The sequence below is a fragment of the Syzygium oleosum genome, unplaced genomic scaffold (assembly GCF_021117445.2).
Source record: "Syzygium oleosum isolate NSW1041296 unplaced genomic scaffold, Sole_v2.1 Sole_v2.22, whole genome shotgun sequence".
Taxonomy (NCBI): domain Eukaryota; kingdom Viridiplantae; phylum Streptophyta; class Magnoliopsida; order Myrtales; family Myrtaceae; genus Syzygium; species Syzygium oleosum.
Genome location: NW_026607506.1, coordinates 485,829 through 557,186, shown reverse-complemented (window position 1 = coordinate 557,186; position 71,358 = coordinate 485,829). Strand labels below are relative to the sequence as shown.

Sequence of the window (71,358 nt, the reverse complement as noted above, 5' to 3'; positions counted from 1 at the left end):
GGCCCGGAACCGCCCCTTGTGGTTCAGGTTCCGGTTCCGGTTCATACATGGCCACGAACCGGAACCGGCGGTTCCTGAACCGGAACCGGCAGTTCCTGAACCGTGGCCATGTCTACATGCAACTCTCATCCGCTCATCGCAAAACAATGTGAAAAGAACACAAACTCAGGTCCCATGCGGTGGTAGAGAGAAGAAAATAGATTAACGAACGTGAATGCAGATAAGTTCGGGGCACTGTAATGGATGCCGGCAATTAGAGCAAAGGAAGACAAAAGAATAGATGATGGAGGATCATCCAAGTCAATAGCAAAATGCTCAAAGACACATATCCCCCAAGGTAGACAGAGAGTTATAAAGATAGACTTCAACGATGCAATGTATGATGATGATTGTAATCAAGTAAAATGCCCTCATAAAATAGCAGAAACAACAATTTCCAATTGAGCTCTCCTTGAGTTCTGAAGATGTTTAAGAAAAAAAAAGAACAGTTCAACTTGGTTGGGATATTAACCAAACAGACAATGTGATGCTGGAATGGAACTAAGACATAACGATTTGTAGCATAAACTGTCGCCGCCCGTGAACCCTTCCAACCATCTGATCTCTGTAACTATACGACTATTTTCTGGCAGACAGGATAATATGACCAGTACTACAATATATCATCCTCGAAAATACAGCAAAGTCCAAGTCGTCGCCATTTCACACACTGCATGCAATGTAATTGCCATCTCAATCCAATGATTCAACTACAACTACTATTATTAAGGAGAAATGCCAACATGAACAGACAAAAACTTCGGCAAAAAGAAAAAATTAATCGGAGATATGCTACCCAACAAGAGTTATCAGCTATTAATGTGCAATATCATATAAAAGCAAAGACCCTTTGAAAACTGGAAAAGTGCTTATAGAAATGAAGCTAGACAATCATAACAAACAAACAACCACAGAGCGAAAACTAGCAATTTAACTATATCACATCAGGAGCTTTCATATGTACCTTGTTACATAAAGACCTCTGTGCCGAAAAGTTTATATGATTGGCACAGAGGACAAAATCTGACCTTACTCTCGCAGTCCTTACATACACAGAGATGCTGACAAGGTAACAACAGCATGCTTACTGTGTTAACTCTGCAAACCTTACAACTCATTGATTCCTGAGAGCTAGTTTTCTCTTTGCCCAGCAGGCTGTGGAAATCCATGGCATGGCCATTGGAGCAAGAAGCTGTATCATTGACCTCACTGTCACCACACCCTTCTTTACTATCTCTACTTTGAGCATAAATCTGCTGCAAGTTATAGTTGATGGTAGCAATCATGTTCTCACTGTTAATAGCCCGATGCTGCCAAGCACCTACTTCGAAAGTTAACTGCTTTATGCGTTCTTCAAGCTCTTCATTCTTCTTGTTAATGCTTTCGACCTCTGCTTCCTTCGCCCCTAGTTTCTGAATTACTTGGTCTTCCAGAAGAGAGAGAGTCTGGAGTTGGGTAGATCTGATCTTCTGAAGGACACTTTGCCGCATTCGATCGATCTAAAAACAAAGATGTCAGACTCGTTCAAGCACAAAGAAATTGATCTATGAAAACAATGCTCATGGGTTGAAGAAATCGGACAAAAGAACAACACTAGAAAAGGGAGCAGAAGAAATTGAAGCAGTGAATAGTATTGTTCCAATTGTCACCCGACAAGAAGTGCTCTCATCGATACTGACAGCAACAAAACCCAGGCTGACAGAACAATCCATAAAACAATCAATAAAAGAGTCCACAGTCCAATTTAACCAAATCCAGTATAAATATCAGAGATTATCAAGAAGAAACTGCAACCAAATAGCTTCACTTACAACTAAGGGCCTGTTTGTGTCGGCTTCAGTGAACTTTTTTGCTTTCCCCAAAAATTAAAATATTAATCGAATTAAAAATTTATAGAAAAAAATTATATGTGAATCCACATGTCGACATTGCATTTTGTGAAATTTTCAAGTGCTTATTTTAAGATTTAAAAAAAGTAAAAATGTGTGAGCCACAAGATTTTAATCAAGCAAAGGAGGACATTCACTCATGTTTCTTAAAGATGAAGATGAGGAATTATTGGTCATCATTCCATAAAATGAGCTTCCACACTTCTATTTGTCACAATGCAAAAGATTGATGTCACAACTAAGAGGACAATCATTCCAGTTTCTTAGACTAAATGATGAAACCCGGCCTATAGAAGTATAACAAGGGCCTCATGTTAGAGAACCCAATTATCTGCAATCATGGAAATCCTTGCATCAATCGACAATCTAACGCTCAGTATAGTAGGAGGGATTGGTAGGAAAGAGAGAGGATTTTCATATGATCGTGCCTTTAATTGGAATGACAAAGATGTAGCGAGAAGAAAAGAAAGTATTTATGCAACTTATAAAGAAATTTCTTCTTTACTGTGGACACCATTATTTTAAAAGATATCCGGGTCATTTTGCATTCATTTCCATTCCTTCCACTTAGTTAGCATCCAAACAACATTTTAACTCAATCTCTCTATTTCCTTTTTTTTTTTTATTTCTTTTGTAATTATCTGAATCCTTCTTATTCCCTCCTAATCATTCCTTCCAAACTAAGTGTCATGGTGAGAAAAATTTTACCAGCAAGCCACAAATTTTTGTAAACATGGAATTACCAAATCAATCCTCTGTTTCGTATAAAACCAGACAAAAGCTAATAATGCCAATATAAACGCAACACCTGAAGTTTAAGAAATCGGCTGGTCTCGACATCAAGCTGGTGTAATTCGCGATCAACATCGTCCCCAATAAGAGATACCAGCGCAGAGTCTCCCGTAGACAGCAGCGGGCGGTTATCGAGAGACAAACCTAAGCCCACCGAGATTGGCCGTGCTTGCAGCAGATCAAGAGAGGATACTTGTGACGTGTTATCCAGAAAGTCCCGCTCTTTCAGCTTCTTCCTCTTTGGTTCCAGCCCATAATCATACTGCAAATCAGCTCCTCCATCACCTCCATCCGTGGCAGTGGCACACATAGGAATCGGCGCAAAGACAAGACCATTTACTGAAACCAAAACCATACGTGGCAAGTAGTAAATGAACCCACAGGTTTAATAGACAATACCCACATGGAAATTATTCAGTACACCCAACAAAAGCGCCTGTCCGACACAAATTATGAACCGATCACTTTAGCCCATCGCACTCTTGCTAGTACTATGCCGGTATTTAGAGAGTTATTATTGAACAAACCAATTTCTTGCAGGTCCGTCCAAGATTACGAACTATCCGAAAACCAAACTTAATCATACTCCCCTCATTTCGGCTGCCAAATTAGCAAAGAATCAAGCCCACATTGAGCTCACGCGAGCCCAAAAAGACAAGAACCCTAAAGTTTCTCTTTTTCTCCCAATTAGGTCACAATACGAAAGAGGGCTCAATCCCAATTCCCATTCCACAGCGAAAAAACAAGCTTCCCCAATCAAACAAAAACGAAACGAAAAAACCCAAAGGCCGAGACGGCGGAATTCCTCACCTTCGGGGACGTACGGAGGATGCCGAGACTGATCCTGCGCATCCCCCGGCACGTAGTAGACGGGCGTCGCGACCGGAGCGTCCACCGGGTACGAATTCCTGCGGGGGTGAAAAGGAGACCGCGAATCAAGACAAGAATCGACGATGGATCCGAAGATGGTACGATGATTCCGAAGAGCAGGAGAGGCGGTTCTTACCGGAAGGCGTCGGGCGGCTGCTCCTGGTTCTGCCGCGGGGCTCGGTGATGGGATTGTTGGAGAAACGCCATGGGAGAGAAGCGAGGGAGGAAGGAAGCTTGTCCCCGTCGACGAAGGGGAGGAGGGGAGTAAATGGTTAGGTTTCGGGATTAGTTTAATTTCGGGAATATAATCGGGGTATTCTAATTTCTAAATTTTTGGGAAATCGCATTCGGCCAAAAAAAAAAAAAAATTGGGAAATTTAAAAATTGAAGGGGTATTGGGGGATTTTTGGGATTGAGAGAGTTTTTATATTTTTTTTTCCAAGAATCAGTTTAGCTCAATAAAAAATTATCAAGTTTGAAAATCAAAATTGTTTCTGATGAAATCTTTATGGGATATGCTTTCATTTTATTATGGGAATTATTCGATTGACATTGAGAAATTTGTGTAAATCTCTTGGGATATTTATATCTATGTCGATTCTTGGGAAAAGAGACCCCCGCGTGTAATGTCCACATTTAGATGCTATTCATGTGTACAGAGAAGGCGGTCAGTCGGTGCGCCGATTGATTTGCGAATTTTGTTGTAACACTGGGATTGAATATATTCTCAGCTACATGCCGTCATGAGATTTAATTCACATATTATTATGTGGTCAAATTAGTATTTATGCACTGTCGACATTTAAGTTTTTGCTTAAAAATTTCTCATGCATTTCATAAAAATAAGGGATTGGATCAAATAGAAGTTGACCCATAAATATGAATATCATATCGCATAATTATTCATTCATGTCATTTATTGCATTTAGATACTAGAAACAATTTTAGGAATAGCATGACCACATTGAGTTAAATATAAGCCTGGTTACGAATTTCATTTAAATTGGTCATAGGGAATGGCATGAAGTGCGGCCATTTTTTATAAAAAAAAAGGGTTCAAAGTGAATCTTATTTCAAATAAGGGCATAAAATAGCCAAATCAATCTCCAATAAAGGCCTGAGCTCATGGCCGAATGCTCACGGACGGGATTTTTCGGCCACCGAATTAGGGGCACTATTAGGGGTGTCAAAAGTACCTGCTCAAGCATGACCCGACCCGAACCGACCCGATCCAAACAGGGAATTTTCATATTGGGTCGGGTTGGCCTTAACTTGTTTGGGTAACAATAAAAACAAGGCTTAAACTTGTTTTGAATCTACCCGAGTCCGCTCGAAATAAGCCCACCCGAAACAAACAAGAGCCATTTGTCCTTCTTGTTCCAAGCGCGCCGGAAACCCTATCATCTTCTTCCAAAGCTCCGGATCGGCAACTGGCGATTGAGTAGTGCAACACGAAGGCAACTGGCGGACTCCGAAACCCGAAACCCATACAAATAAGTAGATGTGGACTACTAATTTCTCTCGTCATTGCACTTGCAGCCGGACTCCGAAACCCAGTTGCTCACTATTTAGTTTGAATGGAATGGGATTCTCAAATCATTGTGAAGTTGTTCATTTACATGAGCTGATCTATACAGAATGCTTCACAAATTATACCGATAAGACTAATCCTAACTGCTATAGCAGTTTCTGTCGTCTGACTAATTCTTTGCTGATTTCAGATCTTATGACAATGTTGAAACATCCAATTGAATTCAAATGAAATGTTCGAATAGTTATTTGACTGGACATTAGAGACATTTTCCCTTGAGATCACTGGTTTGTCATTTTTTCTCTATTGGGCATGGGTAGATGCGAGAGTGCATGATCTTATCATCATCTACTTCTGTACTTCTTTGTTTGAACAGGCAAACAAGACAACCCAAGTTCTGTTTTTGGGGTGTCCTTCTTAAGAGAAGATGTAGGTGGTCAAGTAAAAATCTAAAACACGAACCCGACCCGAACACGACCCGACCCGATCGCGCAGCTATATCATGTTCGGGTCTTGTTTCGGATCGGGCCAAGCAAGCATATGCATTATTTCGGGTCGGGTCGGGTATCATGAAAACCCGACCCGACCCGTTGACACCCCTAGGCACTATGTTAAAAGAAAATGCAATCTCTAAAAATTAAAAACCGTCTATTGCTTTCCAAATAGGACGGTTGTTTCCACTTGTGAGGACTATAACGCGTTGTTTAATGACCCGGTTTACCCACACATCTCTTGTCCCTCCTCAGTTTATTTTTTCTTCCCGGAGAAGGACCGGAACATCTTTTTATTTCGACATCACAAAGTCCGAATGAAGCGTTTTAAGGACATGCTCGTGTCCATTCTTTCTTTCTTTCCCGGGTGTGATTCTATTCGCATGTTTCTTTTGCCGTTTATCTCTCTCTCCGTCTCTGTCGAATCGGCTCAGGGAAGTCTCTGGCGAATGGCGAGTCGAGCAAGACTGTGTCAAGATTGGGGAGATTGGATAGAAATCTTTAACCCATCAACGAGCAGAAACCAAGCAAAAGAGTAAAACATCACTGTTTGCACAAAAAGGAAAAAACAGAGCAAAAAAAGGGCCGCGGCGAGAAGAGCTGTATATTGCAAGAACAGGACAGGAGGGAGACTTGCAGAATGGTGAGATGCCAAGGTGGGGAGCGGTGAGAGAAGGATGATGCGAAGGGCTTGAGAGCTTTACTAATGTCGTTGAAAAAAATCTTGTGTTTTTATCAAAAGAAGAAAAGTATACAGGATCACCGAAGAAAGAGAGGAGGAAGAGCCGGCGACCGTTGGCAATTTAAACTCCCGCTCCTAGTCCTTCCCTCTCGCCATCGCTCCGGTGCCTTGCGTAGGTGATGGAGCTTTCTCACATCGCTCGCTGTTTATTTCGGGCTGCTAAATCCAGGCGCTACGACGGCAGAGGCTCCGGCGAGTCCCGGCAGAGACAGCCACAAGAGTGGTGACCGCAGCCCTCCCTACGGCGTTCGCGAGCAGGTCCCTACGGCGTTCGCGAGCAGGATAGGTATCTCCCTTTCGCCAACATTAGGCCACATCCTGAAGAAGGTCCTCCCCACCAATGGCAAGATCACCGAGGACGTTAAGGAGACCGTGCAAGAGCGAACCTCCGAGTTTCATTAGCTTCATCACCAAAGAGTCAGTTACTTTGAAAGTTTCTGTTTTCCGATGGAAATGCGATTCCAATTCAATGAGTATATATGTGTGTGTATGTTTTTTTTTCTTTTATTAGATGCGTAGGGCGAGTGAAAGTGTCAGAAGGTGCGAATCCCTCAAGCAAATCTTCCTTCGAAGTCACGACGAACACATGCTATCGCATCCTTCCATGTATGATCCATCGATGTTCATCTTCGGCACTGCTGGTTCCGGCGGTCTCCATTTCATGGCTGAGTCCTCTGATTTTCGACCTCTCTCTTTTGCGCCTCTATTCCATTTTGAGTAGTTTTGATACATGGCAATGGCTGAAGCGCTTCTACTGGTTGGTTCTGGGTGCTGGTTCTTGAAGACAGAGGAGTTACGAGCAAGCCAGATATTCTAAAGCACGACTGATATAAGCTCGAAAGGTTGAGACTTTGAGGCAAACTTTCTGTAGTTCAACACCCATTCTTCGATTCTGATAACATGCTGATTTGAGAACTGAGTGTCGAATTCGGTATTTGACAAGACCTGTTTTTACCATTGACAGAGAAGGAATAAGTGTTCCACCGTCTCGGGCTCCTTTCGGCACAGGGTTCATAACGGCTCAGGTGTCATCTTTCTCTAGGACAAATTTACTTTGGTTGATAGGGCATTTGACAAAAACCCCACATAAAAAGTCTGATTTTGGGAATTGTTTTCAGTTTCCATACCTTGTTCCAGAGAGATTTTGGGGTCCGGGAGGAAGATGATTGTTGGTCTGTCTAAGTTGATCGTAGCCAAGTAGATTCCTGACCGAGTGCATGTCCAGACTACCTTATCCCCCGTTAAGGTAGTTTACAGAGAAATTGCTAAAATATCATTCATTGTTCGCTCATCGTAGTTGTTCTGTAGTAAACTGTTCATTCTATTGTGCCTCCTCTGTGTTAATCAATTCTGCCACCATACGATGTTCATGATTTTAATTTGCTGTCCATTTCCAACTTCACCATCTCATTTCCTTCTAAACGGCATCTCTACCCATTATTAGACTTTGCTATGCCCACGATGAGTGAGCGCCATTCCCTGCATGCCAGAAATCACAATGCGAGAAATAAAGTCCTTTCAGCACTTTGCTTCATTCTGCATTCGGGGCTTAACTCTCCAAACTTGTTTACCCAATATAGCTTTGATGAAGGTGAGTAGGTCTCTAAAGCCCAAACCTCCTCTGTCTTTCGTCTGTTTCAGTGTCCACCGTTTCTTCCAATGTAGGCCAGCTTCGGAAACATGTGTTTTCCACCAGAAAGATGCTATCTTTGCTCTATAGCTCCACATATGGAGATTGGAATCTTGAAGATCGACATAGCATATTGTCGCAATGCCTACACCATTGCTTTAATCAATATCTCATTTCCAGCTTTAGAAATAAACTTTTCATTCCATCATTCCAACTGCATGTTTACTCTTTCCATAGGCCCGTTTGGTTTAGCGTTCCCTCAAAAGTCCCTTGGGAAAATGCTAGGGCGTTTGGCAAGAATTTTATCAATGGGCTTTCAGTCGAAAGCTAGCATTGGGAATGCTCAAAGCTCAAAACTGGTCCGGATTAGCTTTGAGCTTTCAATATTTGGAAAATGTTGAAATCAATTTTTTTTCTTTCCAAACTGCCTTCACTTATTCTTTAATATTCCGATTTTGCCCCTCATTATTACTGTTCATCTTCTTTATGCAAGGGAGGCCGGCAAGGGTGGCCAACGACATCGGATTTGGACGGCGAAGGGCCGGCGAGGTCACTCGACCCAAGCGACGGGGCTAAAGGTCGCGCACTCCGCCTCAGCACTGGCAGCTCGGTCGCAGTGACCTCGCGAGGGCCGCTGGTCACTTCGACCCTCGGCGAGATAGCCACACTGGTCGCGCGACGGCGACGCCGAGGTCACGCTACCCGATGCGGCGCTCGCCGACGGCCGTAGCCCTTTGCTGGCTATAGCGAAAGGTAAGCTTTTTTTTAATAAAAAAGAAAATCCCAAAACCCTTTGCAAAAAAAAAAAATAGCCAAACACTACTTAAATCAAAATAGCTTCAATAAGGATTTTTTACCAAATGTCATTTACATTTTCTGAGGAGGCTTTAACCTAAATGTATTTATATTCCCCCGATGCTTATTTGCAAAGTTGAACCAAACGGGCGCATAATCCATACAAACATCCGCTACTTCTTAGGGTGGCCCAAGTCCAAAGCGATACCCAAGAACTTTCCCGTTTTGGTGTTTTCTGGGATTCTCATTTCTAGAGCCATGTTCTCCCCAACTGATTTGGACATCCAGCACTGAAATACATTCCTGGTTTGTTCGGATTGATCTCCTAGTCCGTAGCAAAGCAATATTGATGTAGGGTAGAAGCTAGGTTTTGACATTCTCTAAACTTCTAACATGACCAGGATAGCCATCTCCAAAAACATCGAATCAGCTTTTAGGAAACCCATTCAAAGATGTAGGCCTTCATTTCATATGTTGAATGGCCCAAATTACTATCTCCTCTTCTTGAGTCTGATGCCCTTGAAACTTTCATCCTCAACTGCACTCTTCATCAGGAAAGAGAGCACATTTGACGTGACTTTGGAAATGATTTTTCTGCTGAAATTGCATAGACTGATCGGCTGAAATTGATCTATCTTCTTTGGATTGAGGTTTTTGGGCATTAAAGCAACATCGGTTTTATTCAAGTTTGGGTATGAAGTACCAGTATCAAAGAACGATATGACTAGATTGAATACACAATTTGAATGATTTCCTACTGAGAGACTATGGTAACACACTGCATGACCCATGATAGCCATCTTCCATTGAATCCCAACTTCAACAAGAAGGCTTTTAGGAAATCTCATTCAACCATGTCGTAGGCCTTCTTTTCATATCTAGCTTCAGAATGGCCCAAAATTTCTTTTTCCTCTTCTTGATTCTAAGTCGGTGAAGTACCTATTGAACCACTAAGATATTGTCTTGGATCTGTCTACTGCTCACAAAGGCACTTTGCTCCATTGCTATCAAGTCAGAAGCCATAGTTTTAGACGATTTGACGTGACTTTGGAAATGATTTTTCAGCCGAAATTACATAGACTGATGGGCTGAAATTGATCTATCTTCTTTGGATTGAGGTTTTTGGGCATTAAAGCAACATGGGTTTTTATTCAAGAATATTTGGAATGAAAGTACTTTTCATATTTTCAAAGAAGGATATGACTAGATAATATTTTTTATTAAAATATATATTTTTATTTTTTTTTTTTGCCATGGTTCTGCCGGCCATGGCCGGTAAAATAATTTTTATTAAATTTTTTTTATTAAAAATATACATTTTTATTTTTTGGATCCATCTGGTCCTGGTGCTTTCAACGCACCTAGTTGAAAAGTAGCCTCCTTTACTTCCTGCATAGTCACTCCTCTCAACAGACTTTGATTCATATGATCCGTTACCAAACTGAGGCATTGGTCTAGCACTAGCTGGAAGTTCCTTGCAATCACAATGCTGTATAATGACCGGAAGAAAGCCATTGTTGTTTTTTTTTTCAACCGTTCCGCTTCTTGGCACTATTTTTCTTCAGTTAATTTAAGGGCAGAGATTTTGTTTTTTGTTTCCTCTGAGTTGTGGTTGCATGGAAATACTGTGTATTCTTATCACCCCATTTCAGCCAGTTGATTCTTAAACGCATACCCCATTACATTTCTTCTTGTTTCCATAGGTTCTTTATTTGCAAGTTTAGTTGTTGTACCCTCTTCATGTTGTGATTTAGTGTCTAAGAATTGGTTATCTCCTGGATCTCCCTTTTCAGAAAATTGATTTGGCGTTAGGCATTGGAGAATTTCTTCTTGCAGCACCGCTTTAAAGCTTCCGATACTTTCTGTAATTTCTAGTGTAAATGTGCATTTTCTAATTCCTGAAGGCTCCACACCGAGTGTACAACCTGTTCACATTCTGCATCTTTCAACCAAAATGCTTCAAATTTGAATTCCCTTTGCCTTTAACCTGATTCTGACGAGAGTGATACCAACAAGGGGCTGGTCCGAACCAATAGTAGGTAAAGCATAAACTTCAGCACTTGGGAATATCAATCTCCATTCTACATTGCATGGAGATCTGTCAAGTCTTTCTTTGACAAGATCATCCCCATCCTTGTTATTCACCCATGTAAAAGTGCTTCCCTTGCATTCTAGATCCATAAAAGATTAGTCATTAATAAAATCAAGAAACGCGGCTAACTTGTAGTTTCCAGCCATCCATCTTCCAATCTTTTTCCAGGGATACAAATTTTCATAAGAATCACCCATGCAAATCCAAGAGATCTGGTTTGAGTGACTCTTTGTAGCTCTTCCCAAAGGTGCAACCGTTCTTGGTATACAGTTGTTGCATGCACAAAGGTAATTCTCGTATGTTTTTTAATGTCATTTTCTGTGCACATTAAGTCAATAGCCTCAGATGAAGCCTGCTCCACATACAAAGATACCTCATCAGTCCAAGAAACTGCTAATCCCCCTCCAAGTTCTGTTGGGTTCACCACAACACTATTCTGAAAATTCAGTCGTCTCTTTATACTCTAAAGTACTACTACTTGGTTTTTTGTTTCCATCAGAAAGATGACACTAGGCCGTTCCTGAGCCACTAAGGCTCTTAATGCCTAGAATATCTGGGGTGTGCTAAACCCCTAACAATTCCTGCTTAATATTTTCATGGGAAACTGGTAGCTTTTTAGGGCTAGCCATTAAAGCCCATGTCTGTGAGTCATTCAAAACATGTATCAGAGTCTCTAAGAGTTGGGTCTCATCCAAGGTAAGAGAGCTTACCTTCTGGATTGCATAAGGATTGTACCTTCTCTGGTTTTCTGGCGTGCTAGTTTCGTTTTCTTGCTGCTGTTCTTATGAGTTTCTTTTGGGGCCTCAGCAATCACTTTTGTATGAGCTGGGATCATGCTCAGCATCAAGTTCTGTTCTGGAATGTGACCTAAGGAGGTGCCACCCATCCCTATCCACTCTTCCTCCTGCACATACAGTTGTCCTCTCTTGCTCTGCATTTTCCCAGCATTGGGGATCAAAAGGCTCTTTCCCCTGGGATCATAGGACACTAGTTGCAGCATAGGGTTCGGTTCTCAGGAGTTACCTCATCCTTCGTGCTTGCATCCTCTGGTCTAGCGTAGAACAGTTTCTAGAGTGGGTTGTATTCCCTTGCTTCAGCTCTTAACAAGTGACCATAGCGGCCTGGATCATCTGTCATATGCCTGCTTTTATCAGCGTGTTCCTTCTCACAAAACTTTGCAAAATGCCCAACCAAGGTAGAACCGTGACCAACCCAGGAAATCGCCGCTGTCCATCGTCGTCCACAAATTTAACTAGGTGAGAACCTGCACTTTCCTTGCATTTCGATCACGCCTATTTCTTAATCGATCGTCGGTGAACTTCTACTTTTGTAGTTTGGTCGAATCGCCTTGAACTTGGGCTCCTTAGTTAATGTCGAGATCGTGCATCTTCATTCCGAGATTCTATGGGAGAGAACTTTGTCTTGTCTGAATGCGCTTAGATGGGCATCTTGTCTGGATGTTCGTGTGAACAAGACTTGGCATTGGTCTTGTGGTTGAAATGGATTCAGTTCGAGCGCTAACTCTTACGCTTTGGCGTAGAAGGTATTCGAAGAGCTCCATGTCCCAGATTTTGTTCATGGAATATAATGATGGGAACTTGGTTGAACAGAGAACAAAGAATTTGAGAAGAAGAGGATAAAGACTCGTCACTACCATATGAATTGAGGCCATTGGATATCAATTTATTGACTTTTACGAATGTTTAGCTACGTATTTCATTGATAATTTTCCCATGGATTTTGTGCGATAAAAATCACACGCACTTGCTATCTAGATTTAATTTATAGGGTGCATTGTTATCTGTTGGGGAAATTGTTCAGTAAGTTCTAAACATATTATACGGATGCCAATTCAGTTTGCCGCGTGCCACGTCAGCGAATTTCACACGAAGGTGTAATATTATACTTGGCAAAATTGAATTATTTATCGCTGAATTGATATTGGAACAATAATGATTAGGTAATTCCCTATACTTGTTCATGTTCACATGTCGAAAGAGTAGTTGGGCACTCGTTCGCGCTTTTTTCACGTGATGTTTGCTGGTTAAAGTATCTTTTTGCATGTTACATTTATACTGGGCGCTCATATGTGCACCATATAGCTTAAATTTCTCATTTTAAGTCACATTTAGCATCCTAATTGTAATTCTAATGATAGAGTGCTTTTGGTTCAGTTTTTGGCATTTGAAGAAATGTAAAGGACTTTAGTTTAAAGGGTTTTCCACGAAAAGCAAAGACTGTTTGGTAAGCTGTAGTATGTAATTAAAAAGCACGTTGAGAAGCAATTTTATGAGAAAGACCATTTGATGGAAACGCATTCAAAATGTCCTTTGATATGACCAATTTACCAAGTTGCAATCGATAGGACGGGGAGAGCTCGTGCTAGACTTAGGCACCGCCTGGCGAGAGGAACCGTGCGCGCCCGCTTGGGGGATATCACCTCGGTAGGGTTGGGACATGAAGTCAGAGAGAATTTCTTATCACGCACGTCTCGTCCTCTTCTATTTCAATTCTTGTCTCGGCGACCAAACGCAGATCAGATGCCCCATTACAAAGAAGCTACACAAATTATGGGGCAAAACTAAACACGAGAAAATTCTCTTAAACAAAAAAAGAAAAAACAATTCCATTTGACTTCACGTCTGTACACGAGATGAGCCGGTGACATATTTAAAAAAGCAACAAGACAATGATGCTTCCAGTAAAACAATGGGATCCATACTTTGTCCCATATTTTTTTTTTTTGAAAGAAAAAACTTATTCGTCCATCATCGCCATATATTAAATAGAAGAAGAAAAGAATACACAGAAAATAAAGGAGCGGCCACCGCCACTCCCGGTCACCAGGTCACACCCCCCACCGCACCGAACCGCGGGGCACTCCGGGCAGCCCAAAAAGTCCAAAACCGCGTCACCCGTTCCCTGCCCGAACCACCCTTGACCTGCCCGCTTAGCTGTAATTAACAACCCAAAAAGAAAGAAAGAAAGAAGGAAGAAAAAAAGAAAAAAAGACAAACAAATTTTTCTACTTCTTTTTTCTCAGCTGAATGTGCAAGATTTGGCCAGGGAGATCGCCACGTTGAGCTTCTTGGGATCGAAGGTGACGGAGCAGTCGATCTGCTTGGAGAACTTGGGCTTGACCAGCTTCCCCAGGACGTAGGCTTTGGATCGGACGGCGAAGCTCAGGCCGAGGGGCACGGGCACGGTCGGCACGTCCGACGAGCTGCTCAGCCCAGATCCGCTCCCGTACAGGGGGATCTGGTCGCCGATCACCGACACCGACGCCACTCTCTGGCTCTTCCTTCCCTGATAGAACTTCTTCAGCTGCAACAAAAGAAACAAAAAAAAAACCCAGTTGGAAATGACCGAGATTAGTCGACGTAAATGAACGGAGCAGTAGAAATCTGTTGAATTTCGACTGGGGTCCGGCGGGCTCTTACAGTGCCGGAGGCGATTGTGAGCTTGGAGTAGGTGAGATCGACCGGCGTCGCCGTGACGTGGACGCCGAAGAACGTGCCGGTGTTGCGGTAGGTGAACTTGACCGTGGAGTTCACGGTGATCATGTCCGTGGTCACTCCGGTACTGTCCGACCCGGCTTGGATCTTGAGCTGCTCGAAGGTAATGCTCTGCAAAAACCCATGAAAGGAATCGATCAAATCCCGACTCGGCCAATTCGCTAGCAAAAATGAGACTCGAGCGTGCGATCCCTCGGACCAATGCTCCGAAAGAAAGAGGCCCCACGAATAAGAAAAGGAAATGTGTTTTAAGTCTGGGAATGGAGCGTACGGACCTTCATGGTGATCTTGGGCTTCTGATTCTTGCTGGCCCCCCAGAGAATGAGAGAGAAGAAGGAGAAGAGGATGAAGAAGCCGAGGACGAAGGCGAGGTAGTAGCACCGGCGAGGCAGGCCCCGCTCGCGGTCCTCGTCCTCGAGGAGCCCCTCCTCCTCGATGATGGCGCACTCCTTCCGCCCGCCGCCGCCCCCCTTCCGGCCGCCGCCGCCGCCGCGGGAGCCGTCGTTGGGGTTGACCTTGCGGGATCCGGGCTTGAGGGACCCGGAGAAGCGGCTGGAGGAGGACTGGCGGGAGTGGCGGCCGACGGAGGAGTGGGAGTGGGGCGGGGACGCGGTGGGGCTGAGGGCCGGCGTGGAGTGGAAGGAGGTGGCGGTCTTCTCGCCGTCGTGGGAGTCGCGGGACGGGCTCTGGACGTAGTAGACGGGCCGGCGCGGGGACCGGGTGGGGGACGAAGGGGCGATGCTGGTGACCTCGGAATCCGTCTTGGCGTGCATCTTGGGGAGGTGGTCGCGTCGGTGGGCAGCCTCGCACAAGTTCCTCTCTCTACTCTCTCTCTCTCTCTCTAGTTCACAGCGTGACAATGAGGATGGGAGGTGACGACTTTAACGGGAGCGAGTTTTCCTCAACTAGGGTTGGGATTAAAATAAAGAGGAGGGGGAATAATTGTGGCTTGAGTGGTGGAGAGAGAGAGAGAGAGAGTGAGTGAGTGGGGAATGACCTAGAGAGAGAAAGCTTCTTTCGCCGCAGAGCGGTGGTGAGTTCTTGCTGGCTGGCTGGCTGGCTGGCGCTCGCGCGGAGGAAAGCGAGAAGAAACGGAGCGAAGGAGGAAGGAGGGGTTGGTCGTTTCTTTTTGTCTCCGACAGCAGTGTTACAGTTGGCACCGTCGGAGGCATCTATGGATTGAGTGTGGCGCACCACATGGGGGGACGAGATTGTTGGCCCCGCCCCCCAAAAAAAAAGAAATTAAGTTTGGCGCTTTTTTAATTTATTATCGTGGCTTTTCCTCGTGCCAAGGTTTTGGTTTAGTGTAGAGTTTTTCTTTATAAGATTCCATGATGCACTCCTGGCCAGATACGGCGGGTCGGTAGGAAATTATTTTGGGTTTCATTTGATTTTCGGAAAATGAATAGTTCAAAAAATATTTTTTTTAAAATGATCTCTTATTTTGCTTACGAAAATAGATCAACGAAAAATATTTTTAATATTTAGACATAAATTATTATCGATGATGAAAATTCTTTTTGTTAACTAATTATTTTAAGCAGCATAAGTGATCATTTTTGGGCAAAAATTATTCAAAATTATTTATTTTTCGCGAAATAGACGGAGTATGATTTTGATTTGGTTTCCATTGCTTGGGAGTTGTGTGACTCATTTGATATGTCTCATCGATGTGGTTTTCACGGTAGGATGAGAATTTCATAATAGGAATTAGCTACGATCATGTCTCCAAATTATGAGAGTGTGACACTTCGTGATTTCGATGATTTTTTTTTATTTTATTTTGCCTAAATAGAATCCACGCAAATCTTCCCTCTATCTTCTCTACCTCTCCTCTTCCCGTGCTCAATCCCAGCAACGACAATTGCCACCTCTCGCCATTGTCATCAGAGGCAAACACCACCACGAACCAAGCTCCTCTCTCTCTCTCTCTCTCTCTCATGGGGCCAAGCATGCGCGCATGTGAGAGAGATGTCAGTTGATTATGATTGCCACAATCAGTTTTAGAGATATATTTAGGAGGCTATATATTTCGCTTGATTGATTATAATTAATATTATGTTACTTTAGATAATTATCCTATAAAGCTTACAAATTGACTCATGTACTCTTAATTTGATAATGAACATAATACTTAATTTTTCTGTTATCACAATTCTCAACTTGGTATTAGGGCCATTATTGTCTGACGAAGAGGCCATTTGAGTCTTTATAAGGTGGTGATCGTAGCATCATTACAACAATCACGCCGGTGTCCATTTTCCATCGAACCCGCCGATCTTGAGTGCTATTCCGACTCTTTTCACTGCTTCTTTCGACAAACCAATACTACCCACTAGACTCGTCGCTCTCAAAAGAGCCAGATCACAAAATTTCCCTACCACCTGTCGCTACACGTGCTTTCATGCGCCACCCTGCGTTACTACGAGTAAGAGTACGCGCCTCCAGCGAGCCGATGCTTTTGAGTGATGTTCCGATGCTATTCGTGGCTAGTTTTGATAAATAAACACCACCATCTACCTTTCCATCCTACGATGAGTCCAACGCCCAAAACTGCGCTGCCAAATTCCGTCGCACGCACCATTGCGGCTGAGATCACTCGTCGCCACGTGCTACATGTGCTTGAAGTGTTTGTCGCTCCACTTATGTCATTACTGACGTCCCTCGAGTGCCATCCACATGCACGTTCTAGTCGCGTCCGCTTGCTACGGGTGCGCATGGAATGCATTCCGGACCCACCCAGACCCACCCAAGACCCTGTTCACCGTACACCCCAAGGCCCGGGCCGGGCCGGGCCGGGCTTCGGGTTTTTTTTTTTTTTTCGCAGATAGTAACATCAAAAGGCAGAAGACAATTCTCCCACGAAATCCAAACGGCCAAACCAGATGAATGTGTTGCTGAACTGTGAAAAACTACCTGCAAAGTGAAAACCATTTTAATTTTGCCAACTTCCTTCACTGCTTGATATCTCTTAATGGTGACTGCAATGTACATTCTCAATTCTCCCACGAAATCCAAACGGCCAAACCAGATGAATGTGTTGCTGAACTGTGAAAAACTACCTGCAAAGTGAAAACCAGGAAGCTAAGCAGAATACAGCCATTCTCTTGTCCACGACGCCAACATGTAGTTGAGAAAGAATTTAACAAGACCAAACTCAAAACTCTTGACAGTTGTTACTAATTTTTTCAACCTCATCATCGCTAAAATGACTACCTTATCACTCTTGGTGTGAGGTAAAAGCATACATAAACTGAACACCTTCAGCAACTTAAAATTTCACAGCCAGAACACCATCAATCGTAGTACGAAGTTCCCGTCAAGAATCCCCACGCTTTCCCACCCCTCCCATTCAACGCCGTCAACTTCTCGTGAACGAGGACAAATTTACAAAGCAAAACCGAAAACATATTGCGGGGACTCAGAGAGCAAAAGGACTTACCAACTCAACGAAACTATAGGATAAAGAAGAAGGCAACCATGCGAACGGAGTTCCTGAACATCCACGGCATGTTGATCCGCTTCCTTTCAATCTGCACCGACACGGAAACAGAACGGCAAGCCTCTTTAAAAAAAAAAGAAAAAAAAAACCCATCAAACGGGGAGACCCCAATTGTAATCCCAGCAACAGGCACCACCCAACGACCCATTCAACACCCACCATCTCCCCCGCACACAGCTCGAATTCACGCGCTTCAAGGACAACCAAAACGAAACGGACAAACCCCAGCTCCAGTTCCAGCTCCAGTTCCTAACGGGTAGGCACGGACCCACAGAACCCTCGCCAAAATGAACAGGGGCGGGGGGCGAGATCTGACGCCAGAACAACACGGCAAACCAGAGAAGAAGCGGGCCCCGGGGGAAAATGCAGGTTGAGCACCTTCATGACGCCGTCCTCCGCGAGCAGCGCGTACCGCCGCGACCGCACCCCAAGCCCCACCGGCTGGTCGCTCAGGTCGAGCTCGCACCCGATCGCCCTCGTGAAGTCCCCGTTCCCGTCCGACAGCAGCATGACGTCGTCGCCGATGCCCAGGTTCTCCTTCCACGCCCGCATCACGAAGGCGTCGTTCACGGAGATGCAGGCGATGTTGCCCACGCCCTTGGCCTTCAGCTCCCCGGCCTTCTCCACGAACCCCGGCAGGTGCTTCTGCGAGCAGGTCGGGGTGAAGGCCCCCGGGACGGCGAAGAGGATCGACTTCTTCCCGGCAGTGAGGGCGGAGACGGTGGTGGTCTGGAGCTCGCCGGCGGGGTCGAAGTAGGAGAGGGTGGCGTCGGGGAGCCTGTCGCCCACGGAGATGGCGGCGCGGGTGGCGGCGGTGGAGAGGCGGAGGGGCTAGCCGGGGGACCGGCGGCGGGGGACGACGAGGAGGGAGGAGCGGCGGCGTAGCGCCAGAGAGGGGAGAGAGAAGGGAAGAGAGAGTGAGAGAGGGAGATGGGTCGGCCCAGAGTGTCAATGGGCCGATCCTAAAATATCCCAACCCTAATGAAACTCCAAATTTTAGAGTCATACTTGAATAAAATTAAAGCCCGATTCTAAAATACTACACATTTTAGGGACGGACCGGACCGGCGCGGGTCGGACCGGGCCGACGCGGGTTTGATTGACACCCCTACCTCGAGTGCCATCTACATGCACGTTCTAGTTGCGTCCGCTTGCTACATCAGTCGCCAGGTCTTTGGTTGATCGTTGACTAACCATTAACCAACTGTTGACCATTGATCAATCATTGACCGGTCAGTCAAATCAGTCCAACCGGTTCAGGGACTTTTCAACTGGTTCTTGGCGATGGCAGACCAGTTCCTAAGGTAATTCGACGTGTTGAGTTCATTTTTTGACTTTATTATCTCCATATCGGCTCTTTAGGTATTGGTTTCTTTGCATTAGCTGTCCATTCTATTGTGTTGAAATTGGTACAATGCATATTATGGATAACTAAGAAATTACAATATCTAATTGCCATCAACTATGACCTAAGCAACTTACAAGGACAGCTAATCAACGCAGGAACTATGGTCCATATGCAAGTTCATTTGCCACTATTGCTAACGTAAAGGCTTTTCCCAATGAATTGTCTGCCACTCTCTCATTAGAAGATCTATATTCCATTCTTCAGAAGTTTGGTACTTCTAGCTCTTCTGTTTCTTTTGTTATGTCTTTCGCTTCAAGTACTTATAATTCGTGGTTTTTTAACTCGTCTGCTGCAATTATATGACTTCAAATTCTTATTTGTTTCAATCAAAATCATTCAATTCACATGCCTTTACTATTCACACAGCTAATAATGCCCAAATAAGAGTCGGTGATATACTAAATATTTCAACATCTATATTATCCTTGCCTAACACCTTTATGGTTCCCAAACTTTCCATAAATATGATTTCAAAAGGAGAATTGTGTGAACTTGGTTTTGATATTTACTTCTCTTCTCATGGTTGTTATGCGCAGGATCCACGGACAGGATAAACTATTGGGATTAGCCAAAGAGTGGGATGCCTGTTTGAACTTATTTTCTTGAATATTTCCAACTCTTTTGTTGTTATATTGCCATAGCGTCATCTAAAACTTGCTAATTGAGTTATAAACCTTTTGATAATTTGCCAATTGAGTCTATCCGACGAATTTTAGCAGAAAATCGTTGACGTAGATGCCAGTCATCCAACGTGGCATTGCCGGCGTTAACGTAGACAATTTTTTAAAATTTTTTAGAATTTTATTGAACTTTTTATTATTTTTTTTGAATTTTTATTATTTTATTTTCCTGTTTTTCTTTGCTTTTTTTTTTTTCCAGTGCTGGTGAGGGTCGCCGCCGCGAAGGCCCTGGGCAAGGCCATCGCAGCCTCGTTGGCAAAGGGCGAGGGCGTGAAGACCCCCACCAGATTTGGGCGAGGGTGGCAAGCGGGGCCGGGAAGGCCCTCACCTGCGGTTGGTCGGGCTGCAAAGGGCCATCGCGGCCTCGCCGTCCGTGAGCAAGGCTTCGATTCAGAATCAGTTCCTTACCGATTGCAAAACGCAGGCCGGACAAGCGACTTTCCTGCTTTGGAGTATCCAGTGGAGGAAGCAATTTGACTTGTTGCATCATAAAGGAGAGACTTTAGGAGGACAATTAGAAGAAGAAGGTGATTTCGGCGATGAATTGAATACCGCCGCATTGATCAAAAGTTGCTACTTCTGGAGTTCTGAACCTATTCGCCTAGGAAGCTCGAACAAGACTCGTTTCGCTTCAACCAAAGACGGCCCGTTGTGCCAAATATAGCAAAGCTATTTCCAGATTTTGCTCACAAGCTCCCTCACCGTCTGTTGGAAGAACGATTCATCGCCCCGTTACAGTCATGTAGGACCAAGAAGCAACTCCATCAGATCCATGCCCAGGTATTTTGTCATGGCCTAGAACGGAACCATATTATGTTGCTCCGATAATCATCACAATTTGTGCTCAGCTCAGGGAAATAATGTGTACCCATAACGTTTTTGATCGAATTCTCAATCCTCACCAGCCGCGAAGGCCGCGCCAGTACTCAACATTTCCGCGCGACTACAGTCTGCCCAAGCCAAACGGTTTTGCATATGTGCTGATGTAAGTCCATTTAGCCCAATTTCTTTGCCCACCAAGCCTCCTGACGCAGCCTAGGATTAAATAGAGTCGAAGTTGAAACCCAAAATGGGTTAGGGCCGATCAACTATTGATTCAAGGTCAGCCAAGGCTGGTCCACCGACGGCTCCCTCTTTCATCTCGTGTTCTGTCACATGCCTTCAATCAATGGCAAGCCCATGCGCTCCTTTGTACTCCTCTTATCCTTGGCTTGATCAAATGAAAGGTTATAAGGGTTCTAAAGGTCCTCCATATATTTTGAAAAGACTAATAATTGATGTGATGAGACCTTAGGGGGCTACGGTCCAATGGGTAGGACAAAACCCATGTCTAGTAGGGGATTAACCAATGGACGAAGGCCCAAGGTGTCCGGCCATCATATAAGCCCATTTCTCTCTCTTGTTTCATTTTTCCTTTTGGTCACGTTTAGCTCTCACATTTCTCTCTGCTAAGGATCCCTTTGCAATGATCCTCACTCTCCTAAAACGTGTGTGTGGTGTGTTTTCAAGCCGGAGTCGCCTTACCTCGTTCACTCAAGGTAGGAATCCTCAAATTACTCTATGGCTTTGAGGATTCCGTGATTGGGTCGTTGTCAAAAGATGAGGTACGATGAATTTTGGGTTTTAGAGTGTAATCAAATCCTCAAGCCTAAATCTCTACTTCGTAGAAGTAAAACGTGCTCTCACGTTTACTTGAACTCCAACGGCCTTTGATAGATTAATGACAAGTAAAAACCGAATTTTCATAACTAATCGAGAATTCAAGTTGCGATCGGTGAAAATTGGGAGAACCCAAGCTAAGTATTAAAACCACCTCTCAAGCGGAATTGTTTGCATAATCCAATGACCATCTTGGGAAATATCTAATGTATTTGCTCTGGGGAGGGTAGAGACAAATAACAAATCGAGAAATAATTATATCCCTATGCTCTCTTTATACATATTCTCTACCTTCTGGTGTCTCCTTGGACCACGATAATTTGCTATTTTAAATGTTAGATCTGTGTTTGTTCAAAGCGATGGTGTAGAGGAAGTCGAACTTAGGTGCACACCGCCAATTCATAACGTTGCAGTTACTAGAGAAGGAAGCGCTCATGACTAACGAATATATGAGAGCTAGGGGTGTCAATGGGTCTGGTCGGGTTTCTATGATACCCGACCCGAAACACACATGAATGTACTTAACCCGACCCGAACCGGCCCGAGGCCCAAATGATATATATCCCAAAAGATCGGATCGGGTCGGGTCGGTCGGGTATCTTTTTTTTCCCTCTTCGTCCCTTCACCTCCCTCTGTTTCCCAGGCTCAAAGAAAAATATGAAATGGAAACATTCCCAGTTCAAACAAACTTCAAATATCTAAATTTGTCACGACCTCTTCGAACTTTGATTAAAAAGAATTTCTCTATCGTGATTGCTATAGCGAACTATCATATCAAGATCCTGATTGTTTAAAGTATCTGAGGACAGAAGAGCCACCTTTTCACTCTTGTGAATACACCTAGCGGTGGATCCAAATTCGACTGAACAAAAACAATCAAAGTAACATTAACAGCACCCACAAATCTTGACTTCCTAAACAAACCCACAATCTCCTCCACCTTCACGTCACTGCACTCTCAGCGACCACCACACAAGCCCCGCCGACCCTCGTCGTCATCTCCATCTACGCTGTGAATCGCGATAGGAACAGAGCCACCTCCAAATGCCCACTAAACGCCAAATCGAAAACCCCATCGAAGATGGGCAAATTGTGCAGACCAACGCGGCTTACCAAAGGCTGCGAGTCGACCCCTGTGACATCGGCGACGCCCGACTTGGACAGCGCCATGACCTTATGGTCGGTTCCAGCGGAGACGTAGAGGACCTTGGAGTGGTTGCGGAGGAGGCTTAGATCGGGGATCGAGTCGAAGAAGTGCCGGTGGGAGAGGACTTGGCCGCGGAAACCGTGGGAGGAGTGCCGAGGGAGGGGAGCTTTTAGGGTTTCTTTCCTATCTAGTATTTATATTTAATATATTTCGGGTCATTAGGGTACCCGACCCGACCAGACCGGCAGGCACCCTTTGTTTCTCTCACTACCCGAACAGGAATGAGACCCGATCGGGTCTGGCGCGGGTTGAGTCGGGGCGATTTGGGTATTTTTGACACCTTGAGAGCTAGTGATTAGCTCGATTATTATTGCTTGACAAATCCGTTCTTATGTAACGAATGTGTACTTAATATTGCTGGTACTTGTTGATCCTCGTTACTTTCTAGGTTTGGCTTTACTTTGTAGTATTCTGGGCTTTGTTTTGCTTTGCCATGAAGTCTGTGTATCTCCCATACATCTTTTTAGTACCCGACCCGACCCGAAAGGCACCCATTATTTCTCTCACTACTCAAACAGGAATGAGACTCGACCCGAAAATACCTTGGATTTTCGGGTTGGGTTAGGTTGGGAGCGGGTTGAGTTGGGACGATTTGGGTATTTTTGACACCCTGAGAACTAGTGATTAGCTTGATTATTATTGCTTGACAAATCCGTTCTTATGGAACGAATATGTACTTAATCCTGCTGGTGCTTGTTGATCCTCGTTACTTTTCAGGGTTTGATTTTACTTTGCAGTCTTCTGGGCTTTGTTTTGCTTTGCTATGAAGTTTATGTATATCACATGCATATTTTTAAGTAATGAATACGACTTTCTTTCGACCCAAAAAATAAAAACAAAATAAAAACTTCATTAGTCTTATTTTTATTATTATGAGAAGGAGAGTTGACACTATTGCCCACTATCCAATGGTGGGTACTTTGGTGAAATTTCCATTCTCATCAATCGACACATAAACCCGATTGCAGCAAAAGATATCCAGCCTCACAGATCCCGCCGGTAATGGCACAACCGTCACTTGTGGATTGTCCTTCTCGATTATTGCCTTCGCGCTGTGCGCATTTTGTCCCACCGGCTCCGGCCAATTGTTCTTGGGTGCTGTTACAGTACATCAGAAACAATTAAGCAACCTTAATCTCTACTTCACCACGCCTATGTGTGTGTTATTAGTCACTAATGTTCTTATGCTATAAAATCCAGATTCCAGAATACTATTTGCTCGGACCAAGCATATAAAGCATCATTTAGGAAATGGTGCACAGTAACTCTCAGGAAAACAAAAAGAAAATGATAACGCAAATGAGATCCCTGCCATAAAAAATATGAAGAAAAATAAATGTATACCATCCTAACAACATCCTGGATTTAAGCAGCAACCAAGAAAAGAGGGAGGGGAGCGAGAAATGCCGTTGGTGGACATCTTTTCTGCCTTCTGAAGTTGAAAGACACATACCTATACATGTATATATAGAGATATAAATCCAATATAACTTGCATATTAGCTGTAAATGCTTGTCTTTTATAGAATTAAATCACGAAACCTAGATGGACATCTCTCATGTTAATTACTGAAGCCAAAAAAAAAAAAATCATAGAGTGGCAGGATCATTATGTTTATTTTTTTTTAAAAAAAGTGACGGAGGATAATTCCATCCAATTAAAGGAATATATAAAAAATTTCATATACTTTATAGGGGACATATTTATCTACCATCTATATATCTATACATCTATGTAGAGATCGATAAATCCACTATGACTTGTATTTCAGCTAATGTATTTTAGCTAATAAATGCTCGCCCTTTGTAGAAATAAATCATGGAATTTGGACGGATCCCCCTCATATGACTTACTACAGCAAAAAGGCAATATACCAAAATTTTCATTGGTACAATGGGGGAGGTTCGCTACAATTCTTTACGGAAAAAAAAGTTTATAAGGATGATTTATGTAATTACATGGATCTCTACAAATTGAGATTTTTTAATTCAAATAATAGAAGATATATAAGAAATCTGTATTAATCGGTATGCATTGGACATAATAGAGATAAAAGATCAAAATTTCAAAACAAAACAAGGGTGTTTGGACCAGAGTAGGTGCTTAAAAGGCTCTATATCGGTCTTCGTCTAGACCTCGGGATCACTGAAATGTAAAAATTTTAGAGGGTATTCTCTCTCCCTGCGGAAGACAAAGATAGAGGGTGAATTGGTGATGTGAGGTGTGTGAGCACCGGCACATTAAAGTAAGGAATACATCCTTGGAGCTTGCCTTATAGGATGAGGACAAGCCGCGGAAGCTTTCATAGGAGTGAAATCTCCCTTCCTTTGGGGAGACATATTTTTCAGCCTTCTCAAATCATATGAGTAATTTGACTTACATATGAGTAATAAATGCTCATCCTTCACAGAAAAACATCATATATCCTGGGTGGACATCCCTCTCATTGATCTCTATAGCACAAAAATCAAACTTTTCCTATGCGTGACATGGTAGGATCATTATGTTTCGTTTCTCGGAAAAGGTGACGGACGACAACTTCATCTAATTAAAGCAATATACCAAAATTTTCATTGGCACGATGGGGGAGGTTCACTGCGATTCTTTACGGAAAAACAAAAGCTTATAAGGATGATTTATGTAATTACACAAATCTCTGCAAATTGAGTTTTTTTTTTTAAATTTAAATAATATAAGAAATCTGTAATAATTGACATGCATTGAACGTAACAGAGATAAAAGATCAAAAGTCCAAAACAAAATGAGGGTGTTATTTGCTCAATATCCTCTTGAACTTTGCTACAGAGGTGCAACAGTCCCAAACTTTGATCCAATAAATCCGCCTCCCGTTGTAACTCCGGTATGATAGTCAGTCGCTCCATCCGAGCTCTGCTTCATCCAGCCTTGTAGAGGTTCCATTTGCATAACGTTCTCGCTCTCTTCCCCGTTTTGCTTTTAGCATCAGTGACTGCGACATATTCCCCTGCATTTGAAATGTGAAAGGAAACAAGAGTGTTAGTAAGAGGAGAACCGTGACAAGCAATTCTATCGGATAGTGCCGAAGGGCTGAAAGTCCCACAGAGGAAAAGCACATTTCTTTCAAGGAATTCTAGGCCTGTCCCCAAGATTCTTTCCAAATGAATTCCTTGCCGAGGTGAAATATTTAAAGCATTTCAAAAGGTCGCAGCGACTGGGCCATCTGTGGGAAGGCGTAGAGTAGTCACAGGTTGAAGACTACATTGTGGACAGACACTTGCTAATGTAGCTTGGGCAGTGATACTATTGAGAAGACATTGCCAAATGATATGCTTGATCTCAGAAGAGTGTCGAATTTCCGCACACAATCCCGGTTCATGTGGCTTGTATTCATCTCAGCAACATCATGGGCAATCTCATAGGCCGGTGTATGGTAAAATCGCTGAATTCCAATGCACTTTGCTGTGTCTGGCAATCGGAACAGCGCAGATTGTACTCAAAATACTGTCATTTAGTAGCATATAGAGACCGCTGAAGTTCCAACTACACAATCTATTCCAACAATCTCTTAAGGTTTTCTTCAACTTCAATGAGAGGGCCAACTACAGAATTCCTTAATGGTTCCAAGACCCGATCAGTTGACGTCCCAAAGCGGAGTCCTCATCGTTAGTACCATAACTAATGCCTTTACCGAACTCTCTCTTCGACATTTATACAATGACTAATCAGACGATATTGATTCAAAGAATCAGGACCTCGACACTAGGGAATAACAGAATTCAAAGTGTCCCAAACTCCTCGAGGCACGACTCTACAGTTAAAATAAAGGAATAACAAGCGAACAAACAGAGTCGCTTACACTACCCATTTCAGGTTTTTGGGAAAAGATAGCGGGAACCCCGTCAGGACCGGCGGCCTTCAAAGGCTTGAGCTCTCAAAGAGCTTTTCTGATGGTATCTGAAGTGACATGCTCCTGAAGACTCTGAATAGCATCATGGGGAAGAGATTTGACCCAGTTCGAAGGAAGCACAGGGATTCTTGGGGAGCAAACATGAGAGGTAGAGAAAAGATTTATTAAATGATTCAGTCAGTAGAGTAACAATTAGACTCTAAGTTTGAGCTTGAAACTTCGCTGATAGCTTTGTGTTTATAGAGTTTATCTACTAGCTATTACAGTAATTACATGAGATAAGCATAAACTAATTCAAAATACTTTTAATTTTATATTAGTATGTTACGGTAATAACTACATGAGATACAGTGATAACTACAATAATAACTACATAAGATAATAATGGACTAATTCAAAATATTTTAAATTTGAACGAGTCATGCATTGTTATCCTTAACAAGTAGAAACCTCCATAGCCCAACCAATCTCCTCGTTCTTTTAAGGCATTGTGAAATCCTTTGGAAAGAGTCTTTTCTAGATTAATCCAGAATTAGTTGGGTCACGAAGCCAAAGCATGGCAGACTGGAGGTGAAGTGCTCGGTGTAAGTCATCTTTTGTGAGAGCGCTTTGCACTTGAGCAGTTCGCTGCCGGAGACACCTATGTTTGTGCTCCTAGGATGGCCCAAAGAGGATGCGCAAACGTGATGATTGGAACATACATGCACTTTGAAAAAGTTTAGCTCTCACATTTCTCTCTTAAGAATCCCTTTGGAAGTGATCCTCACTCTCCAAAAACGTGTGTGTGGCGTGTTTTCAAGCCGGAGTCGCCTTACCTCATTCACTCAAGGTAGGAATCCTCAAATTACTCTATGGTTTTGATACTAATTTGTTCGCCGAGGATTCCGTGCTCGGATCGTTGTCAAAAGATGAGGTACAATGGCTTGCCTCACCCTCACAGGTGTTGCGAGCCCATTACCTCGGTCTACGGTCCTTTAGCCAAGAGGATGTTTACTATGCTTGATTACATTTTAGTAGATGTTGAACATGTTTTTGCGCTAGGACCGGTTTTATTTCATTTGTGCCGTGCCTCCTCCAACGTCTAGTTGGATATTTCTCCTTGCAGTTTGGCTTTGTTATCTCATGGTAGATTAGAATTCGTAGTAGCATTTTCATGTAAAAGCCACGTATGTTCATTCATAAACCGGTTTTGGAGCACCGGTCTAGAACGTTGTTATTAATATATGTCATATCTAATCTAACCTCATATTAGGGGGTAATAACAGGATATAGTCATTTGATAACAACATTGCATCTTTCTTGCAATATATGAGAACTCAATTTTGGGAAACCCGGTTCCTAACTGGTTTGGTGTGATAAGGAGCGGTTGACGACCCCTTAGTGGCGTCTCGAGGAGGCCTTGAGTGGCTCTAGCGATCCTTTGACACCTCGGGATGTTTTTAGTATTCATTTGGGCAGAGCGCTAATAAGCACTCCAGGCTTGCTGTCCAGCTCTTTAGTGTGCTGAACAGCGGGCTTCAGGTCCTTATTTGGCTCATTTAAAAGTCGTGGGCGGTCTTGGGACGTCTCTTTTTGCGTTCATACATCATTCCGAGGCTAATTTGCATATTATACAATATCGTTATCAAATATGCACCATTGCTGTAGATTTATAATATACCCATATGCTTTAGTGTAGTCTAGGCATTTACATTATGAGATCGTGAATATAAATGAAAATGAGAAAAGAATAATAAATGAAAAAGGTAAAAAAAAATTGGACCTGCACTTAGTCATAAATTGCATGTTTAAGCTCTACTTAATCCATGTTTAATCGTTGCTCATTCTTGTTTAATATCTCGCTATCATCATTTAGTTTTAGGGAGCATGAATTATTTAATTTAAAATATTTGCATATTTAAATTTGGGTATAGCTCACGGGCTCTTGTCCTAGGGTTTTTTCGCAACTTGTATCGGGTTTTTTTTTTCGCGTTTTTATCATTTTATCACTTTAAATATTTGCATATTTTATTTTTTTAGACCGTATGCGAGTTCTTCGCAAAGGTACCAAGATGTTAAGTCCTACCCCTCACCCCATTCACTTGAGAACAAGAATTATCAAGAAGAAAGAGCACCTGATAATGTGAGAGTTGCTTGTCAAATTTGTAAGCGTCTGGGACATGACGCACCAAGGTGCTGGTACCGATTCGATAACTCCTTCCAAAGCGAGGAAATCCCAATTGTACTTGCCGCCATGCATCTTGAGGAGCCAAAGGGAAGTGAATGGTACCCGGATACGGGTGCCACAACTCACATCACTACAAATCCCGGTATAATTCACAACCCTTCAAAGTATACTGGTAATGATAGTGTTATGATAGGTGATGGATCATGCCTTCCTATCACATTTACTGGTAATGCTTTCCTTCATACTGAGCTTGATATATTACCCCTTAATGACTTATTGGTGGTTCCAGAAATAACGAAAAACCTTCTATCAGTCTTAAAGCTAACTAATGATTATCCTTGCTCTTTTGTTTTTGACAAATATGGTGTTTATGTCAAGGACAATCAAACCAACTCGGTAGTGATGCTCGGAAGGAAAATTGGGGGACTTTACAAAGTTGGTCAACAAGCAATTGAGGCTCTTTTTACTCAAAGACACAAGGCAATGGGTAAAGAAGTGTGGCACCAGACGCTTGCTCACACTAATGCACAAACACTTAAAGTTCTGTAGAATCAGAAACCTATTCAATGGAATAAACAAGCGCAGGCCGTGTGTGGGAGCTATTGGATTATAAAAAGTACTAAGTTGTCATTGCCTTTATCAAAGTCTGCAACCAATTTTCCTCTAGAAAGGATTCATTGCGATATTTGGGGTCCGTCGCCAGTAAAATCCTTTCAAGGTTTCAAATTTTACGTCATGTTTGTAGATGACTTTTCCCATTATAGTTGGGTATATCCAATGAAGTTAAAATCGGAGTTTTATGATATCTTCATCCTCTTTAAAAAATGTGTGGAAAATCAATTCGACCGCAAAATCAAAGTGTTTCAAAGCGACGGAGGGGGAGAGTTTACTAGTATGAAATTTCAGAAACATTTTGCAGAACTGTGGTATAAAGAATTACATGTCATGTCCATATGCCCCGGAACAAAATGGGGTTTTGGAAAGGAAACATCGACATCTCGTGTAGCTTAGGTTGTCTATGCTTTATCACGCGAGAATTCCACTGATTTACTGGTTGATTCATTTTTTACTGCAAACTATATCATCAATCTCCTTCCAACCCCAAATCTATAGCTGGACAGTCCTCATAGTAAGATCTTTGGGCAAAAATCGAGATATGATTTTCTTCGAGTATTTGGTTGTGCTTGCTATCCTTGTCTCCGACCGTATGCGCAACACAAATTTGATCCTTGCTCTCTCACTTGTGTATTTTTTAGTTACAACGAGAAGCATAAAGGGTACCGTTGTCTTGTACCAACAGATGGGAGAATTTATATCAGCAGAAACGTTACATTCGATGAAGGTCTCTTTCCATTTGCTCAGAAGTTGAATGATGTGTTCCCTCAATATACGATTTTGTATAAGAAATGGGTTGAAGAAGTGAAGTTCATGGGATATGATAAAGAATCACAGCCGAGAAATACTGCACATGATAATTCGGGTTTTTTACAAGATAATGATGTCCTTGAGATTGGACAAATCAAAGTGCCTTACAAGGAAACACCTGTGTCACAAATGTCTCCCACTACTGAGTTGGAGAACACGTGTGTTCATGAACAATCTAAAGAAACTCAAGCAACTAACCGTTGTGAGCCACCTATAACGGATGCGGTGACTTCTGAACAGCCGAGAATCACTTCTACTCACCAAATGTAGACACGTCTTAAATCTGGGATTGTAAAGCCCAACCCCAAATACGCGTGCCTAGCTGAATATCGGGTTCCTATAGATTCCAAATCTGTAAAATCAGCACTTGCACATGAAGGTTGGAATAAGGCTATGAGAGAGGAAATGGATGCCTTGCATGAGAACTAGACCTGGATTTTGGTTCCACGCGATCAAATGAATGTAATCGGGTGCAAATGGGTATTTAAAACCAAGTTGGCCACAGATGGGAGCCTTGACAAATTAAAGGCACGATTGGTAGCTAAAGGCCATCATCAAGAAGAGGGGATCGATTTTCTTGAGACGTTTAGTCCTGTGGTGAAACAGGTGAGAATTCTCATTGTCCTCTCGGTAGCTATGGTGCAAAAATGGTCGATACACCAATTAGACGTCAAGAACACCTTCTTGCATGGTACGCTTAAACTCCCTAATCATGTATGTTTGCTCCGAAAGTCTTTGTATGGTTTGCGTCAGGCTCCGCGTGCATGATTCGAGAAATTCAGCAATTTACTTGTTGACACCTAAATTTTGACAATCCAGTCAGTCGTTCGTTGCATAAAAATTAGGGATCGATCCCAGTCCCTAGACAAAAAATTAGCATATAGATTAGAAGCATTTGAATTTGTATTTAGGCTCACATAGTTGCATTTGCATTGGACTGGCGGCGGATGGACTCAAGTGCAGAGGTTGTGAACTCAATGGAAATTGGACTAAACTCGCGTGGATTAAAGATTTTGGCCTAGCCCATTTATTTTTGCGCGAGGGGTCCTACACTTAGAAAGAATTTTCGTAAGTTCACGATCTAGGGACATGCGATCAAGAGCAACATATAAATCGTGCAAAAGGTTATATTCTTGATTGTGTGTATATTATATGTTTGCCATATATTTGGTGCATAATTCTTGATCAAGAATCGATAAAAAGAGAGAGATTCTTTTCCGAGTCTTGAAGGGCGTAATCTTGTCGGTTTAGGCGTGGAATATTGGCTGAAATACGGACAATATTCTGATTTGGGGAGTGAAGAAGACAAAACAAATATAAAAGAAGATGTGTGCGAGAGGGGAGAGGAGGAAAGAAATTGCAAAGCTAGATTGTGCAATATGTGGTTGAAAAGAGAAAATATTGTATATTTTCTTTCCTTGGTGGGCTCCATTTCTTGGCATATAAATAAGATGATAGTGCAATGCGTGAAGGAGGGGCTTGGTCTTTTGGGATCAGACACAAGAAAGACAAAGAGAAAACACGAGAGCGAGAGAGAGGAACGGGGGGAGAGAGAGGATCACGGGTGGACTTGTCCTGCCGCCGCATCCGTGTGGCCTCACTGCCGGGCCTCCATCAACGTCGCGCACGCTCACGGCCAGACCTGTGGCCGTGAGTCACTGCTGCCCCGAAGTCGACACTGCCGTGCCCGTGTCGCCCATTCCAACGCCGGGCTGGTTGCCGCTTCTCCCTGACACGCGCGGACTCCTGCCGCTGCTGTTCCGTGACGTTGCCGTCCCACTGCTGATTGCTGAGCCGCCGCCTGTCGCTGCTTCTCTCACGGCCAGACCTGTGGCCGTGAGTCGTGACCCTCCTCGCTCCGATCTCTACTGAATCCGCACCTCTGCTGCTCGTGCCCCGTTCAAGCCTGCACCAGTGAGAAGTCCTTACACAACGACGCTGAACCAGCCCTCTGACGACGAAGCCATCGAGCGCCGCTTACTGCTCCAAGTTCAACGCTCACGACGTCACCGTTCTCCTTCTCTTGCCAATGCGAGACCACAACATCCAGCAATTGGTCTGACGTCCCTGCATGACTAGATCGGCTTTTGTTTGATACACACTGAAGCATTGAAGACAGTCAAGTGGAAAGCTTCATTGTGTGGGCTTAAATAGTCAAAGTTTGATAATCAGAAGAAGACCATTACAAGACCAGCCAGATTCGGTCAAAAGCTGAAGGACGATGATGCATTTGCTGATCCCGAGTTGACCGAGAGCCCACTGTCGAGTCACGCCCCTGCTGTTGCGTCACTCTCGCGGCCGACTCCGTGGTCGCGAGCCAGTCCATTGTCGCCGCATCCGCCGTCGATCGCTCGTCGCCCGTCATCGGTTATCCGTTGCCGGTCCACTCGCCGCGATCCCGATCCGCCACGAGTTCAAATTTGGAATTATCCGCCAATTAGGTAAGATTATTCGAATATTTATTTAATTTCCTAGTTTTCGGGTATTCGAATATTTCGTGAATATTTTGATGGATAGCTATATATCTTAGGATAATATTTGCGATATCCGCAATATTCGAAAACACCTAAAAATTAGGAATCATTCCTAATTTGGCAACGTATCTGGACGACTATCCGACCTTATCCCTAAGGTACGATACGCGGCGATACGGAAAATCGTTATCTTGTCCATAATCACTTGGATACGATAATATATTTAATTTGCTTTCCAAATTTAAACAATCAATTTTCTGTCGATATCTATAACCCTATAGATATGACCGTTAGTTTGATTTCTTTGCCTTATCTGAATTTGAAGAATCTTGCGGATTGCGTGGATTGTTTGAATGTGATTGGTATCTTTGTTTGATTGTTTTTCTTTTAAATAAAGAAAACCAAAAAAATTGTTAGTTAGATTTAAATTAGAAATTTTGCATGCTTAGGGAATCTTAAATATATCCAAAAGAATAAGATAATTATTTGATTTAAATTGGGATTTAGGGTGGCATATTTCCTAGTTTAAATTAGAAATTATTTTAATCTTAGTGGATTATTTAGGATATTTAATAATTTCGAATTTTAATAAAAAATCCCCCAAAAAAAAAAAAAGAATCACTTTAGGATAGATCAAATCATTTTCTCTAGGATAGATTGCATGTTAATTTGAGTAATTTTTAATTCCGAATTTCATTTGAAAATACCAAAAATAAATCATTTGTCCGTCATTAGAATTAGGTCACGTCGTCGCATGACATATAGTTTGCATGTTAGGCTGCATTAATCGCATGTTAATTTTTGCACGTCATTACATATACGTTAGTTTTCATTTAAATAAGTGAAAATCCTAAAAAATATTGAGTGAACTGCTTGTTAATTAGAAATCATATTAGAATTGTTGATGTGATTTTCTAGCTAACAATGCAGATGCTTACGTTGCTTCGAGGTAAGTAATTCTCCCAATCTTGCAATTTATTTAATGTTTTGATTATTGGGTGTTACTTTGGTGGTTTGCGCACCCGCATGATCACCTCACATGCTAGTGACTAAGTTAAAATGGATCCAGATCACTGCACAAATGTTTTTGAAAAGAAAAGGTACCGAAAGGGCGTTAGACTAGATCTAGCGTAATCAAGTCCCCGAGCTTAGAATCTCTGGTTCGTAGGAATAAAACATATCTCCCTATGTTTTATTTAGGTTTCTAATCGACCTACCACAAATAGATTAGTGGCGACTCCAAGCATGAAAACTTTCGCATGTTAAAAACTTAAACCCTAAGTTGCGAATTGGTAGGGCTTGGGAGGGCCCGAGTTAGGCTTAGTCTTAACAATCCATTAGCCTGAGAGGAATTTTAGGTCGCGACAGCTTGGCGACTCCGCTGGGGACTTGAGTTAAAACTCTTAGTGGACTTAGGCTAGTTTTTCTTTTCAAAAAATATTTTTTGCTTGGCAGCGAGGATCCCAGGTACGTCCCTAACATTTTAGGTGTTAAATGTTTTTGCAGACTGGGAGGTATAAGGGGAGGCGTGATTGTTAACCCTTGTTTTGCAGGGAGGTGTTTGGATGTATGGTTTATTTTATGTACGAAGCGCTGTATGATATAACCTGTTGTGCATGCCTTGCATTTCACTACACCGCACACACTACCCGCTGCCGGACCTAGGCAGCACAGGTTTAGGATGGTACCGAGACAGCGGACACCCCGACCACACCCGCGTGGTATGGGTCGCCCTCCTTGGTCCCGAAAGTTTTTTCACGGTGTCATTGAGTTCCCACCACGGTTGCACCCTTTGCAACCCGGATCGGCTCCTTGACTAAGCCGGAGTCAGGGGAACCTCGGCCTAACCACAACCATGACTGGTTTAGCCCGGTAATCCTCGCGTCTCCATTTTGTAAGCCAGAGTCTAGATAGAAATCGAACCTCACATTTCATGCGCGTGTCTATGTGATTGCCATGGTCCTACCGGGTAAAGTAAGTCTTCTGAACTCTCCTTTTTGCAATTTATTTAGTTATTGCATCTTTCGGGTCGGTCCATGATAGGTATAGGTCGGTTTTTAATTTGAAAGTAATAATCATTGAGTCCTTTTTTTTAAAACAAAAAAAAAGAAGAAAAAAGAAAGCTCTTTTGGAGAATTATTTTCAATCTATGTCTTTATTTTCTTGGATGTGTCATAGGTCATTATTTCCTGAGAAATTTGCCATCATTTTCACAAGTACATGGAGTAATGAAAAATGTCACGAAAAATGGGAATAAAAAGGGACAATTAGATTGAGTCATGGACTGATCGTTTTGAGGACGTATACTTACCATGCTCTATTTTTTAATTAGGTTATTACGGACCGTCAACGTTCCCCAATCCGTACTCGCTCAAGAGCAAGAATGACTGACCAAAATGAGCAGGCTCGTGTTGCTGTCCTTGAAACCGAAATGAAGCAAGTCCTGAATGTGCTCGAGAATATCACCAAACAAGTTGCTTCTCTACAGACAAGCATTTCCACACTGTCTGCACCCGCTCAACCGAGTGTAGAGATTGTACTGCCCGATGACTCTCCTCCTGTTGAGTCAAAAGACAAGGGAAAAACTGTTGCCATTGGCACTTCCTCGACCGAGAATGGTGCAACTTTAACTGACAAAGCTCGTCCGATCATTACAGATGGGGGCGATGCATCTTCTAAGCCACCAAAGAGTGATGAGGCTGAGCGTATTGATAAGCTTGAAGAAAAATTCCGTCAAATGCAAGGCTTTGATGATCAATTCTCACGAGGTCTTGCTCACATTGTCAAGGTTCAAGTCCCTAAGAAGTTCAAGGCGCCTGAGTTTAATAAGTTCGATGGCCTTTCCTGTCCTAAGGTCCATTTACAATACTACACGACGAGGATGGCGCCGTATGCTGATAATGTGCCACTCATGATCCACACTTTCCAAGATAGCTTAACCGGACCCCCCTTACAATGGTTCGTTTTGAAAAAAATTCATTCGCTCAAGACATGGGAGGATTTGTCTGATGCTTTCATTCGTCAATACAAATTCAATATTGACGTGGCCCCGTCACGTGAGGATTTGATTCGCACTGAGAAGAAAAAGACTGAGACCTTCAAGGCCTATGCTACTAGGTGGAGAGCTCTAGCTGTGCAAATTACCCCCGAGTTGACTGAGAAGGAGATGCTTGATACCTTCATGAAGACTTTACCGTTCGAGTTTCGTAATCGAATGTTGGGTTCTAATTTCAATTCTTTAGCTGAGTTGATACCTGTGGGAGAACGCATTGAGATCGCTCTGCGCGATGGTTGGGCCACTGAGCAGGCTACCTCTGCTAAGAAGTTCACCCTCAAGAAGGATAAGGAACCGACACCTGAAGTGAATGTAGCTTACTCTCAACAAAGCCGTGACACTGCTCCGACAATGCAGTCTGCTGGCAAACAACAAGGTGGACGCCAATTCACTAGTCGACAACAAGGTACTAAAAGGAACTTCACGCCTCTGCCTGGGCCGTTATCCAAAGTTTTGCCTGTCCTCCAAAAGAAAAATTTGCTTTCAAGTGAGCCGAAACGCCCGAACCCCGAGCGGTTCTCTGGTTATGACTCCTCTAAGAAATGTGAGTATCATATGGGGGAAGTCGGTCATTCTACTGATGATTGTTATGTACTGAAACATAGAATTCAAGACCTCTTGGACACAAAGGCATTCTCTTTCCGCAGTGATCAACCAAATGTCGAGCGGAACCCTCTACCTAACCATGTCGGAAGCACGGATGCTGTTATTGAGTAGAGAAATTTCTGTACTCCTCTGCGAAGGAGTCTTTCATGCTTTCTAGGATTTCAAGTGTTTCTAGGATTTCCTGCTTTCTAGGATTTCAATTCATGTTTATGTTTTTATTCGTAGGGCTTTGATTATTTGCATTTCCCTTCCAATAATGTAATTCATTCGACTCTATTCAATGAAATTACAAGTTTATTTGCATTTTGAGGGTATGTTGAAGTATACCAAACTAGCCCGGTGATGATATCCAACCATGAAAAGAAAATATCATCCAAGGAGAAATTCTGAGGGCTGGGCTTTCTCATGCTCCCTCCAAAAAAAAAAAAACTTTCCGAAAATAAAAAGCATTTCATTGCTTTTTTTTAAAAAAAAAGAAAAAACCTTTTTCCAAATCATGCATCAAATAAACCCTGTTTGTTCGTCTGACTCATTTACTTCATGTCTCAGAGCATAATACTCTAGCTTGTTATGATGAGAAAATGACACATCCAGTTCAACGGTGATGAACCCATTGGTTCAATTGAGGGCTAACAAAGCCTTCGAAGGAAAGTGAGCTTGCAAAGACTTATCTGGGGGCAATGAATCATAACTTGATTTGGTGTGGTGCTATATATGGAAAGCCAGAAAAGGAGATGACAAATCGGGGGCATGACAGACTCCTGTAGCGGCCATTGAGATAATTCCTTGGATAATCGAAATTTACTAAGTCTCATTTTGCGTTACATAGAATCCTATTCATGCACGTTCTCTTGTGCAGGGGCAAAAGCAACGATGGAGCATTCATGTGTCCATTCCTTCTAAATAGGGGCAATCAAAGGACTCCCATTCCAAAAAATGTCTCTCTGTGTTGATGTTCTCACACCTTTTGCAGGGATCATTTATTTTGAATGCTCAATGCCATATTTTTCATGCTTATGATGAAATTTTTGAGTATGATAAATATGTTCAGAAGTTGCAAACTTTTTTGTGCTTGAAGTTGATAAGCTTGTGAAATGATCACATCTTTCAAGGAAAAGAAATTTTGCTTGGTAAGTTTACCTATTTGACCCATCAATTTCATGTTGAAATTTGTCAAGATGGACAATTCAATGAATGATGTGGAACTGCTTGAGTATGCTAAATGAGATATGTTGGGATGATGAAAGGCAAGCCATATCCTATACACCGTCCCCTATTCATACACTTGTGAGATGAGTGGAAAAATTCCATATCTACAAGGTAAAGGGTTATCTCGCGAAAGGTACGGCTATCAAAATGACGAGGGGCAGTTCACTTCTCTATCCTAAACAATACAGGTTATCCATTGTTTCGCCACTTTGAGCCCAAACACTTGGAGAAGTTTTTTCAAATTACCCCTGTCAAGAACCACCCCACATCGGGGTAAACTGGAGGTAAGTCGACATCGTAAGGTGAGAAAAATAGATAGAAATTTTCTTACTCACACTTGCATCAATCTTCAAGTGTTGCTATTGCAAATGAACTCAAACATTAATTCAAGTGCCTTAGAATGATGAAGAGCAGTTCTTTCTCTATCCTACACACTTTATCCATTGCTTAGCCGACTTGAGCCTGCAATTTCATTTCATAAAAACCCAGTTGGTGATCATCCCCCACGCTGGGGCAAGGTAAAAGCCATCACTGTCCATGCAGCATATCCGGAGTGCCAATAGAAGACGAAGACCCCGAGAGTCCAAATGTTAGTCATTCGGTCAAAATAAGCCAAAGTATGGTTGGCCAATGTATGCATTGTAGATGGTGTGTGTCAAAAGTCAAAAGTGAAAAAAACTAGGGGCATGAAAAAGCAGTGTGCCTGGTAAAAGCAAGGCCAATGCCCATGAAAAGAAAAAAGAAGAAGAAGAGAAAGAAAAAAAATGAAGAAAAAAGAGAGAACTTTGGAGTAGAAAATGTCGAAATATGATGTGTCAAAGTCACAAAGATATCCACAGTCTTAAGGAATCAAGTGACGAACTCTTGCGGCCAATAGAGCATCTACCAAGAAGACAATCCCTGGCAATGAAGAAGATCGGTGATTATGCCTAGATGATCACCAACTCTCACCCTTATACACATTTTCGAGCCTGATATATCCTTTCGTTTCTCAACCCGTGAACCTAGCCTACGTTACGTCCCTTGCAAAGTCTCTTCTGATTAGAGCACTTGAATTAACGTAGAATTTCAGATGTTTATAAGCTTAGCCCGAAGAAGTGCGAGCAAGTCTATTTCTATCTCATTTTGCAGGGTTCTTGACTTGTAAACCCGGAGATGATTGTGGAGTATTTTCTTTCAATACCCTCGACTCAAAGAGTCCCCTTTGTTAAGCCATTGACTAAACCGACATTACGGTCCTGATAAAGACCTCTTAGATTGGTAAGGTCGTACCGCTTGCGAGAATACTCGGATCCTTGTCGACATGATGATGGTGAGACGGAGTGATTCTCATAAAATAGCCCTTCTGAATGAGAGTGAGTGAAAGCCCTTTTTAACTGAAAGTCTCTCATTTAGCATTCTTAAGAAATCCACGTTATAAGTGAAAATTGTCTTAATGATAATTCTCCATAGTGGAAATTTGGTTATGCAAATATGGTAAAACCATCATGCATAAACCTCAATTGAATTAATGAATTTTGAAATGTGTGTTCTAGAGCAGCCGTGATTGCTAATCTCTTTTATGAATGCATATGTGTTTTTGCTCTAGTCATGTCCGACAGGTAATGTTTCCTCGAAGACTGAAGAGTTCCTGACGCTTGAGTTGCTATCTGAAGCTTCGAATTTGTTTAAATATTTTTCAACATTCAAATATCTGATTGAAGTTTCAGGTATCATTTTCGAAAATCCGAAGGGAATTTTCGATTCTATTAATCATATCTGATTGCAGTTTCAGATATCTTTTCGAAGATCCGAAGGGAATCATCGAACCCATTCAAATACCTGATTGAAGTTTCAGGTATTATTTCCGAAAATCCAAAGGGAGTTTTCGATCCTATTAATCATATCTGATTGCAGTTTCAGATATCTTCTCGAAGATCCGAAGGGAATCATCGAGCCCTTTCAAGTATCTGATTGAAGTTTCAGATATCATTTCCGAAAATCCGAAGGGAGTTTTCGATCCTATTAATCATATCTGATTGCAGTTTCAGATATCTTCTCGAAGATCCGAAGGGAATCATCGAGCGCATTCAAGTATCTGATTGAAGTTTCAGGAATTTTTCTTGAAAGTCCGAAGGGAATTATTCGATACCTTTCATTGAAAATCCGAAGGGAATTTTCGAGCCCATCTCATCTCAAGCTCTACTCTAAAAATCCGAAGGGGATTTTCGAGCTTTCAAATACTATTGGGAATTCCAGATACTTGGCGGGTTTCGAAAGCTGATCCATACCCCAATTTTGCTTTTCCAAATCTTCAGGTAAGTAAATGCAGGTATGTTTTCTATTTTTGCATTTGCATTTTCATATCATATTAGAAAATGGGTGTGGGCTCATTGAGATCCCATTTACTCGACAAAAAGATTAATTTTTCTCATTGCATTTGCATAGTCAAATTTCAGGTATCATTTTATCTTTGAATGAAACCTCTTCGAGCTCCCCTTCAAAGAGGGGCAGCTGTTGACACCTAAATTTTGACAATCCAGTCAGTCGTTCGTTGCATAAAAATTAGGGATCGATCCCAGTCCCTAGACAAAAAATTAGCATATAGATTAGAAGCATTTGAATTTGTATTTAGGCTCACATAGTTGCATTTGCATTGGACTGGCGGCGGATGGACTCAAGTGCAGAGGTTGTGAACTCAATGGAAATTGGACTAAACTCGCGTGGATTAAAGATTTTGGCCTAGCCCATTTATTTTTGCGCGAGGGGTCCTACACTTAGAAAGAATTTTCGTAAGTTCACGATCTAGGGACATGCGATCAAGAGCAACATATAAATCGTGCAAAAGGTTATATTCTTGATTGTGTGTATATTATATGTTTGCCATATATTTGGTGCATAATTCTTGATCAAGAATCGATAAAAAAGAGAGAGATTCTTTTCCGAGTCTTGAAGGGCGTAATCTTGTCGGTTTAGGCGTGGAATATTGGCTGAAATACGGACAATATTCTGATTTGGGGAGTGAAGAAGACAAAACAAATATAAAAGAAGATGTGTGCGAGAGGGGAGAGGAGGAAAGAAATTGCAAAGCTAGATTGTGCAATATGTGGTTGAAAAGAGAAAATATTGTATATTTTCTTTCCTTGGTGGGCTCCATTTCTTGGCATATAAATAAGATGATAGTGCAATGCGTGAAGGAGGGGCTTGGTCTTTTGGGATCAGACACAAGAAAGACAAAGAGAAAACACGAGAGCGAGAGAGAGGAACGGGGGGAGAGAGAGGATCACGGGTGGACTTGTCCTGCCGCCGCATCCGTGTGGCCTCACTGCCGGGCCTCCATCAACGTCGCGCACGCTCACGGCCAGACCTGTGGCCGTGAGTCACTGCTGCCCCGAAGTCGACACTGCCGTGCCCGTGTCGCCCATTCCAACGCCGGGCTGGTTGCCGCTTCTCCCTGACACGCGCGGACTCCTGCCGCTGCTGTTCCGTGACGTTGCCGTCCCACTGCTGATTGCTGAGCCGCCGCCTGTCGCTGCTTCTCTCACGGCCAGACCTGTGGCCGTGAGTCGTGACCCTCCTCGCTCCGATCTCTACTGAATCCGCACCTCTGCTGCTCGTGCCCCGTTCAAGCCTGCACCAGTGAGAAGTCCTTACACAACGACGCTGAACCAGCCCTCTGACGACGAAGCCATCGAGCGCCGCTTACTGCTCCAAGTTCAACGCTCACGACGTCACCGTTCTCCTTCTCTTGCCAATGCGAGACCACAACATCCAGCAATTGGTCTGACGTCCCTGCATGACTAGATCGGCTTTTGTTTGATACACACTGAAGCATTGAAGACAGTCAAGTGGAAAGCTTCATTGTGTGGGCTTAAATAGTCAAAGTTTGATAATCAGAAGAAGACCATTACAAGACCAATGATTCGGTCAAAAGCCGAAGGACGATGATGCATTTGCTGATCCCGAGTTGACCGAGAGCCCACGTCGAGTCACGCCCCTGTCTGTTGCGTCACTCTCGCGGCCGACTCCGTGGTCGCGAGCCGATCCATTGTCGCCGCATCCGCCGTCGATCGCTCGTCGCCCGTCATCGGTTATCCGTTGCCGGTCCACTCGCCGCGATCCCGATCCGCCACGAGTTCAAATTTGGAATTATCCGCCAATTAGGTAAGATTATTCGAATATTTATTTAATTTCCTAGTTTTCGGGTATTCGAATATTTCGTGAATATTTTGATGGATAGCTATATATCTTAGGATAATATTTGCGATATCCGCAATATTCGAAAACACCTAAAAATTAGGAATCATTCCTAATTTGGCAACGTATCTGGGACGACTATCCGACCTTATCCCTAAGGTACGATACGCGGCGATACGGAAAATCGTTATCTTGTCCATAATCACTTGGATACGATAATATATTTAATTTGCTTTCCAAATTTAAACAATCAACTTTCTGTCGATATCTATAACCCTATAGATATGACCGTTAGTTTGATTTCTTTGCCTTATCTGAATTTGAAGAATCTTGCGGATTGCGTGGATTGTTTGAATGTGATTGGTATCTTTGTTTGATTGTTTTTCTTTTAAATAAAGAAAACCAAAAAAATTGTTAGTTAGATTTAAATTAGAAATTTTGCATGCTTAGGGAATCTTAAATATATCCAAAAGAATAAGATAATTATTTGATTTAAATTGGGATTTAGGGTGGCATATTTCCTAGTTTAAATTAGAAATTATTTTAATCTTAGTGGATTATTTAGGATATTTAATAATTTCGAATTTTAATAAAAATCCCCCAAAAAAAAAAAGAATCACTTTAGGATAGATCAAATCATTTTCTCTAGGATAGATTGCATGTTAATTTGAGTAATTTTTAATTCCGAATTTCATTTGAAAATACCAAAAATAAATCATTTGTCCGTCATTAGAATTAGGTCACGTCGTCGCATGACATATAGTTTGCATGTTAGGCTGCATTAATCGCATGTTAATTTTTGCACGTCATTACATATACGTTAGTTTTCATTTAAATAAGTGAAAATCCTAAAAAATATTGAGTGAACTGCTTGTTAATTAGAAATCATATTAGAATTGTTGATGTGATTTTCTAGCTAACAATGCAGATGCTTACGTTGCTTCGAGGTAAGTAATTCTCCCAATCTTGCAATTTATTTAATGTTTTGATTATTGGGTGTTACTTTGGTGGTTTGCGCACCCGCATGATCACCTCACATGCTAGTGACTAAGTTAAAATGGATCCAGATCACTGCACAAATGTTTTTGAAAAGAAAAGGTACCGAAAGGGCGTTAGACTAGATCTAGCGTAATCAAGTCCCCGAGCTTAGAATCTCTGGTTCGTAGGAATAAAACATATCTCCCTATGTTTTATTTAGGTTTCTAATCGACCTACCACAAATAGATTAGTGGCGACTCCAAGCATGAAAACTTTCGCATGTTAAAAACTTAAACCCTAAGTTGCGAATTGGTAGGGCTTGGGAGGGCCCGAGTTAGGCTTAGTCTTAACAATCCATTAGCCTGAGAGGAATTTTAGGTCGCGACATTACTCTTGGAATCAGGCTCTTTCTGCAGTGCTACTGACCCATCTCTTTTTATCTTACACAAGAGTCACGATACAGTCCTACTCTTGCTATACATCGATGACATTGTGTTAACTGGAAGTTCAAATCAGTTGCTCATTGAATTGATCAAATCTCTCAGCTCCAGCTTCCACATGAAAGACTTGGGTTATTTACACTATTTCTTGGGTATAGAGCCCAAGTACACATATGAAGAATTATTTCTCTGTCAAACGAAATATGCCATTTGATGCAGCCTAGTGTAGGCTACTCGAACGTTAGGATCGGGAGAGTGACTTGCACACGTGGAACAGGATGAACAATAATTACAGTCCTGCGCAAGCTCGGGAAAATGGATGTAACTTCGACGATACAGATCGGAATGACCTGATTCCAAAGCCAAATGAACAAAGACTTCCGGATTAACAATTTCTCTTTTTTGAGTTTTCTCAAACAAGCACTATAGGAAGGACGAAATCGGGGTGGAAGTGGACGGATGTAAATGGACAGAACAGAGGAAAAGATAGAACTTCGTTGGTGTGCATCTCCTAAGTCCCAAATGTCAAGGACTTCCAGGGCATCTTGAATATGAAGTCGAAGGCCATTCAAGCACTTGCTCACAAGCATTTCCTTCGGATCTTGAATGTTATTGCGAATCACCAACTCATTGAATTCGTTGGTGTATTGGTCCACCGTTCGCATACCTTGTCTCAGATTTTGGTACCATTGATAGAGCTCTCTCTTGTATCCCTTAGGTAGGAAATACTTTTGGATCTTGTCTTCCATCTTCCTCCACGAGGTAATTGGCGCTTTGCCAACGGATTGGCGAGTTTGCTTCTCATGCCTCCACCAAGCGATGGCTTTACCTTTGAATCGCATAGCGATGATCCCGAATCGACGATCCTCCGGAACATTTCGATGCTCAAACACTTCATTAACAAGTGTTAGCCAGTCAACAATTTCTTCAGGAGAATCATTACCTGAGAATTCCGGGATATCCTTTTTAACTTCTTTTCCCACTCCGGTTCACGAATGTTTTGCTCGTGACGTTGAACATTCCTCCGATTGTGAAATGGTCAAACATTCTCCGAAGATGAAGAGTCACCATTGGAATCTTCGGTCCTGGAATGAGGTGGTGAATTGTTTCTTGCCGCCCTCAGACGCTCAACTTCCCGTATCAACTCATCAATTTGTTGTTGCATATGTTGCTGCAAATTGTCAGCGAGCGTATGCACTTCATTCAGTGGGATGGTTCTGCCTCCACGACGTCTAGCTTGTCTTGGCGGCATGGTTCTCTCCTCCAAAGCTCTGATACCAAATGATACAGCCTGGTGTAGGCTACTCGAACATTAGGATCGGGAGAGTGACTTGCACACGTGGAACAGGACGAACAATAATTACAGTCCTGCGCAAGCTCGGGAAAATGGATGTAACTTCGTTGATACAGATCGGAATGACCTGATTCCAAAGCCAAATGAACAAAGACTTCCGGATTAACAATTTCTCTTTTTTGAGTTTTCTCAAATAAGCACTATAGGAAGGACGAAATCGGGGTGGAAGTGGACGGATGTAAATGGACAGAACAGAGGAAAAGATAGAACTTCGTTGGTGTGCATCTCCTAAGTCCCAAATGTCAAGGACTTCCAGGGCATCTTGAATATGAAGTCGAAGGCCATTCAAGCACTTGCTCACAAGCATTTCCTCCGGATCTTGAATGTTATTGCGAATCACCAACTCATTGAATTCGTTGGTGTATTGGTCCACCGTTCGCATACCTTGTCTCAGATTTTGGTACCATTGATAGAGCTCTCTCTTGTATCCCTTAGGTAGGAAATACTTTTGGATCTTGTCTTCCATCTTCCTCCACGAGGTAATTGGCGCTTTGCCAACGGATTGGCGAGTTTGCTTCTCATGCCTCCACCAAGCGATGGCTTTACCTTTGAATCGCATAGCGATGATCCCGAATCGACGATCCTCCGGAACATTTCGATGCTCAAACACTTCATTAACAAGTGTTAGCCAGTCAACAATTTCTTCAGAGAATCATTACCCGAGAATTCCGGGATATCCTTTTTAACTTCTTTTTCCCACTCCGGTTCACGAATGTTTTGCTCGTGACGTTGAACATTCCTCCGATTGTGAAATGGTCAAACATTCTCCGAAGATGAAGAGTCACCATTGGAATCTTCGGTCCTGGAATGAGGTGGTGAATTGTTTCTTGCCGCCCTCGGACGCTCAACTTCCCGTATCAACTCATCAATTTGTTGTTGCATATGTTGCTGCAAATTGTCGGCGAGCGTATGCACTTCATTCGGTGGGATGGTTCTGCCTCCACGACGTCTAGCTTGTCTTGGCGGCATGGTTCTCTCCTCCAAAGCTCTGATACCAAATGATACAGCCTGGTGTAGGCTACTCGAACATTAGGATCGGGAGAGTGACTTGCACACGTGGAACAGGACGAACAATAATTACAGTCCTGCGCAAGCTCGGGAAAATGGATGTAACTTCGTTGATACAGATCGGAATGACCTGATTCCAAAGCCAAATGAACAAAGACTTCCGGATTAACAATTTCTCTTTTTTGAGTTTTCTCAAATAAGCACTATAGGAAGGACGAAATCGGGGTGGAAGTGGACGGATGTAAATGGACAGAACAGAGGAAAAGATAGAACTTCGTTGGTGTGCATCTCCTAAGTCCCAAATGTCAAGGACTTCCAGGGCATCTTGAATATGAAGTCGAAGGCCATTCAAGCACTTGCTCACAAGCATTTCCTCCGGATCTTGAATGTTATTAAATCACCAACTCATTGAATTCGTTGGTGTATTGGTCCACCGTTCGCATACCTTGTCTCAGATTTTGGTACCATTGATAGAGCTCTCTCTTGTATCCCTTAGGTAGGAAATACTTTTGGATCTTGTCTTCCATCTTCCTCCACGAGGTAATTGGCGCTTTGCCAACGGATTGGCGAGTTTGCTTCTCATGCCTCCACCAAGCGATGGCTTTACCTTTGAATCGCATAGCGATGATCCCGAATCGACGATCCTCCGGAACATTTCGATGCTCAAACACTTCATTAACAAGTGTTAGCCAGTCAACAATTTCTTCAGGAGAATCATTACCTGAGAATTCCGGGATATCCTTTTTAACTTCTTTTTCCCACTCCGGTTCACGAATGTTTTGCTCGTGACGTTGAACATTCCTCCGATTGTGAAATGGTCAAACATTCTCCGAAGATGAAGAGTCACCATTGGAATCTTCGGTCCTGGAATGAGGTGGTGAATTGTTTCTTGCCGCCCTCGACGCTCAACTTCCCGTATCAACTCATCAATTTGTTGTTGCATATGTTGCTGCAAATTGTCAGCGAGCGTATGCACTTCATTCAGTGGGATGGTTCTGCCTCCACGACGTCTAGCTTGTCTTGGCGGCATGGTTCTCTCCTCCAAAGCTCTGATACCAAATGATACAGCCTGGTGTAGGCTACTCGAACATTAGGATCGGGAGAGTGACTTGCACACGTGGAACAGGACGAACAATAATTACAGTCCTGCGCAAGCTCGGGAAAATGGATGTAACTTCGTTGATACAGATCGGAATGACCTGATTCCAAAGCCAAATGAACAAAGACTTCCGGATTAACAATTTCTCTTTTTTGAGTTTTCTCAAATAAGCACTATAGGAAGGACGAAATCGGGGTGGAAGTGGACGGATGTAAATGGACAGAACAGAGGAAAAGATAGAACTTCGTTGGTGTGCATCTCCTAAGTCCCAAATGTCAAGGACTTCCAGGGCATCTTGAATATGAAGTCGAAGGCCATTCAAGCACTTGCTCACAAGCATTTCCTCCGGATCTTGAATGTTATTGCGAATCACCAACTCATTGAATTCGTTGGTGTATTGGTCCACCGTTCGCATACCTTGTCTCAGATTTTGGTACCATTGATAGAGCTCTCTCTTGTATCCCTTAGGTAGGAAATACTTTTGGATCTTGTCTTCCATCTTCCTCCACGAGGTAATTGGCGCTTTGCCAACGGATTGGCGAGTTTGCTTCTCATGCCTCCACCAAGCGATGGCTTTACCTTTGAATCGCATAGCGATGATCCCGAATCGACGATCCTCCGGAACATTTCGATGCTCAAACACTTCATTAACAAGTGTTAGCCAGTCAACAATTTCTTCAGGAGAATCATTACCTGAGAATTCCGGGATATCCTTTTTAACTTCTTTTTCCCACTCCGGTTCACGAATGTTTTGCTCGTGACGTTGAACATTCCTCCGATTGTGAAATGGTCAAACATTCTCCGAAGATGAAGAGTCACCATTGGAATCTTCGGTCCTGGAATGAGGTGGTGAATTGTTTCTTGCCGCCCTCAGACGCTCAACTTCCCGTATCAACTCATCAATTTGTTGTTGCATATGTTGCTGCAAATTGTCAGCGAGCGTATGCACTTCATTCAGTGGGATGGTTCTGCCTCCACGACGTCTAGCTTGTCTTGGCGGCATGGTTCTCTCCTCCAAAGCTCTGATACCAAATGATACAGCCTGGTGTAGGCTACTCGAACATTAGGATCGGGAGAGTGACTTGCACACGTGGAACAGGACGAACAATAATTACAGTCCTGCGCAAGCTCGGGAAAATGGATGTAACTTCGTTGATACAGATCGGAATGACCTGATTCCAAAGCCAAATGAACAAAGACTTCCGGATTAACAATTTCTCTTTTTTGAGTTTTCTCAAATAAGCACTATAGGAAGGACGAAATCGGGGTGGAAGTGGACGGATGTAAATGGACAGAACAGAGGAAAAGATAGAACTTCGTTGGTGTGCATCTCCTAAGTCCCAAATGTCAAGGACTTCCAGGGCATCTTGAATATGAAGTCGAAGGCCATTCAAGCACTTGCTCACAAGCATTTCCTCCGGATCTTGAATGTTATTGCGAATCACCAACTCATTGAATTCGTTGGTGTATTGGTCCACCGTTCGCATACCTTGTCTCAGATTTTGGTACCATTGATAGAGCTCTCTCTTGTATCCCTTAGGTAGGAAATACTTTTGGATCTTGTCTTCCATCTTCCTCCACGAGGTAATTGGCGCTTTGCCAACGGATTGGCGAGTTTGCTTCTCATGCCTCCACCAAGCGATGGCTTTACCTTTGAATCGCATAGCGATGATCCCGAATCGACGATCCTCCGGAACATTTCGATGCTCAAACACTTCATTAACAAGTGTTAGCCAGTCAACAATTTCTTCAGGAGAATCATTACCTGAGAATTCCGGGATATCCTTTTTAACTTCTTTTTCCCACTCCGGTTCACGAATGTTTTGCTCGTGACGTTGAACATTCCTCCGATTGTGAAATGGTCAAACATTCTCCGAAGATGAAGAGTCACCATTGGAATCTTCGGTCCTGGAATGAGGTGGTGAATTGTTTCTTGCCGCCCTCAGACGCTCAACTTCCCGTATCAACTCATCAATTTGTTGTTGCATATGTTGCTGCAAATTGTCAGCGAGCGTATGCACTTCATTCAGTGGGATGGTTCTGCCTCCACGACGTCTAGCTTGTCTTGGCGGCATGGTTCTCTCCTCCAAAGCTCTGATACCAAATGATACAGCCTGGTGTAGGCTACTCGAACATTAGGATCGGGAGAGTGACTTGCACACGTGGAACAGGACGAACAATAATTACAGTCCTGCGCAAGCTCGGGAAAATGGATGTAACTTCGTTGATACAGATCGGAATGACCTGATTCCAAAGCCAAATGAACAAAGACTTCCGGATTAACAATTTCTCTTTTTGAGTTTTCTCAAATAAGCACTATAGGAAGGACGAAATCGGGGTGGAAGTGGACGGATGTAAATGGACAGAACAGAGGAAAAGATAGAACTTCGTTGGTGTGCATCTCCTAAGTCCCAAATGTCAAGGACTTCCAGGGCATCTTGAATATGAAGTCGAAGGCCATTCAAGCACTTGCTCACAAGCATTTCCTCCGGATCTTGAATGTTATTGCGAATCACCAACTCATTGAATTCGTTGGTGTATTGGTCCACCGTTCGCATACCTTGTCTCAGATTTTGGTACCATTGATAGAGCTCTCTCTTGTATCCCTTAGGTAGGAAATACTTTTGGATCTTGTCTTCCATCTTCCTCCACGAGGTAATTGGCGCTTTGCCAACGGATTGGCGAGTTTGCTTCTCATGCCTCCACCAAGCGATGGCTTTACCTTTGAATCGCATAGCGATGATCCCGAATCGACGATCCTCCGGAACATTTCGATGCTCAAACACTTCATTAACAAGTGTTAGCCAGTCAACAATTTCTTCAGGAGAATCATTACCTGAGAATTCCGGGATATCCTTTTTAACTTCTTTTTCCCACTCCGGTTCACGAATGTTTTGCTCGTGACGTTGAACATTCCTCCGATTGTGAAATGGTCAAACATTCTCCGAAGATGAAGAGTCACCATTGGAATCTTCGGTCCTGGAATGAGGTGGTGAATTGTTTCTTGCCGCCCTCAGACGCTCAACTTCCCGTATCAACTCATCAATTTGTTGTTGCATATGTTGCTGCAAATTGTCAGCGAGCGTATGCACTTCATTCAGTGGGATGGTTCTGCCTCCACGACGTCTAGCTTGTCTTGGCGGCATGGTTCTCTCCTCCAAAGCTCTGATACCAAATGATACAGCCTGGTGTAGGCTACTCGAACATTAGGATCGGGAGAGTGACTTGCACACGTGGAACAGGACGAACAATAATTACAGTCCTGCGCAAGCTCGGGAAAATGGATGTAACTTCGTTGATACAGATCGGAATGACCTGATTCCAAAGCCAAATGAACAAAGACTTCCGGATTAACAATTTCTCTTTTTTGAGTTTTCTCAAATAAGCACTATAGGAAGGACGAAATCGGGGTGGAAGTGGACGGATGTAAATGGACAGAACAGAGGAAAAGATAGAACTTCGTTGGTGTGCATCTCCTAAGTCCCAAATGTCAAGGACTTCCAGGGCATCTTGAATATGAAGTCGAAGGCCATTCAAGCACTTGCTCACAAGCATTTCCTCCGGATCTTGAATGTTATTGCGAATCACCAACTCATTGAATTCGTTGGTGTATTGGTCCACCGTTCGCATACCTTGTCTCAGATTTTGGTACCATTGATAGAGCTCTCTCTTGTATCCCTTAGGTAGGAAATACTTTTGGATCTTGTCTTCCATCTTCCTCCACGAGGTAATTGGCGCTTTGCCAACGGATTGGCGAGTTTGCTTCTCATGCCTCCACCAAGCGATGGCTTTACCTTTGAATCGCATAGCGATGATCCCGAATCGACGATCCTCCGGAACATTTCGATGCTCAAACACTTCATTAACAAGTGTTAGCCAGTCAACAATTTCTTCAGGAGAATCATTACCTGAGAATTCGGGATATCCTTTTTAACTTCTTTTTCCCACTCCGGTTCACGAATGTTTTGCTCGTGACGTTGAACATTCCTCCGATTGTGAAATGGTCAAACATTCTCCGAAGATGAAGAGTCACCATTGGAATCTTCGGTCCTGGAATGAGGTGGTGAATTGTTTCTTGCCGCCCTCGACGCTCAACTTCCCGTATCAACTCATCAATTTGTTGTTGCATATGTTGCTGCAAATTGTCGGCGAGCGTATGCACTTCATTCGATGGGATGGTTCTGCCTCCACGACGTCTAGCTTGTCTTGGCGGCATGGTTCTCTCCTCCAAAGCTCTGATACCAAATGATACAGCCTGGTGTAGGCTACTCGAACATTAGGATCGGGAGAGTGACTTGCACACGTGGAACAGGACGAACAATAATTACAGTCCTGCGCAAGCTCGGGAAAATGGATGTAACTTCGTTGATACAGATCGGAATGACCTGATTCCAAAGCCAAATGAACAAAGACTTCCGGATTAACAATTTCTCTTTTTTGAGTTTTCTCAAATAAGCACTATAGGAAGGACGAAATCGGGGTGGAAGTGGACGGATGTAAATGGACAGAACAGAGGAAAAGATAGAACTTCGTTGGTGTGCATCTCCTAAGTCCCAAATGTCAAGGACTTCCAGGGCATCTTGAATATGAAGTCGAAGGCCATTCAAGCACTTGCTCACAAGCATTTCCTCCGGATCTTGAATGTTATTGCGAATCACCAACTCATTGAATTCGTTGGTGTATTGGTCCACCGTTCGCATACCTTGTCTCAGATTTTGGTACCATTGATAGAGCTCTCTCTTGTATCCCTTAGGTAGGAAATACTTTTGGATCTTGTCTTCCATCTTCCTCCACGAGGTAATTGGCGCTTTGCCAACGGATTGGCGAGTTTGCTTCTCATGCCTCCACCAAGCGATGGCTTTACCTTTGAATCGCATAGCGATGATCCCGAATCGACGATCCTCCGGAACATTTCGATGCTCAAACACTTCATTAACAAGTGTTAGCCAGTCAACAATTTCTTCAGGAGAATCACTACCTGAGAATTCCGGGATATCCTTTTTAACTTCTTTTTCCCACTCCGGTTCACGAATGTTTTGCTCGTGACGTTGAACATTCCTCCGATTGTGAAATGGTCAAACATTCTCCGAAGATGAAGAGTCACCATTGGAATCTTCGGTCCTGGAATGAGGTGGTGAATTGTTTCTTGCCGCCCTCGGACGCTCAACTTCCCGTATCAACTCATCAATTTGTTGTTGCATATGTTGCTGCAAATTGTCAGCGAGCGTATGCACTTCATTCGATGGGATGGTTCTGCCTCCACGACGTCTAGCTTGTCTTGGCGGCATGGTTCTCTCCTCCAAAGCTACGATACCAAATGATACAGCCTGGTGTAGGCTACTCGAACATTAGGATCGGGAGAGTGACTTGCACACGTGGAACAGGACGAACAATAATTACAGTCCTGCGCAAGCTCGGGAAAATGGATGTAACTTCGTTGATACAGATCGGAATGACCTGATTCCAAAGCCAAATGAACAAAGACTTCTGGATTAACAATTTCTCTGTTTTGAGTTTTCTCAAATAAGCACTATAGGAAGGAAGAAATCGGGGTGGAAGTGGACGGATATAAATGGACAGAACAGAGGAAAAGATAGAACTTCGTTGGTTGCTCTTCCAGGCCTCCAATGAAGTGGATAGGGCACCGATTCTTCTAGATCGATGACTGCAACTCTTCAAGGATGCAGATTTGAAAACCTCCGACTCTTCAAGGACGGAGTGAAACTCTTCAAGGTTCAAGATAATTGCTTGATGCAAAATTTTCATTAATCAAATTCGTCTCTCGAATACATAAAGTAGATGGTCTTTTATAGCCAAAGAAAAACAAATGAAAAGACTCAAGCAAATGAAGAGACTAAAGAGCATTAAAGATCCTAGAATGCATAAAACATTAAAGAACTTAGAAATTAGAAAATAGATAAATGCCCAACGTCTTCTTGATCATCCCAAAGTATCTTTTAGGCTTCCAATGTATAGGGAAAGACAAGGACTTTATTGTGGCATGGACTCGCAGATAATACTCTTGGTCTTTGATTTGCGTCCATTCGATATCTCCTCGACTGGTGGAGCGACTTGTCGAGCTCGGATGCGGGCTGATCTCCTTGGTCGAGTGAGCTTGTCTTCGATGCGGGCGGCATTATCAATTTGGCCTGCATCATCCTCCCCTTCTTTAAAAGAATTCATCCCTGAATTCATGTCATCATCAGAGGAATCACCAGCATAAGGTGTTAAATGCCGAACGTTGAAAACATCATGTGTTTTCATATGAGAAGGAAGCCTTAAGCGATATGCATTGGGATTGATGCGCTCAAGAACTTCAAGAGGACCAAGATTTTGATCACTAAGCTTGTTATAGCTTCCAACAGGATGACGCTTGGTGGCAAGTTAGCCCAAACAAAATCTCCTGGTTCGAAGATAACTTCACGCCGCCGCTTATCGATGTCCTTTTTATAGGACTCTGTCTTGCTTTCTAACCTTCGGCGCACAGCTTCATGAATTGCTCTCATCTGAGAAACAATATCTTCAACACTGTCACTCGACTTTTCAGCAAAAGGAATGGGTGCAAGATCAAGAGCAGTGTTCGGCTATTGTCCATACACGATCATGAAAGGACTATACCCAGTCGTATGGTTTACAGCACAATTATATGCAAATTCGCCATGTGACAATCGCGTCTCCCAAGAGCGAGGATTTTCATCAATCAGTGTCCTTAATAGATTTCCCAAGGTTCGATTGACGACTTCAGTTTGCCCATCAGTTTGGGGATGAAACACAGTACTATATTGCAGTTTAGTACCGACATTCTTCCGCAATTGTCGCCAAAAATGACTGAGAAACTTTGCGTCCCGATCAGAAGTAATAGTCTTCGGGATGCCATGCAATTTATAGACTTCCTTAAAGAATAATTCAGCTATACGCGAAGCATCCATAGTTTTGCGGCAAGGAATAAAATGCGCCATCTTTGAGAATCGATCTACAACAACAAAGATGGAATCCATACCTCTGAGAGTGCGAGGTAGTCCAAGAACAAAGTCCATAGAGATATCTTCCCAAGGTGCTTGCGAGATTGGTAAGGGCAAATAAAGGCCAGTATTAGTAGCATGTCCTTTTCCAGTTTGGCAGCATCGACACCTCATCACATGTCGATGTATGTCTCGTTTCAAATGAGGCCAAAAGTACTTGGCTGAAACAAGTTGCACGGTCTTGTCACGCCCAAAATGTCCGTCGCGATGAACTTCATTGATCACCCTTTGTCGAAGTGAACAATTAGGTACACATAAACGGTTCCTTTTGAAAAGAAATCCATCACACAGTGAAATCAGCAAGTTTCTTCTCTTTTGCTTTGGGCAAGATTTTGGAGAAGTAAGGATCTTCATGATACAACTCTTGGAATGATTCGAATCCAAGAACTGTTGATCGCATTGTGTGGAGTAAGCTCTTCTTTCTACTAAGAGCATCATCAACCTGATTTTGAACTCCAGCTTTATGTTTAATGATGAAAGTGAACTCTTGAACGTATTCAGCCCATTTTGCATGCCTGGAGTTAAGCTTTTGCTGCCCTCATGCACATCTGATGGAGTTGGCCATTCTCGAATCACCTTGATCTTGGCATCATTCACTAAAATGCCCTTTGCTGAAATACGAAATCCCAAGAAAAGGATTTGCGGTACCATGAAATAGCACTTCTCGAGGGTTGCGTACAAGCGCTCTTGTCTCAACACGTGAAGTACTTCTTGAAGATGTTGCAGGTGCTCGTCAGTAGACTTGCTAAAAATAAGAATATCATCGAAATAGACCACAACAAATTTTCCCAAAAAGGGTTTCGGAATTTGGGTCATGAACCTCATGATTGTCGATGGTGCATTCGACAATCCGAATGGCATGACTAGCCACTCATACAGCCCATCTCTTGTTTTGAATGCTGTCTTCCATTCATCTCCGGGCTTGATTTTGATTTAATGATATCCACTTTTCAAATCTAGCTTTGAAAAGATGATTGCACCAGAGAGTTAATCCAAGAGGTCATCAAGGCGAGCAATAGGGAATCGATACTTGACAGTGATTTTGTTGATTGCCCTACTATCGACACACATCCTCCAAGTACCATTTTTCTTAGGTACCAAGAGAGCTGGAACGGCACATGGACTAAGGCTTTCTCGGATAAAACCCTTAGTCAAGAGTTCGACAACTTGTCGATGCAATTCTTCATGCTCCGTTGGACTCATCCGATAATGAGCCAAATTCGATAAGGAAGCACCGGGCATCAAATCGATTTGGTGCTGAATGTCTCTCATAAGAGGGAGACCTGCAAGTAAGTCCGTCGGGAAAACAACCTTGAATTCTTCCAAAAGTGGCCGAACTTCAAGAGGTATGGAAGAAGCAACTTCACCAGCTTTGTGAAGTAAAACATATACAATACGAACCCCTTTTAAAGCACCTTTCATATCCTTCATCGAAAGCAATGTAGGAGATGATGACTTTTTGACAACAGGAGTTTTCAAAGGCTCCTTACTAGGTGCTAATATAATCTTCTTCCCTCCAAATTCAAAAGAATACGTATTTCGATAACCATTATGAGTAGTCCGCCTATCGAATTGCCATGGTCACCCAAGAATAACATGACTAGCATCCATCGGTAGAACATCGCACCATATCTTGTCGAAATAAACAGAACCAATGGATAGATTAACAAGGCAGCGTTTGGAAACGGTTATCTCGGTGCCTTTTGATAGCCACGGCATCTTGTAAGGTGTGGGGTGCGCCTTTAACTCCAACTTTAGTTTGTTCGCTGCCATTTCAGAAATTATATTCTCACAGCATCCAGAGTCAATAATCAATTGACATACCTTCCCCTTAATCGTGCAAGCGGAATGGAAAATGTTGGTGCGCAGCCACCTATCTCTGGTCTCATCACGAGGAACTAGAAAGATTTTTCTCACCATCAGAAATTCACCAGAATCAACATGCACTATTTGCTCGTCACCTGCGGACTCTTCGACATCATTCACCTCTTCTTCGAGCGGATCCTCCACATCCTCATCAGAATCGTTATCCACTAAGAAGGCTTTGCCGGCTTGTCGATTCTTGTTCTTTTGGCAATTGCTAGCACGATGACCCAACTCACCACAAGTATAGCAACGAATATCGGACGTAGTTGGTTGCTTCAAAATGTTGGGCTGATTAGGAAACTTACTAGTGGTTTGCGTCGTAGCCTTAGCAACTTTGGTGGTGCCGGGGGTACTCCTAGCGGGTCGATTGGTCATGATAGAGGATTGTTGCCTCCTTGAGCGAGAACGCTCCACCTTGAGTGCTCGTTGGTGTGCATCTCCTAAGTCCCAAATGTCAAGGACTTCCGGGGCATCTTGAATATGAAGTTGAAGGCCATTCAAGTACTTGCTCACAAGCATTTCCTTTGGATCTTGAATGTTGTTGCGAATCACCAACTCATTGAATTCGTTGGTGTATTGGTCCACCGTTCGCGTACCTTGTCTCAGATTTTGGTACCGTTGATAGAGCTCTCTCTTGTATCCCTTAGGTAGGAAATACTTTCGGATCTTGTCTTCCATCTTCCTCCACGAGGTAATTGGCGCTTTGCCAACGGATTGGCGAGTTTGCTTCTCACGCCTCCACCAAGCGATGGCTTTACCTTTGAATCGCATAGCGATGATTCTGACTCGATGATCCTCCGGAACATTTCGATGCTCAAACACTTCATTAACAAGTGTTAGCCAGTCAACAATTTCTTCAGGAGAATCATTACCTGAGAATTCCAGGATATCCGTTTTAACTTCTTTTTCCCACTCCGGTTCACGAATGTTTTGCTCGTGACGTCGAACATTCCTCCGATTGCGAAATGGTTGAACATTCTCCGAAGATGAAGAGTCACCATTGGAATCTTTGGTCCTGGAACGAGGTGGTGAATTGTTTCTTTCCGCCCTCAGACGCTCAAATTCCCGCGTCAACTCATCAATTTGTTGTTGCATATGTTGTTGCAAATTGTCAGCGAGCGTATGCACTTCATTCAGTGGGATGGTTCTGCCTCCACGACGTCTAGCTTGTCTTGGCGGCATGGTTCTCTCCTCCAAAGCTCTGATACCAAATGATTCCAATGAACAGAACAGAGGAAAAGATAGAACTTTTCGGCTGGTGCCAGCTAACTTGGAGGTAAGTCCGTCGGGAAAACCTATGATGACAATATATGCAAAACCTTAATGCCCAGCATATATGCTCGTAATGGATATAAATTCGGCTAACTCCAATAATATTATTACACGCTTTTATATACAAAGTGTTGGGCCGAAAAGTGTAATTGCCGAAGAAAGATACTTTTCGGCTAACTCGAACTAAATGGATGTATTATTACATATATACTCCAATAATATTATTACACGCCCAATATGAGGTTTTCGGTAATTGGAGCTTATCTCGTCAACATCGTCGAGTCAGACCAGGCTGCATCACCATTGACCTCCTGGAACGAGCACATATGAAGGAATTGAAGCCTATCTCTACACCCTTGTCACTAAACTAGTTCACAACTCTGGTGATGATGTTTATCCTGACAACCCGTTGGAATACAGAAGCTTAGTGGGCGGTCTGCAATATCTAACGATAACCAGACCAGATATTGCATATGCTACGAACGTGTTATGCCAGAAAATGCAGAATCCGACAGTGGGTGACTTAAATAAATTGACGCGAGTATTGCGTTATATCAAGGGGACTGTTAACTTGAGACTTTTCATTCACTCAAATAGCTCGTTGAATTTATATGGTTTTTCGGATGCCGACTGGGCTGGTTGTACCGATACGAGACGCTCCACTACGGGGTTTTGCACTTACCTTTGTTCGAATATCACCTCTTGGTCGGCAAAGAAACAGAACATAGTGTCACGGTCATCGACCGAAGCAGAGTACAGAGCACTCGCCTCTGCTACTACCGATCTTACGTGGATTGCATTTGTCCAGAGAGACATCGGGATTCACTTAACCTCACCAATGGTATTGTTTTGTGATAATCAATCTGCGATTTCTCTTACATCTAATCCTATCTTACATGCCAGGACAAAGCAAATTGAAATCGATTTCCACTTCGTCCGCGAGAAGGTTTCGTTGGGTTTACTCAGTGTGCAATACGTTCCTAGCCATCGTCAAATTGCGGACATTTTTACCAAGGCCTTGTCCAAATTTGATCATTGTTCTCTTAGAATCAAACTGGGTTTAGGTTTCAAAACCATCCCCCAGTTTGAGGGGGATGTTGAGAGTAAAGGTGAAGAAGACACCAGAGACTCTGACCGAAAACAAGTGGAGCTGCAGCCCAAGAGTGAGACGGCCCGGAATTGACACCGTGGCCCATGGGGGGCACAACCGTAATTTCGGATGAGCGAAAATCCTAATCCTCTGTGACCGAAAGCATATAAGAACGGAGTAGAGCCCTCTCTCATAATCTTCTTCTTCCTCTCTTCCTTTTCTATTTTTCTGTCCTTGTGTGTCCGTGTAAGTGGTGATGATCGAGGGCTTTCAGATGAATTTTTACAGAGTAAAAAGAAATGGCTATGGTGATGAGGTTTTCTATTGATCTGGTTCTTGTGTAGTTTCATTTCTTCATTGCTTTGTTCTTTCTCAGATCCAACATATTGACGGTGAATTGACTGGGACAATAAAGTGTATGGAACATGAAGAGGGGGATGTTGTAAGGGGGTGCATAGTGTTGGCCTGGAAGAGAATTCAAGGAAGAATGATGCCGAGATTGAGGTTGAATCTGGGAGCGATACTCTTGTAAATTTCTGGAACGATCATCTTTCTGCTGAGCAATTGCCACATAGAGAGGTTTCCCTCTGAAGATGATCCCTGGAATGATATGTACAAAGATTAAGTTTCATCCACAACTATTCTAGACAGATACAGGGAGTTGTAAATACCTTTCGGTGTATTCAGTGCTCTTTTTGCTTCTTCACAGTTGGAGAAACAAACAAAACCAAATCCTTTGCTCAATCCGTTGTCCTCACGCATCACTTTTCATCTCTTTCATGAGTAACAAAACTATCCTTCAATAATGATGTCTTATGGCAGGTTGTTTCGTCATGTTTGGTGGGCTCTGATTTGTGATTTTCTGAGGTAAACTTGCAGGGAGTATTCGCCATCCGTAAATTAATTCCAACAATACAAAACCTTTTGCGATGCTGAAATGGAAACGAGCTGCGCAAAATGCCACTCTGACTCTGTTTTGTGATGAGTTGCAAACTCAAGAATCTTATCATTCATTAATTTGGACAATCTCATGGTCGTTGAAACTTCATTATGCGTGTCTTGTTCTTGATGATTGAAGCGTAACGGTGGATATGGGACTTTGGATCGACACCTGCAACTTTCATACAGATTGCAAAAGCTCTCTTTCTGTCGTTTAGCAAGTAAGATGTGCAGTATGATTTTGACATCCTATTCACTTCCAAGATTCACGTAGCCAAAGAAAGTTGATTTATTCCATTATATATAAATTAGTTCGATAAGAACGAAGATAAAGAAAAAATTATCGTCTACTGATGCTAAACTAGAAAAAATTCAAGTTCTGGACTTCAATGCCTCCGAGCACAGGCTCGTCGCCACAATGGGACTTCTGACCACATGCTTGCCACCCTTATCCATCCAACTCACAGAACCAAACACCGGTGTCTCGTTCATCTGTGTTGGTTCTTCTATTGTCAGCTTATACCTCAGCTTCTCATATTTCTCTTTGAGTGTCAATTTATCTGGCGTGACGCCGATCTTGAATCCCTCCATCCAAGTCACCTTCGCAATGTAAGTTGACGACCCGTCCCCCACATTCGTCACCGTCTGGAAGAATTCTTGTGCCGTCGGAGAGCCCGAGCTGTTTAGACTAAAGAAGGCAATGAAGGAAGGGTAGTTGAGGTCCAGTGATGAGTCTGAACAATTGTAGGAAGATGACCTGGTGACCGTTTGAATTTGCTTCGATGTGTAATTCATCACGCACATGAGGTTGACGAAGTCTTGGGGGGTCGCATCGTATACAAGTCCAGGGTCTAATGCCTTTTTTGGATCAACGTGGCCCGATCCCATGGCTAGAGGGCTCGCCGGTTTGTAGTCATTCCAAATGTCTTTGATAGGGGCATTCGTGCTATCCGTTGAATACGATGTAGTCATCATGGCTGACCAGATGGCTGCAGGGCTCCAGTCCAGGTGTGCTCCTCTTAGGAGCGCAGCCACTCCGGCAATGTGTGGGCACGATATCGATGTCCCTGACAAAAGGTTGAAGTTGTTAAATAGTTGATGCGAGTTCACCACACCCACTGGATTGTTTTGAGGCCAACCAGCCAGGAGCCAAAATGTCGGGCTTGAGGACGACCGGACAACTTGGGGATGGGCCACGTGAGCTGTAGCTCGCTACGCTTGGAGCAGGCTTGCTACCGATTAGTGTTTTCCGAAATTGAACACTTGCTGTTGGCTCAGATGAGTTCTTGATGCAGGCTTTGATGGTTTCGCCGTCTGTAGGATTCAAAAAGATTGCCGGGAAAGAGCTCTGGATGAAGAACTCGAGGACAGAGCTGTTTGTTATGAACACTTTGTCACGAACAATACAGAATTGTAAAGAAATGAAATTACAATAACAGAATTGGAATCGATACAAATGGATACCGAGATCTGTGTTCAACACAGTTTCCTTAAAGCAGATTTGTTTTTCCACTTCCCACTTCCACTTCAAGGGTGTTCCTTGATCATCAATTTCTCATTCATTCACCCATCAATTTGTCCCATATTTCCAACAATCCCCCACTTGAATGAAAATTGTTTTAGTTTTGACTCTGTGATAATGTTCAACAATTGAAACCTGTATAGGATAGGTAGGTGTTACCATTTGAACCTTCCCTTGTGAAAGTATATTTACTTTACTAGTTTTCCAATAGACATGATGTCCTTGAACTGTCCAGCTTTCTTATGTAAATGAACCATACACTTCACACAGGAATCATCTAAATGTTTGTTCAGTTCTCATAGTTATGTTCGTTTTGGCCATGAACATCAACCTGGTTCTGCAAGAGTTTCTAAAGAATTTAGCCCTTAAATAATTCTCCTTTGAAGCGGCCCCACTTCTCTCTCACATAGGTGATTACTTAATTTTTTTGTTTACTCCACATAAGAATCATTAAAGCAAAATTGCTATCCTTTTTTTTACAATATCACTGATATTTTATATAGGAGTGGTTTTAGGGATAACCCCCACAGTGATAACACTAAGTTTATATAATTAGGTTGTCCCTTTGAACTTAGATCTTGGGATCTCCAGTCAACTAGGTTGGGTTTCCTTTATACCAACTTATTTTTTCATGGGCTTCAGTCCCATTCTTCTTGTCGATTTCTCAACTAACTCTCTGTTTAACCCTTTGGTTAGTGGATCCGCAATATTATCCCTTGACTTTACATAGTCAATAGAAATAATTCCTATTGAGAGTAGTTGTTTAATGGTATTATGTCTATGATGTATATCTCTAGACTTACCATTATACATATTACTCTGTGCTCTTCCAATCGCAAATTGACTATCACATTGTATACTTATTGGTGGCACAAGTTTTTGCCATTTTGGAATATCCTCTAAGAAATGGCATAGCCATTGAGCCTCTTCACCACATTTATCTAAAGCTATAAATTCAGATTCTATTGTGGATCTGGCTATAACAATTTGTTTACGGGATTTTCAAGATATGACTGCTCCTGCTAGTGTGAATACATATCCACTAGTAGATTTTGAGTCTTTTATATTAGATATCCAGTTCACATCACTATATCCTTTTAGAACAGCTGGGTATCTAGTATAATGCAGGCCATAATTCCGAGTATATCATAAGTACCTAAATACTCTCACTATTGCTTTCCAATGGTCAGCATTCGGATTGCTCATATATTTACTCAATTTACTAACCGTATAGGCAATGTCTGGTCTAGTACTACTCATTAAGTACATTAGACTTCCAACAACTCTAGAGTACTCTACTTGAGAAGTACCCTCTCCTCTATTTTTGGATAGATGCAGACTATTGTCTAATGGTGTTCTAGCAATACCAGAACCATTCATGTTGAATTTTTCAGCAATCTTGTCCACATAGTATGACTGGTTTAAAATAAGACCTTTCTGACGTTCTTGTGATTTTAATTCCCAAAATCATATCAGTAGGTCCTATATCTTTCATATCAAATCTTGAATTAAACATATATTTGATAGATTTGATCATTTTATCATCACTACCAACAATTACTATGTCATCTACGTAAAGACAAAAAATGACATAGCCATTTGTTGTCTCTTTAATGTAGACACATTTATCACATTCATTGATCTTAAATCCATTGGTAATCATTGCATTATCAAACTTTTCATGTCACTGTTGTGGTGCTTGTTTTAGACTATACAATGATTTCACCAATTTATAGACTTTCCTTTCTTGTCCTGGAACTATAAAACTCTCAGGTTGTTCCATGTAAAATTTCTTCATTCAAATCACCATTTAGGAAAGCTGTTTTTACATCCATTTGATGTACTTCTAGATTTCGCAATGCTGCAACTGCAAGTATCATCCTAATGGACGTTATTCTTGTCACAGGAGAATAAATATCAAAGTAATCTAAGCCTTCTCGTTGTTTGTATCCTTTGATCACAAGTATGGCTTTATACTTATCAATGGAGCTATCTGCTTTTATTTTATTTTTAAAAATCCATTTGGACTTTTAAGGCTTATAACCAGGAGGAAGATTCATTAGCTCCCAAGTATGATTCTGCAAAATAGAATCAACTTTACCTTTTATTGCTTCTTTCCATAGAGGTCCCTTAGAAGAATTCATAGCTTTTGCATAATTTAATGGTTTCTTTTCTAACAAATAAGTTAGAAAATCATTTTCAAAAGATTTTTCCACTCTTGCTCTTTTGCTACGTCTCGGTTCTAGTTCATGATCTGAGTCATGAATTTCATGAGCCGAATCATGACTTTCTTCATTCATAGTTTCATTCATTCTTTCGTTTAGATGAACTTGATCCATCATTGGATTTACAAGGAAATACATTTTCAAAGAATGATGCATTCCTAGATTCCATGATCATATTCTTGTGTATATTTGGAATTTTAGATTCATGTACAAGAAATCGATATGCATTACTGTTATGTGCATAGCCTATAAAGATATAGTCCACCGTTTTAGGACCTATCTTTGTCTTCTCTAGTGTTGGAACCGCCACTTTTGCACGACACCCCCACACTCGTAAGTGTTTGTAGGATGGTCTCCTACCTTTCCATAACTCATAAGGGGTTTTATCCTCTTTCTTTCGAGGTACCTTATTTAAAAGGTAATTGCTTGACAATATAGCTTCTCCCCACATCTTTTGAGGCAAACCTGAATTTAGTAATATCTCGTTCATCATTTCTTTCAATGTGCGATTTTTACGTTGAGCAACACCATTTGATTGAAGAGAGTAAGGCGCAGTTATTTCATGTATAATTCCGTGTTGTGCACAGAATTCATCAATTGGTACTTCATACTTGCCACCTCTATCACTTTTCAATCTTTTAATTGTCTTATTAAGTTGAATTTTAACTTCATTCTTATAGAGAATAAATTTCTCTAAGGCTTCATCTTTGCTTTTAAGCAAATACACATAGCAGTATTTAGTGTTATCATTGATAAAGGTAATAAAATATTTATTACCACCTCTCGTTTATATGAATTTCAAATCGCAAACATCACTATGAATTAATTCAAGGGGTTCGGTGTTTCTTTCAATTATTTGACATGATGATCTCGTTAATTTTGCCTCAACACAAATTTCACATTTATGTTTTGAATCAATTTGGAATGAAAGTATATGTTCCAAGTTAATTAATCTACGCAATGTATTTTAATTAACATGTCCTAGTCTACCATGCCATAAATTGGAAGACTCAAGCAAATAAACAGAAGACTTATTATCTTTATTAATAATTGTCATTACATTGAGCTTTAAAAGCCCATCAGATACATATCCCTTCCCTACATACATTCCAGATTTAGACAAAATAACTTTGTTTGACTCGAACACCATACGAAATCCATGCTTGTTCAACAGAGACCCAGAGACCAGGTTCTTTCGAATTTTTGGCACATATAGGACATTGTTCAGAGTCAGCTCTTTTCCAGATGTCATCTTCAGTAGCACCTTCCCTTGGCCTTCGACAGCAGAAGAGACATAGTTTCCCATAAAAAAATTTTCTCCATTAATTAGTTCAAGATTTGTGAATAGATCTTTATTAGAGCATATGTGCCTAGTGGCACCAGTGTCAATCCACCATTCCTTCGGATTGGACCCAACTAAGTTTACTTCAGAAATCATTGCAGAAAGGTTTATGTTTGATACGTCTTGAGCAATGCCACTCACCATATTTGTCTCATAATTCTTCTTCTTCGGAAGTCTTCAATCCGCAGATCTATGTCCCATTTTGCCACAGTTGAAGCATTTTCCTTGAAACTTGTTCTTGGAAACTCCTCCTTTTGGTCTCAACTTTAGCTTGACAATCTTCTTGTTCTTGTGGCCTTGCCTAAGCTCCACAACATTTGCCTTAGCTATAGTTGGATTGAGCCCTTTGCGTTCAGATCCTCTATTGTCTTCTTCGATTCAAAATCTAACAATCAGCTCTTCCAGGTTCATTTCCTTTCGCTTATGCTTGAGATAGTTCTTGAAATCCTTCCACCCAGGAGGTAGCTTTTCAATAATAGCAGCCACTTGGAAGGTTTCACTCAAGTTCATTCCTTCAACCTGAATTTCATGCAAGATCACTTGAATTTCTTGCACTTGACTTATCACAGTCTTAAAATCCACCATTTTATAATCAAGGAATTGACCGACAACAAATTTCTTTGCTCCGGCATCCTCTGTTTTATATTTTCGGTCTAGGGATTCCCATAACTCCTTTGCCGTCTTTATTGCACAATAGACATTGTACAATGAGTCATGTAAACCATTCATGACATAGTTCCTACACAGGAAGTCAGAGTGCTTTCAGGCTTCAACAGCGTTGAAGGCTTGCTTATCCGTCTCTCCATCAGATAACTTAGGAGTTTCCTTAGTTAAGAATCTCGCAAGATTCAAAGTTGTTAAACAAAACAACATCTTTTACTGCCACCTTTTAAAGTTTGATCTGTTGAACTTTTCAGGTTTCTCACCATGGTGAACAGAAACCGCAGAAGGAACAGAGAATGAGCCAGGTAGTTGGACAGCTGAGGCATAGGCAAAGTCTTTGGCGATGTTGTCAATAGCCACGTCCACAACTTCGTTTCCAGTAGCCATTTAAATAAAAGCACGAATCTGTTTTAAGATTGTTGCGAACAATAAAGAATTGTAAAGAAATGAAATTACAATAACATAATTGGAATCGATACAAATGGATATCGTGGCCTGTGTTCGACACAATTTCCTTAAAATAGATTCGTTCCCTCCAGCACGCGTATGAGGTTTTGTGAACATCTGTCTCCCAGGATACAACAGTTGATAGCTAAGAAGAAATCGGCACTCCAAAGCTTTCAGCGAACTTGAACAAACCAAAACCGAACACTATCAAAAAATAGTGCAAAATTGCAGAGAATTGAAAGAGAGGAATAATTCAATGATTTTCAAAATAGAATGGGAAGGTATCTATTTACAAGGTTAGGGGGAGCGTTTTGGGAATAATAATGACTAATTGAATCTGCCATTATAAAATTAATACGCATCGGGAATAATGGCTGATTAAATATGCGGTTATAAAATTAATTTCGTAACAGCTTTGCCGTTATAAAATTAATACGCATCGGGAATAACGGCTGATTAAATATGCGGTTATAAAATTAATTCCGTAACAGCTTTGCCGCTATAAAATTAATTCTGTAACAACATAATTTAATGCCATTAACCTACTATTAATCATACGTTACAAATTAAAATTTGTAATAGCTTGAGTTTAAAAATAAATCAGAAGGCAAAATTGGGCTCGTCGCGAGGCCTACTTTTCGGCCCTGCAATCGTGCACACGGGATGTGCGCTCCTGCCCAAGTTTCAGTTTGTCGGGCATCGGATTTGCACCCCCCCTAACGCATAATGTTTGTGTTATGATAGTTACCACTACAAATGAATATAACTGTATATAAAACACTCCATAGCCTTCTTTCTTTTCCAATGTGGGACTAGTATTTTTCCACTTCCAACTCCAGGGTATTCTTTGAGTATCAATTTCTCATTCATTCACCCATCAATTTATCCCATATTTCCAACACACTCCACTGGCAACTTTTGCTCCATGGACTTTGTCAATCTGGTCGCTTAGAATGGCACTCTTGTCCTTGCACACAACAATGTTCGTGTGACTGATTTTGTTCAATTCGATTGTATTGTTGCACACGTCTGCAAAAACAATTGGAGATTCACCCAAGGATGGGTCGCCTGGAAAGAGAGTTGAGCCTGCAATTGAAACACCGCTGCCAAGAGTAATAGTCCCTCCAAAATCACGGTCCATGACACCGGTGGCGACAGTTATGACCCAGGGAGTCCCATTGTGCAGGGTCTTGAGGAATGGCCCTGCATTTCCCGCTGATGTTGATACAAAAATCCCTTTCTCCACGGCTGCATATGTGGCTATCGCAATTGCGTCTTCATACAATGGAACGCCATCAGAGCCACATGATAGGGACAGGACATCGACATCGTCAATAATTGCCTGATCAATTGTGGCGATAATATCTGGAGAATATGGGAGTTCGTCCCACAGGGCCTTGTACATGGCCACTCGGGACCATGGAGCCACGCCTGTGGCAATTCCTGGAGCATAGCCAAAGAAAGACGTTCCCTTGATGTAGTTTCCAGCAGCCGTGGTGGATGTGTGCGTGCCATGTCCCTCAGTGTCACGCATAGAGTTCATGGAGAAGGTAATGTTGGGATTTTTTGCTACCAGAGCCTTGTTGAAGGACCGGGCTCCGATGATCTTTTTGTTGCACATCGACACGTTGAATTGGGTCCCAACCTCACATTCGCCTCTCCATTTCGATGGAACTGTCGTCATTCTATCATCGTTGAAGCTCACACTTTCTGGCCAAACACCCGTATCCACAAGCCCATCCATGACATCCTTGCCATAGTTCGAGGTAGGCCGTGCCCCAGAATCAGAATTTAGGCCCAGAAATTGGGCTGAGTGAGCTGTATCGGTTTTAACAGGCAAATCTTTCATGGAAGAGATGTAGCTCGAATAGTTCTTAACGGCCTCGAGCTTACTAGGAGTGAGGCTTGTCACGAGTCAGTCGATTCACGACGATCCCACACCTGTGCTGCCTTAGGATCTCTTCCAAGTCAGCTTTGCGCGCACACTCAATTCACAAAAATGGAGAGAAAGCGGCGTAATTGTATTTCTTGCAAAATGAACATGTACAAATGAAGGGGAAGGGTCCCCTATATATACAAGTGCGGGTCTAATCTGATCCGTTAATCCCCTTATGATCCAACGATGATGTTTGAATCGATACAATCATTACATAGCTACACCAGAAGTTCGAGAGGCCCTAGGGGCATGAGGAAGCTTGAGGGACACCTGCCAAGGGAAGCTGCAGGGTCGTGTGCCAAAGGCAACTGAAGGGTCGCGGACGGTGCTCGTGCCTAGTCACAGATGGGCCACGTCCCATGCACGAATGGGCCACGTCCCATGCACGTAAAGGGCCACGTCTTGTTCACAGACAGACTCGAAGCCCTTTGCTCCCTTGGGCCGTGTCACTAGCACTGAAATCCTGGACGACATGAGTGTAACTATAGATGAGCTCAGAAAACGTGAGTGTGGCACTAACTCTGGCTCTAACTTCAGGATTAGGATTTCGTACTAGGGACAAAACAATGGCCAAGTACCAGCTATGGTGGTCGGAGAAGACTTTGGGCATGAAGGATAAGTTTATGTGGATAATATAATTGTCGGATTGCTCCAAAGTCGGCACAAAGCAGAAGATGATCAAGGCTAAGACCCCTGACACGAGGGAATGAACAAAAGCAGCCATGACAAGCAATTGAAAGGAGATGATTTCCGAACACAGCAGAAGCTTGTGCCTTTATAGAGGGAACGGGGAGTATGGGAGGGTCAGGGGAGAACCTCAACACATCTCTCGACTTGTCAACTGGTATCTTCATAAGTTTAGTAACTCATAGTGGAGTGGACCCTGTTCTCAAATGATCTGTTCCCATCTCCTATGGACTCATTCCAACAGGGAAAAGAGAAAGGCTAAAGGGAAAAAAAAGGAAGAAGAAAGATCAGAGAAAATTGGGATCATAGATTCTTCCAACCGCACTGATGTTAAGTAACACTCAACGTGGTTCGCCTCTGTACTTGTACCTCCTTACGTTTTTCCTTTCTTTGCCCCTCAGCTGAGAGATTGATGCAGATTTCCTCCAACCGCACAATAGTCAATTATAGAAAAGAAATCAAGTGGGGACACCCTTTGGGATTGCTCTATAGGAAAATGGAAGGCTAATAAGCTATTAAAAGCATAGGGAAGGTGTGCAATTATCTCTCGCATCGACAGTGGCATGCACATAAAGAAACACCCAGCGTCCAGCGCATGATTTTTGGTTGATTTCATGGGTGTGTGCTTGCGTACGCATATTACAAAGTCATCACATGTCAATCTGGATCAATCTCTCTGGTTCATGTATCTTCAAGCTGGAATGCTTTCTTTTGGCTCGGCACACAATAATGCACCGACTCGAAAAAGAAAGTCATCCCCAAAGGTGATTCAGATCGTTCGATTCAGATCCAGAACGATCATGGCACACTGCCTCAGCATCGATCAGGACAAGGACATACTGATTTCTCCACCCATTTTGGGCCCTCCATGTGCTCAATGATTCGATCACTCATAGATTAGGCTTGTAGGATGACGCGGACTGCATAATTACGTACATTCAATCGGATATTTCATTTCCTTAATGGGGTAAACAAAGAAAGAATAGGCACTAGCTTATCAGATCTACGACATGCTGTTTAGATCCTAATGGATCATTCTACTAGCGGGCTAACTTCTAGGACTAAACTGTATCTCCTAAATCCCATGAATCTGATGGAGTGGTGCCGTCAATGCTTACTCAGCGATCCATCTTCCAAAATCTTTGTCTGGCTACTTTATTCTTATGATACGATTCTTATAGGTGTCAACTCTGCTGAAATTCCTCATTTTACAACACAGATACCTTCCCAGTTTGCCTTGAAATACTTGAGTGATTTTTGGATGATCTTCACTATTTCTTAGGTATTGATGCTCCATGTGATTCCTCGAGTTTATTCATCTCTTAGACTCGTTACCCAAGAGATCTGCTTTATAAGTTCCATATGCGGCTCAATAGTGTACTATGCGTAATGGACTACTTCTCAAACCCTGTTGCGAAATGTCTCTCTTTGCTTGCAGTAACGTTGTTTGGGCCGGTTTAAAATACATCTGCATTTTTTTTTATAGCTAGTCCTACATATGTCTATATTTATTTAAACTAAAAATGACGATGCCATTGTTGCATTTAGTGAAAATAATCTTAATGGGTCATAAATCTGATTGGGTATACTTGCAAATGTGGGAATCAACGATTAAGTGATCCTGATTGGACTTTTTCATAAAGATTTCAGACGTAAACATGATGTGAGTTATTAAGTTCTGATTGGGAAAAAGCATGGGGTCTTGTTCGGTCACTACAACAAAGTACATGAACCTTGTCATTCCTAAAAGTACGAGGACCAAAAGTTAATCTGTAGAAGCATTACGTTTCCTTATAGCCAGTGCCAATTTGGCATTTTCAGGTGAATTATGAATGAAAATTTGATAGAAGGATTTATGTTGATGCAGGAGAGGAGCACGAGGACTAGTATTGTGAGCAAACAATGTATAACGATAATATTGTTGTGTGTGAGGACAAGAGTGGACTGTAGAGGATCAAGTCCACAATGTCGATGGAGCAAAAGTTGCTGGTGGTGCGTTCATAGTAAATAGCTCCTACCCGTACTTTTTCAGTTTTACCTCATTCCCCACACTCTTTTTAAATCCTGCAGATGGTGATACCATCAAAGCCTACATCAAGAACTCGTCCGTGCCAACAGCAAGTATCCAATTACGGAAAACACTCATCGGCAGCAAGCCTGCTCCGAGCTTGGCAAACTATGGATCTCGCGACCCATCCCCGAGTTGCCGGTCATCCTGAAGCCTGACATTTTGGCTCCTGGCACACTGATCCTGGCTGGGTGGCCTCAAAATAATCCAGTGGCTGTAGTGGACTCACATCAACTATTTAACGACTTCAACCTCTTGTCAGAAACGTCGATGGCGTGCCCACACATAGCTGGAGTGGCTGCACTCCTGAGGGGACTACACCCCGAGTGGAACCCCGCATCCATCTGGTCGGCCATGATGACTACATCGTATACAATGGCCAGCACAAATAGCCCTATCAAAGACATCGGGAACGATTACAAACCGGCGAGCCCTGTAGGCATGGGAGCTAGCCACGTTGATCCGAACAGGGCATTAGAACCTTGGTTCATATACGACGTGACACTCCAAGACTATGTCAACCTCATGTGTGCAATGAAATACACATCGAAGCAAATTCATATGGACACCAGGTCATCTTCCTACAATTATTCAAATCCTTCACTGGACCTGAATTACCCTTCCTTCATTGCCTTCTTTAGTTCAAACACCAATGGTGCAAGAATTCTTCAGTATGGTGACGAATGTGGGAGATGGGGGCGTCAACCTACACAGCAAAGGTGAATCCGATGGAGAGATTCAAGGTCATTGTTGTGCTGGGTAAATTGACATTCAAGAGAAGTATGAGAAGCTTGAATTATAAGATGACGATAGAAGGTCCAAAACAGATGAAACAGACTGTGGTGTCTGGTTCTCTTAGTTGGATGGACAATGGTGGCAAGTATGTGGTCCAAAGTCCCATTGTTGCCACAATTCTAAACTCGAAAGCATTGATGTCCAAAACTTGATTTGTTAACGAGTTTCCAAAAGAACTTGTTAAATAAATAATTAAGGAAACTTTAGAATCTCCAATGTATCGTCTTTTCTATTACTGCGTCATAAATATCTATGAAATTGACCCGTATCAAATCAAATATGTTTAGCATGACCCATCATAATTCTGTAATAAGCTAACTTGGTTTGGCTACGCGAAGCTTGAATTTGGATAGGATGTCAGAATCATACCACACATCTTACTCGCTAAACAATAAAAAAAGCTAGCTTTTGCAATTTTAAAGTCAGTAGCGGCTGTAGATTCAAGTCTCATGTCCATTGGGGCACTTCAATCTGCGATTACGATAAGCATATGATACTTTGCAATTTGAACTTGAGCATGGTATCTGCCTGAAGGACTGACTAATAAAAAAATCAGAGTTTGCGTCTCAAACTCTGGGGAAATTTCATTTTATAACACAGTTATCTTCATTGTTTGCAATGAAACATTTGGATGATCTTCAATATTTCTTACACTACAAAAAAACATGATTTTTGCGATGGAAATTTGCGACGGGGAATTTTTCATCGCTAATTTGCGACAAACTTTGCGACGGAAAAATAATTCCGTCGCAAATTTGCGATGGA

General features: G+C 42.4%; 5 protein-coding genes, 2 long non-coding RNA genes and 1 pseudogene across 7 annotated transcripts; 1 reads left to right on the top strand and 7 right to left on the bottom strand.

Moving 5' to 3' along the window:
• Window positions 1–952: 952 nt before the first annotated feature.
• On the bottom strand, window positions 953–3,888 carry LOC115675852 (probable BOI-related E3 ubiquitin-protein ligase 2). The gene is made up of 4 exons (XM_030598632.2): window positions 3,727–3,888; window positions 3,531–3,628; window positions 2,737–3,059; window positions 953–1,538 (listed from the first exon to the last, which is right to left on the bottom strand). The coding sequence occupies exons 1-4, from the start codon at window positions 3,795–3,797 to the stop codon at window positions 1,008–1,010; spliced, it is 1,023 nt and encodes a 340-aa protein (XP_030454492.2). The 5' UTR covers window positions 3,798–3,888; the 3' UTR covers window positions 953–1,007.
• Window positions 3,889–13,567: 9,679 nt separating this feature from the next.
• LOC115675853 (uncharacterized) lies at window positions 13,568–15,499 on the bottom strand. The gene is made up of 3 exons (XM_056321429.1): window positions 14,662–15,499; window positions 14,312–14,497; window positions 13,568–14,195 (listed from the first exon to the last, which is right to left on the bottom strand). The coding sequence occupies exons 1-3, from the start codon at window positions 15,157–15,159 to the stop codon at window positions 13,911–13,913; spliced, it is 969 nt and encodes a 322-aa protein (XP_056177404.1). The 5' UTR covers window positions 15,160–15,499; the 3' UTR covers window positions 13,568–13,910.
• Window positions 15,500–17,325: 1,826 nt separating this feature from the next.
• On the bottom strand, window positions 17,326–18,070 carry LOC115675899 (uncharacterized). The gene is made up of 2 exons (XR_004005087.2): window positions 17,829–18,070; window positions 17,326–17,448 (listed from the first exon to the last, which is right to left on the bottom strand). It is a non-coding gene; the product is annotated as an uncharacterized LOC115675899 (long non-coding RNA).
• Window positions 18,071–18,122: 52 nt separating this feature from the next.
• Window positions 18,123–18,894, bottom strand: LOC115675722 (peroxiredoxin-2E-2, chloroplastic-like). The gene is given in 2 exon segments (XM_030598470.2): window positions 18,123–18,737; window positions 18,739–18,894. Coding segments are annotated over 2 exon segments (756 nt in total). The 3' UTR covers window positions 18,123–18,137.
• Window positions 18,895–25,760: 6,866 nt separating this feature from the next.
• Window positions 25,761–26,671, bottom strand: LOC130140806 (uncharacterized). The gene is made up of 2 exons (XR_008818817.1): window positions 25,935–26,671; window positions 25,761–25,825 (listed from the first exon to the last, which is right to left on the bottom strand). It is a non-coding gene; the product is annotated as an uncharacterized LOC130140806 (long non-coding RNA).
• Window positions 26,672–35,177: 8,506 nt separating this feature from the next.
• LOC115665652 (uncharacterized) lies at window positions 35,178–36,566 on the top strand. The gene has a single exon (XM_030587504.2). It carries the CDS (start codon window positions 35,178–35,180, stop codon window positions 36,564–36,566), a length of 1,389 nt encoding a protein of 462 aa, XP_030443364.2.
• An 18,756-nt stretch (window positions 36,567–55,322) lies between these two features.
• Window positions 55,323–56,789, bottom strand: LOC130140845 (uncharacterized). Its single transcript, XM_056321379.1, has one exon. It carries the CDS (start codon window positions 56,787–56,789, stop codon window positions 55,323–55,325), a length of 1,467 nt encoding a protein of 488 aa, XP_056177354.1.
• A 2,390-nt stretch (window positions 56,790–59,179) lies between these two features.
• On the bottom strand, window positions 59,180–67,770 carry LOC115664162 (subtilisin-like protease SBT3; annotated as a pseudogene).
• Window positions 67,771–71,358: the final 3,588 nt, after the last annotated feature.

What these genes read in the sequence shown, in the direction of transcription:
- LOC115675852 (XM_030598632.2), bottom strand. Translation starts at nt 3,797, where the DNA reads ATGGCGTTTCTCCAACAATCCCATCACCGAGCCCCGCGGCAGAACCAG. An exon ending in CAGCCGCCCGACGCCTTCCG is followed by an intron (nt 3,629 to 3,726) that starts GTAAGAACCGCC and finishes TCACCCCCGCAG; the next exon opens with GAATTCGTACCCGGTGGACG. An exon ending in GCCGATTTCTTAAACTTCAG is followed by an intron (nt 1,539 to 2,736) that starts GTGTTGCGTTTA and finishes CTTTGTTTTTAG; the next exon opens with ATCGATCGAATGCGGCAAAG.
- LOC115675853 (XM_056321429.1), bottom strand. Translation starts at nt 15,159, where the DNA reads ATGCACGCCAAGACGGATTCCGAGGTCACCAGCATCGCCCCTTCGTCC. An exon ending in AGCCCAAGATCACCATGAAG is followed by an intron (nt 14,498 to 14,661) that starts GTCCGTACGCTC and finishes GGGTTTTTGCAG; the next exon opens with AGCATTACCTTCGAGCAGCT. An exon ending in TCACAATCGCCTCCGGCACT is followed by an intron (nt 14,196 to 14,311) that starts GTAAGAGCCCGC and finishes CTTTTGTTGCAG; the next exon opens with CTGAAGAAGTTCTATCAGGG.
- LOC115665652 (XM_030587504.2), top strand. Translation starts at nt 35,178, where the DNA reads ATGACTGACCAAAATGAGCAGGCTCGTGTTGCTGTCCTTGAAACCGAA.
- LOC130140845 (XM_056321379.1), bottom strand. Translation starts at nt 56,789, where the DNA reads ATGCCGCCAAGACAAGCTAGACGTCGTGGAGGCAGAACCATCCCACTG.